Consider the following 72,089-nt stretch of genomic DNA (forward strand, 5'->3'; position numbering starts at 1 on the left):
CCATAGTGATCTTGCCTAGTGTCATCAACCAATCATAACCAAGTACAATATCTATGGGCCCCATTTCCAGAGTGATTAGGTTTACCTTGGCTTCAAAATTTTCAGCCAACTATAAAGAAACCTGTGGGCAAATCTGTGTACTGATTTCCTCTTCACCATTAGCCACTTGAACTCTAATGGGCTGCTGTAAATCTATGGGAACACAATTAAGCTTATCCATGATGGACTTATTCACAAAACTATGAGTATTGCCACTGTCTATCAGGATGAACACTAGCTTTCCACATATGCTTCCCTTCATACGGAGTGTATCAAGGCTCTTAGATCCTGTCCAAGCATCCATAGAGATAGAACAGTTAGTGGCAGCAAGTGACTCATCACAAGTTCCACCTGGGTCAAACGGAACACTTCCACCTGGATCAAAAGGAAAAGAGTCGGTTGGATCATAAAAATACTCGTGCCCAACTTTCTCCTCAAAATCTTCATTTTCAGCATTAAGTGCCATTGCATTAGCTTCATCTATGTCATCTTCAAAATCCTCAAAAACCAACATACTCTGAAGCTTGGGTCTGACATTTTTGTATACACACTTTGAGGCATGATCAGGTGTATACTTTTCCCCGCATTTGAAACATAAGACTTTGTCCTTCCTTTCTTTATAAAGATCCATAGGAATAGATTTAGGATTTGTATTGGCTGAGATGGACTTAGGCTTGTTGTCCCCCTGTTTGAAATCAACTCTTGGACTGTTTGCTGTCCTGAAGTTACTTTGAGGCCTAGAAGCATTGAATGAAGGATAAGTTGGTACCTGTAAGCTCCCATTTGACACCTGATTACTGCCATAAGTGTTACCAACTTTCCCCTGCTTTAAAAAAGTCCTTAGCTATCCAAAACTAGGCTGAAATGAAGATTCTTTTCTATACTTTCTTTCATAGCGCTCTGCAAGCTCAATAGCCTTAAAGAGTGAAGTAGGATTTTGTGCCATAACATCAGCTGATAAAGATGGCTCCAAACCATACATAAACTTGTGAAGCTTAGCCTCATCACTGATGCTTTCCACATACATGGTCAGGTTGAGGAATTGGTTAGTGTACTCTCTTACACTTAGACCCCTTTGTTCCAAACCACACCATCTCCGTGCTAATTTCTCTTTCTCAAGAGGAGAAACAAATACTTCAGCCATAAGTGCCTTGAAAGCTTCCCAATTCTCTACAAGTATGTTTTCTTTTTTAATATACCGCCACCAAGTATGGGAAAATCCCTCCAAATGCAAGGAAGCAAAGTGAATCTTCATGTCATCAGTTTTAGGGAATATGTCAAAGTAGGACTCCATCTTAGAGGTCCACTCCTCTAAATCAGATGGTGAAGATGACTGTCCATTAAATTTGGCTAGAACAATTTTGTCCTTAAGCTCTCTTTCATGAAAGGGTTGTTATCCCAAGATTGGTTGATCATGATTACCAAGTACGAAACCTCCAAATTGAGACGGAAATCTTCCAACAGGTGGCTGAGAATTACTATGCAATCTTCCTATTGCTAGAGCATCCCTAGAATTTTGAGTATTCAGTCCAAAAGCTTGAGGATTGGCTCCATTCAAACTGCCCAAATAGTCATCATGCCTCTGTGAAGCCTCTCCTACTTCATAATGACTATTTGGAATGCCTCTTCTTCCAATAGTCCCATATCCATGACCATTTTGGTTAGATGGCTAAAGTGGGACTAAAGGGCCACTGTTTGAACAAGCCTTCTCATTAGCTTCTCTTGATCCCATTTGCAACTACATGAATTGAGAAAATTGTGCCATAAGTTGAGCATTAGATTCCACCAACTTATCAATAGAAGCCTTGGTTTTATTAGTTGAATCCACCAACTTATCAATGGAAGACTTCATTTGATCAGTAGATAAAACCATCTGCTCCATTCTTGACAAAATGGCCTCATATCATTTCCTATGTCTTTGTTCATGGGCACACAAAGTATCATTGAGTATACTGACTTCTCCTTGTTGTTGAAGCTCTTCAAGGCTCTCTTGAAGTGTATTATCCAGCATGGAATCCCTGATTTGCTAAGCATAATCTTCCTGGACCTTATTTTTGCCTTTATGTCCTGCCATAATAGTGCAGTCCTGCAGTAACCCCTGTCAGAGAAACGGCTATAACTTTTGCTAGGGAACTCCGATTTCAAAATTTTTTAGTTCAAATCGAAGCTAAGAATGCCTCTTCGAGATGAGCTATAGCATGCTATAACAGGTTCAGGACAGAAAATTCTGTAGCTAGATTTTTAAGTCTGAACTGTCCAGTCCTACACCCTGTCTAGACCTATAAGTGCCCTGTTTTGACCCTGTAGTGAAAAATAGTAACCCCAAATGGTTACCAAACCTTGTAAAAGGGTGTATAGGACCTGTGGGTACCCTGTAGTACCTGCACCTATACTTCAGTAATGAAGGGTGTACCTGTAACCACCTGTAAGTGTCCTGTAAATTCCCTGTTTTGAACCTGTAGGTACTTGAGCCTTTGGAAAGTCTTCAATCTTCAATTCTCCACTCGCTGTACCTATGTGAGGGATAAAACGGCATGACAGGCTCCCTACACGGGCTTCGAATCACCGGGAGGTGGGCAAAGTTCCCCCGGGTCGGTTGGTTGCACCCATTCAGGATCTTTGATAGTGAGGGAGGGTCACCTCTCTTTTATCCCACTATCTCCCCCGGCATCCACCTTTTTCCTCAGTGGGAATATCAACATGGCAAAGGCTAGTATTCTAATCAATCAGCATGAGATGCATTTCTGAAATATTCATTCATCCTTTCATGAGATGCAATTGAATGGAATCTTGAAAGTTTGGATAGGAGAAGGGTCTTACCAATGCAATTCAGTGACTCACTGATTGCTAGTACTTACCCTTTTACAATATTTCAGCTTCGGTAAAAGAAATTCAGCCAAAACAAATCAAGGTTATGCATCAAGCTGATCAAGTGATATCTATGATGAAGTAATGATTGAATCAGGATGAAATTCAATGGAATAGGCTGAAATCAATGAGAATTAACACTAATCTCTGATCTATTGATCAATTCAGTGAATTAATTGATTAATAATCTCCCATCAACAAGTGGAAAAGCAATTAGCAAATGGATTATTGAGAGATTTCAAAGATTAGTAAAAGGAATACCTCAATTAAGCTTGAAGAATATGGTGGATGTCAGCTTCAATCCCATTGATGTAAAAGTTCTTCATAATCCATCATAAATCCGTCATAAAGCTTGAAATCTCCATAGAATCAGCCCATACAAGCTCCAATATGATGAAATCCGTGAAGAATCAATGCCCCGGCCTTGCTTGAACACTTGAATATCAAAGATTCAAGCCTCTTGAAGAAAAGCCCCAAAATAATCCTTCCATTTGAGCTCCAATGTCATGCACGGGCTGAAATCTCCTCAATGTCTTCAATCTTGGAATCTATCCGACTTGTACATAGCATTAGAGAAGCCTTGGAGGTTGGGGAAGTCCAAAATTTGAAGAAATTTGAGCTTCCAGATCTATGGCTATGGTTGCCCTACTGTGTTTTAGGGTTTTGAGTAAAGGAATGGCTAATCAAAGTTCTTCTCCAGCTGAAGATTGTTGTAAACAAGTGTTGATGAAGCCTTTCAAAACATTTGATCAATGAGCTGAAGATTTGGAGCAGATTGAGCAGGGAATAGGAGCAGGAAAATTAGTGCATTTTTTGGCACATTTTTCAAGTTGTTCTCTAGCTCATGACCTGCATCATACTTCAACCATGGTACTCCTCCTGAAGCTCATGCAACAAGGAACCTTTGCCCTATGCTTTGGTAGTGAGAAATGATCAGTAGAGAAAGGTATTTGGGAATTTCTTGGCAGCCACCATGGAAGCTTCAGCCAAAAGCTTGAAAGAGAGAGAAGAGAAGCTCTCTTTTGAAAAGTAACTGTAGTTTAGCCTCTAACTAAGCCCGGTTAATCATCCTTTACCCTAGTTACCTCCATTTTTGCATGAAGTTTGATGATGACCTGTCATTTAAGCCATTCTCCACCATATTTGACCTTGGATATCTCCAGATGTAGTCTCTTACTAACTGTAGATGATCTGCAGCACTCCACTAGTCACTGTCTTGTACAATTTTTGTCTGAAATTGATTTTGATAGAGGAAAATAGGACTAAAAAAATAATAAAAGAATGGATCAAAGACCAATGCTCTGATACCACTTGTCAGAGAGAGAACTAGGGAGAGAGAAAGAGGAGAGAGAAGACTGCAGAAGAGAGAGAAAGACTGTAAGAAGAGAGAGAAGAAGAGTGATGAGGAGAGAGAAAGACTAGATTTAGAGAGAGAAAGATAGGAAAGAAGGGGAAGCCATAGAAGCTGTGAGCAAGATGGAAGAGAAAGACTGTAATTGTATTAATGTGTCAAAAAGATGTGAAAAATTACATCTCCTCTCCTTTTATACCAATGTCAGTGTGACATGGCATAATATCAATGTTATTTACACTAATTTGTTATTCCCAGCTTCTTACAGGGTGGGGGAAGGGGGCTTGGGTAGGGGTGTAGGAAAGGGGACTAGGATAGAGGGGTGGGAAAGGGGGCTAGGATAGAGGTGTAGGAAAGGGGGCTAGGATAGAGGGGTGGGAAAGGAGGGGAGGAGGTGGAGGTAGAGGTGGTGGAAGAGGTGACAGAGGAGGAGGGAGGTGGCGGTGGCAGTGGAGGAGGTGGGAAAGGTGGCGGTGGTGGAGGAGGAGGGATGTGGGGGAGGATGAGGAGGCGGCGAAGAGACGCATGGGGAGGAGGGGTGTAGGGACGGGAGCTGCAAGGAGAGGAGGGGCACAAGGATGGGAAGACGAAGGCGAGAGGAGGCGACGCGCAGCCGAAGGAGGGAGGAGGGTGGCCAAAGTGGATGGGACAGCGGCGTGACGACAAGATGGCAGTGGGTGATGCCACAGGACTGCGGTGATGCCACAAGGCGCCAGCAGGTGTCCAACAACGGCATCGAGTCCACAGGTGGCAGCGGGAGTCCAACGGCGATGGCGGCGAAAGGCACAGGAGAGAGGGGAGGGGGAGGACAAGGAAGAAGAAGAAGAAGAACAAGAAGAAGAAGAAAAAGAAAAAGAGGAGGAGGAGGTGAGGAAAAACAGCTGACCGCAGGAGTGGCAACCGGGGTTTTTTTTTTGTGTTTTTCATGGTGTTGTTTTTTAATTAAAGTTTTTTCTGTTAATAATTTTTTTGGGTTTTTTTAAAATGAATGCGTTGTTTTTATTTTTTTATGTGTGTGTTTTTTTATTTGGTTTGTTTTTTTCTTCCTTTTTTGTGGTTTTTTATTTTAAAAATTAATTGGTTGTTGTTAATTTTGTGGTTGGTTGTTTTTTTTTGCTTAAAATGTTTTTAAGTTTGTTTGTTTGTTTTGTTCTTTTGTTTTTTTTCTAAAATTAAGTTGTGGGTTTGAATTTTGTTTGTGTTTGTGTTTTTTTTGTTGGTTTGTTTTTTTTATTTGTGTATTTGTGTGTTTTTTTAAATGAATTTGTGGTTTTTAATTTTGTTTGTTTGTGGGTTTTTTTCTATATTAATTTGTGGTTTTTAATAGTTTTGTTTTTTGGTTTTTTTTTGTGAATTTGGTTGTGTTTGTTTTTATGATGTGTGTCTTTGGGTGGGGAAATTTAAAAAAAAAGGGAGAAATGAAATAAAAGAAAAGCCCAAAAAAGGGGAGCATGCCCCCATCCCGTGCGTATACACCCTGGGGGAGGGGGTGTTAAAAATTTTTTCATTGATGGGATTGAACATGACTAGGACATCGGTATGAAAGGGCTCGAAGGCGACGAGCGTCTTGAGGCACATAAATTCAAAACGTGTGCGTTCATGCGCGAGGCGAGGCACGCAAAAACACGGCAAAACAAATAAAAATTAATAACTCGCAAACCATTCGTCGAAACACAATTCCGTAAAAAGAAAAAATGTGACGGGTGACGAAGAGAAAATGATGGAAAAGTAAAATAGGATGTCCAGGGCAAAAGCAGGCCGTGCGCATGGAAAAAAGACAAAAAATAGCTTCGAAAACACATTTGGGGATTAATTGCGGAAAATTCGCTTGTCAGAATGAAGTGCAAGAAGAAGGAAAAATGGGCAAAATAATGTGCCCAACAACCTATCACATCAAAACATGGTTCCGACTGAGATAGGATGCGTTCACATGAGAAAAATCCAAAAATCAAACCTGAAAAGGGACTCGAAAATCAGTACGGAAAGAACCATTTGGCGGAATGAAGGGTAGCAAAAAGGAAAAAATGTCCAAGGGAAAGGGATTCACAAGGATGTCACATCAACACACAGTTTCGGGGGAATTAGGAGGGGTTCACATGCAAAAAACACAAAAAGACGCCTGAAAACACATGGAAAAATTAATAACTAAAAATCCGACAGTCGAAACAGGGAGAAAAAAAAGGAAAAAGGGGGAAAAAGGTTAGTGGGACACTGCTATCAAATTAAATTGGAAGTCCGGTGCAAACAGGGCATGCGCACAAGGGAAAAATGTGGAAATTATGCACAAAAATGTCTCGAAAGCCTGCAAAAATTAATATCGGACCAACCGTGCATCAGAATGGGCTAGATTAAAAACAAAAAATGTCAAGGGAAAGGTGGTTGTCAGGGCTGCCATGTTAAATCATGGTTCCGAAGCAATAAAGGTACATTCACATGGGAAATCGTCTAATTTATGCGAAACGTGTCAAAAATTAATATCTCAAGAACCTTGTGTCGAAACAGGGGTTGGTAAAAAGGAAAAAGGGGCAGTGCAAAGGGACAAACATGGCTGTAAGGTTGGATTTGGATTCCGGTGAACGTAGGATGCATTCACATGCAAAACGTCAAAACAAGGGATAAAGGAAAATAGTGAAGGAACGACTCCAAGGGTGGGGTAAAGTTAGATGGGTGGGTGGAAAGGGACCCCATGAGGGTAAAAATAAATCATGGCATACATGCATGATCAACTTGAGACATATGCAGGGGGCATACATCATAGACACGCAGGGATGCGTCTTCGCACTTAAAACCTTAATGGGCAGAGTAAAATGCATCAAGATAACCTAAGACTTGTCAACCGGCTGGACTCTAACATCCCCACACTGAAAACATTACATACACTTGCAATCATAAAGATAGGGTTAGAAAAACTTGTCATGTTTCACTGAGCATTGCAGTTGATGGTTGATGTCACGTCCTGTGTCGCAATTGGCTCTGCAGGAGGTACCACGGTGTCTTCACAGCATACATCCAATGTGGTAGGGACCACACAATAGCACCCAGGGAGGTAGCTGATTGATAAAGCCCATCTGGTAGGTGTCGTGGACGAAGGATAGTCTCTCAACTTGCAACACTCAGATGGAAATGAATGAACAGTCACTCGCCCCATTACTGACATCACTCGAGATAGTATTTATGGAAACCCAGATCTCACACCTGGTTTAGAAATCGACAAGGAGAATGGTGTAGAGGGAGTATGCCATGGTGCATAGTTGATGGTGTATTAGTGTGTCCAACCCTGTCCTGGCATAGATGCAAGTAGGAAGGCTAGGGAGCTTGTAGTGCAATGTACATAATAGGGTGATGTGCCATGTGATGGCATTAGAGACCCATCCCCCATGTGCATAGGGAAACGGGAGCGTACTTGAATCCAGGTGTCATAACGTCCCTTAATCTCACCTCTCGAAATTGATTGAGGAGAAACACCAGTCACACTCAGCCCACCCTCTCTCTCACACTCTGTTGAAAGATGCAGAGGGCAATCCATTCCTGAAACCCATTGATGTAATCCTCACATTCACTTGTGCAGAGATTGTATGCCTTGTGCGCATTTGATGTGTAACAGTGCATGCCACCTTGTGCCAGTATATAGTGCAAGAAGGAAGGTCAGGGAGCCTTATGGTGCAGTGCATAGGAATAGATCGTACGTTGTGCATTGAGAGGCCCAACCCATGTAAGCAACGCTCCATTCACACATCTCACCTCTCATTTGATTTGAAGGGAAAGACTCGTCACTCACCCCACCCTTTGTCTCACGCTCACTAATTGATACAAAGGGCAGCCCATACTCACGTCCCCATCCTGTTAGGATGAAAGCTCACATCACTCAAGGGGTTGGTGATGAAGATTGCATCGGTTGTTGTTTTCACCAAAGTGTTGAAGATGATGCGTATCCAAGGAGGTAGCTGACACGTCTAGTACTTCAATGATTTGTATGAAAGATTGTCTGTTAAGGAGGGCAGACGGACTGATATTGCAGAGACAGCGCACCAAGGGAGGTAGCTTCAAATTGCTTTTGGAAAGGTTTTGCTAGTGAATCAATTATCCTAAACTGCAGGGTGTTACTAGATTTTCCGCAGTCAGCTTCCCGCCCAAGGGTGTTTGCTATCTTTGCTTGGAACAAGGCCTGCTATGACATGGAATTTCTTCATTTTCTCCCATAACAATTTTCTTTTCTCCTTTTTTTTTCCTCTTAACCTATTCCTGAGGTTGTCTCCACCTTTTCTCAAAGAAATAGGCCGCCATGGCAGGGACCACAGTCCTTTTCTCCCATAACCATTATATATATATATATATATACTCTATTTTTTTATCTCTTTTTTTTTCTTTCAGAAGGGAAATGGTAGAAACACCATTTGTCAGAACCATCCTCTCCACTGCGGCTAATTGAAAATAGGGGATAAGAGATCAGGGGCAGGAGGTGGGCCGAAGGGGATAGAGAGTTACATTCACCTCTTCAAGATGTGGTAGAAGAACGGCTATCAAAAGTAGCATTAGAATCATTACAGTGCCACGCCAATGGGGGAAAGAATGGGGTGACTGTGATTGTCAAGATCCCCAAAGAGAGAAGTACTTCTTTAGGAAATAGCCATTAATCAAGAAGGGATCATCAGAGGCATCAATGGTCTGCACCTGAACAAAGCCATTAGGATTGACAGCAAGTACCTTGTACGGGCCCATCCACCATTGTTGAAGCTTGCTAAGAAACTTCCCAAATCGTGAATCATAGGCAGAACCAGATCACCTTCGTTGAACTCCTTGTGTTTGATGAAGCTGTCATGGTAAGCCTTACGTCGGGCTTACGTGGCTTCCATGCACTGTAGAGCCATCCTACGAGTCTTGTCTAAACATTCCACGTGCAGGAGGTGGCGTTGCAGTGACTCATCATCTCCCAAGCGTTCATTGATAGCCACTCGTAAAGAGGGAAATTTCCATTCAATCAGGAAAACAACTTCTGTACCATACACCAGTTGGAAAGGAGTTTGTCCTTTAGCAGCCTTATGGGAGGTTCTATACGCCTAGAGGGCCTCTGTAAGTTGATCATCCCAATCACGACGATGTGCAGAAATCATTCTTGTCAAGATCGAGTAGAGGATGCAGTTGGTGACTTCAACTTGGCTGTTGGCTCTAGGGTAGTAAGGAGTGGACTTGCGATGGCAGATGTTATACAGCTCTATCAACTCTTCCATGATATTGTTCAGGAAATGAGTACCTCTGTCACTTACCAGCTCGAGGGGACTGCCAAAATGGGTGATAATATTCCAATACATGAATAGGGCGACACTGTTACCATCGTCCCACTTCAGAGCTTTAGCTTCACACCACTCTGTAACATAATCCATACATACCAGGATGTATATATTCTGCTTCCGTCCAGTAGGCGGATCAATGGGACCCAAAAATCAATCCCCCACTTCTCGAATGACTTTAGGGGAAGGATAGGTTACAGTGGCATGGCACTTTTTTTGGTGGCTTTCCCCATTTGCTGACAAGCATCGCATCTCTTGCAGTAGTCATATAACCCTCTCAATTGCTTGAGGTTTGTTAGTGCTGTCAAGGCGGCAATCTTCTCAATCTTCGCCGGGTTTGTTGCAATCCCTTGTGCAGAGACAATATGGCCCAGAAGAACTCCTGATGAGACACCAAAGACACATTTGTCGAGGTTGAGAGAAATCCCATACTCTTGGCATTTGTCAAAACATTGCTCTAGGTGTCCCCAATGCTCACGGATTAAGCTATAGACACAGAAGTCATCGAGATACACCTCAATGAAATCATGCATATGATTCTAGAAGGCAGCCATCATTACTCGTTGGAAGGTGGCAAGAGCATTATAGAGCCCAAACGACATCACTCTATAGGCATAGGTTCCCCATTCTATTGTGAAGGTTGTTTTGAATTGGTCCTCTTTTGCGATTTGGACTTGGTTATATCTGTTGAATCCATCCAAGAGAGAATAGAGCTCATGGCTTGCCACTGTGTCCAACAATTGGTCTGTGAAAGAGATAGGGAAATGATCCTTCTTCATCTTCGAGTTCAGCTTTCAAAAGTCCACACATATTCGAAGTTTCCTGTTCTTCTTGGGTACAACCACAATGGGCGAAACCCATTCACTGTTAGCCACAAGATAAATGAACTCTACTTCAAGGAGCTTCAATAATTCAGCCTTCACTAGAAAAAAATAATTAGGATTCATATGCCGTTGTCTTTGCCTTACAAGTTTGGTATCAAGCTCTAGATCGATGTGGTGTTGACAAACTGTAGGGTCAATCCCCTTTAGGTCTTTGTACGACCAAGCAAACACATCTAAGTTCTCCTTTAGTAGGTCTTGCAGGACCACTAGTTCTTCTTCTAGAAGATTGAGACCTACTTTCAGGTGACGTTCTTCTTTTGGAAGATTGAGGCCCACTTTCAGGTGACGTTCAGTATCGTCAGTATCCAGGAATGTCACTTGCCTTTCACCTTCCACTTCACGAATAAATGTCCCACATATTGCTTCTAGATAGAGGTTTGACTCCTTCAAGGGAGTAGTGTCATCGTCTGATATTCCACTAGAACCAGTGTCCTCCTTTTGAACAGATGCCTCATTTGTCTGTTGAGATTGTTGGAAGGGTATCAAAGCTTTGTTTGTTTCTGTGTGAGTGGTGATTTCTTTTAGACTTAGAGATTCATATTCAGATGATGCATCTAGGAATGTCACATAGCACGGACCTTCTATAAGCTGTGGCTCTTATGGATCTGGCTTCTGTTGACAAGGGGCATCATCATCATCTTTTCTCCAGAATGAATGGTCACGGTGACAGGAGCCACTGGTGAACTTAATTTTTATACCTTTGATCCATTGCTTATGCAGATTCTACATACTTTATGGTCCATCGGTCAACCCAAATGGAACCATGGTCATTCCACCCAACACCCTGAGATCCTCGGCCTCTGAGGTCTCTATAGGGACATCAACAAGATTGTCTACTATCAGAGAAACTTCTTCATCTGCACTTTCATAACATGCTTCTTTTTCTTCCTCATCATTTTCATCCTCTTCCTCTGGAGGCTCTGTTTCTGCTTATGTAGAGGCTTTGTAGGAGAAGAACAAGTCCTCCGTCTTTGTTTGCTTCTACTTCTACCTTTGTCTCTAGCTTTGTCTCTACTTCTGTCTCTGCGCGACTGCCATGTAACAAGGAGAACAGTACATCCATTCTTCTATCTCGATGTTAGAGGTGATTTCAGAAGTCAATTCGGGTTGAGGCAGGAGGTATTCTCTGTTGAGATATCGAGCTCCACTCGTGATATGCCAGGGTGACCGTTGTGCATTTATGTCACCGACTTGTCAGTTGTAGACGTGGTTGGTACACCGCCCATGAATAATAGCTAGATGACAGCTATCCTTATCTACTCTAGTTTGTGGCTCAGTTAGTATGCCACCTTAGTTAGTTGAGTTTGGTTTGAGACCCATATATAGGGTTCTTCTATTTCTTTGTATGAGAGTTCTTTTGGCTTACACAACTAAGAAGAGGAAAACTGTTTTTAGCCTCCACCCTTGTGTGTATTCCCCCATTGTGCAAGCAAGAAAGCTACAAGTGAGACTCCTTCCTTCTCTCCCACAATCTTGACATGGTATCAGAGCCTTGTTCGTGGTAAGGAGCTCAAGAAAGCAAGCTAAGCTCGCGGTGTTCTGGTAAGAGGAGCAGTGTTGCTTTCATTTTCTGTTTTGGGAGCAGATCTCTGCAGGTAGCACAGCCGAAAATTGTAGGAGTGCATTGTCTCAGGTTGAGACGCCCTTCGCGGTGAAGCAAGCAGTATATGCTGCGGGTGAGGGCTTCAGCCCTCAACAACCCTGTTTTTTTTATTTGAGGCCATTTCGGGGCCTGTTTTGGAGGCGGAAGTTTTCTGCACGCACTCAGGAAAAGGCCCTGTTTTATGCTGTGCGACCACTGTTCTACAAGTCGGTGAAAAGTTATTGTAGAAATTGCATCGTATGCTTGTGCGCAGAGACATTGGGAGTTTCAGAATCATCCTTGGTTCCTGTTTATGCAAAATCGTCACTAGGAAGTGACTGTGTGGTCAAATACCACTTTCGCCAGTTTTGCAGATTGCCCTTGTGAGGGTGAAGTTGAGCTTTTGCAGTGACAGAATTTTTCGCAGTGTTCTGTAATGGCGTCTAATTCTCTTTCACAGATTGTAACTGAAAAGCTTGACAAGAACAACTTCCAGGCATGGAAGTTTAGAATGACGAATTTCCTTATGGGAAAAGGATATTGGGAATTTGTTGCAGGAAATGAAGAAGAACCAGTTCTTCCTGATGTTCCCAATCAACAGCAAATGCAGGCATTCAAAGCATGGCATGAGAGAGCCAGGAAAGTTATGTACTGGCTGTCTATTAGCATTTCAGACTCTATGATTGTGCATATTTAGGATGCAAGTACGCCAAAGGAGGCATGGGATACTTTGTCAAAGATGTATAGCACAAATACGCAAGCCAGGAAAATGCAGCTCAAGCAAGAGTTGCACAATGTGCAAAGAGAAAATATGAGCATCAATGACTACCACATGAAGGTGAAGAAGATTGCAGATGCACTTGCTTCCATTGGGTCGCCAGTGGAAGATGATGATTTAGTTTCAGTGACCTTGAATGGTCTAGGAAAGGATTATGCACAGTTTCGGACATTCATTTCAGTTCGTGAAAGATTTCCTGATTTTGAGGAGTTGATTGCTCTTCTAATTTCTGAGGAGCAGAGAAATGGTGGTGCATCTTCTTCAGGAGGAACTTCAAAAGAAACTGTCTTCTACTCAAATGCTGGAAGAGGTAGAGGCAGAGGTAGAGGAGGCCGATTTGGAGGCCGTGGTAGAAATCAGAATATGCAGCAAACTCAAGAAAACCAGTCCTATGGAGGAGGACGTGGTAACTCTAGAGGCAGGGGGAGCCAAAGAGGTCGTGGTGGATGGCAAAGAGGCCAAAATGCAAACAGTAATGTTGAATGCTACTATTGTGATAAAATGGGTCATATGGCTAAAGACTGCTATAAAAAGCAGAATGACATCATGAATGGAAAACTGCAACAAGGAAATTATGCATCTTCTAGTAGACAGGGTGATGACAGAAATGAGCATTTGTTTATGGTGCAGCACATGAACAATTCTGTGACAAGTGCAGAAGAAAGCAACGATGTGTGGTATGTTGACTCAGGTGCATCAAACCACATGACAGGTCACACAGAATGGATGGAGGATGCAAGAAAAATGGAAAAACCAGGATTTGTGGAGACTGGTGATGATACTGCACATCCTATTGTGCAGATTGGAAAAATTCCCTTGTCTATGGAGGATGGGAAAAAGAAATACCTGTCCGATGTATTTCATGTCCCGAATATCACCAAGAATCTGGTTTCTGTTGGTCAAATGGTTGAGCAGGGCTTGCAGGTCAGATTTAATCCTCATGGATGCTTTGTTGAGGATATGAAAAATAAAGGTCGCTTGATAGCAAAAGAAAAGAAGAAGGGCAGAATGTTTACGTTGGATGCAGACATGTCTGAATTGAGTGCAACAATGTTTGCACATGGGACCGGTGTAGTTGCAGATATTGATATCTGGCATAAATGCATTGGTCATGTTAATGTACAGCGACTTAAATCAATGCATGCCCAAAATATTGTTGCAGGATTGCCTAGATTCAAGGTTGCAGAAATGCATAAGGTATGTGAAGCCTGTCAGTTTGGAAAACAGGCAAGAAAACTATTTCCTAGACATGTTCAAGAGAGTAAGAAGCCATTGGAATTAATCCACTCTAATGTGTGGACTACTAAAGCTGCATCTCTTGGAGGTTGTCATTATTTTGTTACTTTTATTGATGACTATAGCAGAAAATTTTGGGTGTATTTTATGAAAAAGAAAAGTGCAGTTTTTGGGCATTTCAAAACTCTTAAAGCTATGGTTGAAAAAGAAACAGGCCTGCAAATAAAATGCCTAAGGTCAGATGGAGGGGGAGAGTACCTCTCAAATGAGTTTGCAAGGTTCTTGCAGGAGCATGGCATAAAGCAGCAATATTCATGCAGTCATACCCCACAGCAAAATGGAATTGCAGAAAGAAAAAACAGACATATTGGAGAGGTGTCTCGTGCCATGCTCAATGAAAAATACCTGCCAGATTTTTATTGGGCTGAAGCAGTTGCTACAGCAGTCTACATAATGAACAGGACTCCCACTGCAGCAATACATGGAATGACTCCAGAGGAGAGGTATACTGGTAGGAAACCAGATATTTCTCATTTGAAAATTTTTGGTTGCATTGCCTATGTACATGTGCCAGATGAGTTGAGATCCAAGTTGGATCCAAAAGCTGAGAAGTGCATCTTTATTGGTTACTCTCTGCAGCAAAAAGGGTATAGATTCTATAACCCTTCTACTCGTAAGTTTACAGTGAGCAGAGATGTTGTTTTTGATGAGATGAGTAGCTGGTATAAACCAGTAAATGTGATTGATGATGTAGATGCACAAAATGGTAATGCTGCACAGAATTCACAGCAGCAGTCACAAAATATTAGTGGACCTGGAGCGTCCTCTAGCAGTGCTTCACATTCTTCGCCATGGACAGGCAGATTGAGATCAGGAGAATCTTCTCAAAGTAATGCAGATAGTGGTATGCAGGTATCACGAAAAGGAAAAGAGAAGGTTGATCAGCCCATGTTTGATGTGAATGCAGGTCACTCTTATGTGGATGGTGAATCCAGTGGCTCAGAACAGAGCATTGATGATGAGTTGGGTATTCCTTCTATTGTTACACCTGGAGTAAGGAAGGCTAGGGATGTTTTGAGAGCACCTGGGAGTGAACCCACTTTGCGCAGGTCTACCAGAGTTAGGTATCCTGTGGATAGGCTGAAATATGATGGATTTACAGCCATTCACTATGCATATATGGTCAAGGTGATACAGGAACCAAAACCCACTTCTTTTGAGCAAGCCATGGGAAAAGAAAAATGGGAGAAAGCCATGGATGAAGAAATGGATGCCTTGGAAGCAAATGCTACATGGGAATTGGTACCTTTGCCTAAAGGTAAGAATGCAATTGGCTGTAAGTGGGTTTATAAGGTGAAGCACAATGCAGATGGTTCTGTGAACAGATACAAGGCAAGATTAGTAGTCAAGGGGTATGCACAAACATATGGCATTGACTATGAAGAAACATTCAGTCCGGTTGCAAGGATGGCAACCGTAAGAGCAATCATTGCTATGGCTGCATCAAAGGGATGGTCTTTACATCAGATGGATGTAAATAATGCCTTCTTGCATGGTGATTTGCAAGAAGAGGTCTATATGGAGCAGCCACCAGGTTATGTGCATGCTGTTCATCCTGAGTTTGTTTGCAGGTTGAAGAAAGCCTTGTATGGCTTGAAGCAAGCACCTAGAGCATGGTCTGACAAGATAGGACAGTATCTTGTCACTATTGGCTTTCAGATTTCCAAGGCAGATTTCTCACTTTATGTGAGAAAAACAGAGAAAGGTATTATGCTACTTGTCATTTATGTTGATGATTTGATTATGACAGGTGACAGTGATGAAGATATCCTTCATGTGAAAATGCTATTGAAGCAGAAGTTTGAGATGAAGGATTTGGGAGAGCTGCGTTATTTCTTGGGCATTGAGGTGATTAGATCACCAAGTGGGATACAGCTCTTGCAGAGGCAGTATGGATTGGACATGCTGTCCAAATATGGGATGACAGGCTATAAGCCTATTTCAGTTCCTTTGGAGCAGAATGTGAAGCTGAGCAGAGATGCAGGTGAGCTTCTGGAAGACCTACTATGTACAGACGCATAGTAGGAAGTTTGATTTGTATGACTATTACCAGGCCAGATTTGAGCTATGCTGTTGGATTGGTAAGTCAGTTTATGCAGACTCCAAGGAAACCGCATTTGGATGCGGCTAGACGCATACTCAGGTATGTGAAGTCCACATTGCAGTATGGACTATTTTATGAGACTGGGGTTCAGATACAGTTGCATGGATACACTGATGCTGATTGGGCTGGTAGCATTTCTGATAGACGATCTACCAGTGGATATGTGCTCTCTTTTGGGAGTGCTGCAGTCACTTGGAGCAGCAAGAAACAGCCTACAGTTGCCTTGTCCAGCACAGAGGCTGAGTACAGGGGTGCAGCAATGGCTGCATGTGAGGTAGCTTGGTTGCATAAGCTACTTTATGATATGCATCAGTCTACAGATGGACCAGTGCTCATTTATTGTGACAACATGAGCAGTATACACTTGGCAAATAACCCAGTCTATCATGCTAGAACAAAACACATTGAGGTGCATTATCACTATGTGCGCGAGAGGGTTTTACTAGGTCTTATTGATCTAGTTTATGTCAGCACAGAGGATCAGGTAGCTGACATATTCACGAAGGCATTGGGCGCAGAGAAGCTGCGCAAGTTCAGAGACCTGCTTGGTGTGCAGGAATTGGGATTGAGCTCGAGGGGGAGTGTTGAGATATCGAGCTCCACTCGTGATATGCCAGGGTGACCGTTGTGCATTTATGTCACCGACTTGTCAGTTGTAGACGCGGTTGGTACACCACCCATGAATAATAGCTAGATGACAGCTATCCTTATCTACTCTAGTTTGTGGCTCAGTTAGTATGCCACCTTAGTTAGTTGAGTTTGGTTTGAGACCCATATATAGGGTTCTTCTATTTCTTTGTATGAGAGTTCTTTTGGCTTACACAACTAAGAAGAGGAAAACTGTTTTCAGCCTCCACCCTTGTGTGTATTCCCCCATTGTGCAAGCAAGAAAGCTACAAGTGAGACTCCTTCCTTCTCTCCCACAATCTTGACATTCTCCCATGGACAAAGGCTTTGCTTCCTTCAGTAGTTGGCTTATAGTGCCCACTATTAGGGACCGTGCCTCTGTTTTCTTAGGATAGATTTGTTTAATAACCTCTTCATCTTCTGATGTACCATATGTTACTTCATTGGAGGAGTATGTTATGACTTCAATGGATGTGGATCCATTGCCCTTTTGCGATCCATACAATTTTAACACCACTTTATTGGGTCCTCTGCCTAGGGTTAGGGTGCCTTTGAACCAATCCGTCCTAGCTCTTGCTTAAAAAACCCAAGGTCTTCCCAACAGCAGAGGGTATAGGGTCCCTTAAGAATTTGGTTTGACCACCAAATATGTCAGCCAATAGTCTCTTCCTACAAGGTTTTTTTAAACGTATGGGATGATGCCCAATGGGTTTAATTCTGCTTTGATCTGCCAATTTGATAAGCCATTGGGTAAGTTGAATTCATTGCAAACCTAGATCCTTCATTGTCACATCTGTCATTATGTTTACTGATGAGCCTCCATCAATCAATGCATCTGAAATAAAGCATCCTTCTATCCATAAACTAATCTCTGAAGTTCCAGGATCTAGGAAGGCATTAGCCACATCTACTTCCTTCATAGGTTCTAAGGCTATGTTGGACTTTGTTGTTGTTGGGGGAGCAATCCTTAGTCCGCGTCTTCTTATCAAGATGCTTTTGAATCTTTTTCGGCAACTGGGGGACAGCATCAGCAATTGTCGAAAGGTTAGGTTTGGTTTAAAGATGTCTAGGTCTTTGACCAAATCATACTCTTTGATAGGATCCAAAGGCTTTTCAAATTGACTAGGAAATGGGGCCACACCCACTTTTATCTTCCCTTTTTCTTCCAGGAGCGGCAACATATGCGCTTCTTCGTCATGAGGAGGGACTTCCACACCCTCTATTTCCTAGACCTTTGGTCTGCCAACTGTCTCTGTAGCTCTTTGTGGCTCTGTGGTGCTCTATATCTCCTTATATTGGATTGCATTATTCTATTTTTCCCGAAGGAGGCTGAACTTCACATAATTCCACCAAATTGGAAGCAGGTTCTTGGATCTTTTGTTGGGTATCAGAAGTAGATTTGATAGAGGCTAGACTTGGACAATCTTTTGCAGTGTGGATTTCTCTTTTGCATTGGCTACATAAGGGCTTGTAATCCACTGATCTTCTAGGGTTTGGACAATTCGGGGAGATATGACCCTTTTCTCCACATCTCTAACATTCTACCTCTGATCTCTAGCCACCACCAGATTTTCGTCCTCTGTAACTTTGAGAGGGAAACCTCCGTGGACCAAAATTAGGACCAAACTCCCTAGGATTTGGTCCAATGTCCTGTGTTGTCATTTTGAATTCTAGCAAGTTAAATCTTGCATTTTCATCTTTCTGTCTTCGTTCATGCATCTCTTTCAGAGAGCAAATATCCTCTATATGGTTCTTCCGCAAACAATAGGAACAGAAGGCTCCATGAATGGTTGGTTTTTTGGTACATTCAGTGGCTAAATGTCCTGCTTGATGGCACTTTCCGCACCATGTATTAGAATGCATCACATCTCTCCCACCTCCGCAGGAGTGGATATATTGGTGGTATTCACCTTCAGCGTCTGTAGCTACTCTATAATCACATCCATAAGCTCTTTTTTGATACTTGCAATTGAGTTGGATTAGTCCTTCAGATTTTCACCTCCTGGAGTACTTGTAGTAGGGTTTTGAGAAGCTTCTATTATTACTACATACACTGATTAGGTTGATCCAGAGGATCCTTTGTTCTAGTTCTAATTCAAAGCTCCTATTGATACTTGGGGTTGTTGATCCTAGTTGGTAGGGTCCCATTGTTGTTGAGTCACCATTGGAGGAATTGTTTGAGGCCACTGTTGTTGTGGTTGAACCATGATTTGAGGCATTGTTGTCTGTGGCCACAGTGGATTAGGTGCATTGTACTACAGCACTATTTGCATCTGGGAATAGGGGTAGGAAATTGTTCCTGGGACTACATTTGGTGGGTATACCATTCCTGGCATGGAAGGAGATAAGACTCCTCTTTTTGGAGTCATTGACAACCTTACTTCAACTTTGTCATACAATCTTGCACCTTCCACTACAGCTTGCAGATTGATTGGTCTTCTTAATTCCATGAACTTGTGAACTTTTCATTGTAGGCCTTTGAGGAACACTCCTTTCTGGTTACCTTCATCCAAATAATGGTTAGTCCATCTCTTCAGGATAGATTCCATTCGCGAGACGTATGCTTCTACTCTTTCTGTAGAGGATTGACTTAGGTTCATGAACTCCTCTCACTTCCACTCTTCAAAACCTTCATGCCTGAATTTAGTGAGAAAGGCCAACTTCAAGTCATCCCATGTGCCAAAAGTTCCTGCTACTTGTCTCTCATACCATTGAAATGCTGCACCTTTGAAAGTGACGGGGAATATGCTAACCAATGCTTAGGGGTTCTAGCATTGTTAGCCACACATGCTACCATAAAATTTGCTACATGAAGATTGGGGTCTTCATTGTACTCTCCCTTAAAAATTGGCAATGGGACTACATTTTTTGGCCTATCATCAATATTTCCAGGACAAATCTAACTAGGAAGGGGACCTTGAGTCGCCATGTGGACTTCTGTAAAGAGTGCTTTTAGGGCGTCAAAGGAGGCTTCTGCTGCTACAAGCTCATTCTCAGCCTTGATTCTTGCATTCTCTCTTCTCATGTACCTCTAGACTCGTTCTAACACTTGCCTCTTGATTGCATCATTCATCAGGGGGTTGGCTCCAACCAGTTGGTCTGTACTCAAAAGAATAGAATCAGGGAGGGGCTTCAGTCTCTGGAGGATTCTCTAGCCAATATCTCTTCTACTTCCTTCTTTTCAACATCTCTGAATTCAGCTTTCAAACCACTATAGAGGGGGAGATATTCCGTTCTGAAAGTATCAAAACTCATTCTTCTTAAGATCGTTGTTGTGCCATCATTATAATAATGCCAACTTTTGAGGGTTTCAATAGTGTATGTTTTGAAAAACACTCTGTTTACCAACTTCTAGTGGGTTGCTAATTGAACAAACAGAAGATTGTCAGAACACCAAACATCCCACATATCCTGCTGTTGAGCATCCACGAACAAATTCCAACTCTTTTCTTTCTTGTTTTCATGAACCTCCATTGACCACGACTCCTGAAGCTTCTTCACAATCTCCCACTTGATGATGTATGAAAACTTCTCAATGAATGCCAAATCTTCCATGGATGGTCATTCTCTCTATTTCTTCTCTTCAGTTTGTTTCCAAACAATTTTCCACCAAGATGCACGTTCTGCGGCTTCAATAATTTTTTCGACTGTCGTGCGGGACGCCACGAGCTGCCAGTCATCAGTGCGGGATGCCAAGCCAGATGCCCAGGACTTTTCAGAGCTCGAAACGGAGCCCAGACGAGGAAGTGGCTACAAATTGGTCAAGATACGAAAAGGTGAACAACTTTGAGGACCAAAGGGGGGGTGCCCTTTGGGACCTTTGACCCCCCCCTAAAATTTCATGCAATTTTTTGTGAGCAAATCGTGGAGAGAGAACATGGATATGGCGGCAGCATGGCACCGAAAAATGCGCCCTCTCTCCTCATGATCAAGCGTGGAGGCTGCAAACAACCTATGAATTAGAGATTACCCAGCATCTTCTCCCTCTTGGCTGATGATATCGCCGATCTTGGCGCGAGGAATGGTTGCCTGGATGAAGAGAACAGATTCTAGTCTTTCTCTCTCCTTCCTCTCTCTTCCCTATGGGCTGTTCATGTGTACCATCTTGAATGGAAGAACCGAGGAGGGAGAATGAAGGAGGTGGTGATGGAAATTGATGGAGATGCTGAAGATTGAAGTACAACATTGGATTGAGAGCAATGGAGGTTATGCAGTCATTCAAGGCGTCTCGGGTTTCGTAAAAACACGTTATGACCATTTTTATGAAGAAAATGAAGGATTTTTGAAAGTTTATGATGATAACTATATTCTTATTGGATGAAAATTTGTTTGTGTGCTGGTTGCATTATGATTAATTGTTTTTTATCAGAAAATTCTGATTTTGCAATGATTTACATGCTTTATTTAATTCCCGTAATCCTGAAATGTGGTTTTTAAGTGGCAAAATGGTAGTTTTTCCGTTTCGGGTGGGTGAAAGATGTTCCCATGGGGGGAATATGGAAGATAAATTAAATGTTAGTATGCTGAAGTGATTGGAACAAGAAAAACCAAAAAATAGTATATTTTATTGTCAAATAAATCAAGAAAATAGAAAAAATAAGGGAAAAAATAGAAATACGTCTTGAAAAAATAAGAAAAAATATAATGATTGTTTGTGGATGTGTGGTAGTGGCAAAACATGAGATTTAGCCTCAGTTTGCCCTATCTCTTTGTTAAAGTTTGTGATTTATTGCTTTCTATACATCAAAACATGACAAAATGAACCTCTACACCTATGCAACAAAAGCAATACCTAAACGTAGGGGGTTGGGAGGTTTGAATGGTGTGATTTGCATGCTGATTGTTGCTGATTTTCTAATGCATATCATGACATAGGGTTTTATATTTTAATTAAGAGGATACTAGCACGAGTGGTGTCACGGTGCTATCCTTGCATTGCCGTAATGGGTTAGTGAGTAAGCATTGAAAGCCTGGTTGTGCACATCACGTGTTTCTGATTTGAAAATTATGTTTGAGCACTTTAGGATCATTTACTTTGCATGTGCATGAGACCATGGTATCGGGGAATAAAAGACCTGGATGCATAGCACTTGTTTTCAATGACAATGACCCCACGCTTGAGTGTGGAAAGGCATCCGAAGCTGTAGGATAGACATTCGGTTCTTGGGGAATTATTTGGAAAGGAAACATGGTATCTCCTAGAGTTCTTTCGAAAATGAAGAGTGGAGTTTGTTCATTTGTTTTATATGTTGAGCAGCGTATCAAGGGGCTAATCCTTGCGATGTAGGAGAGCTGCAGTGGGGCCGCGGTGTTTCTACCGAGAGGTTGTCTCCCATGTATGTGATTATCGTGGTATTTATTCCCAAAGTGTATGGGTTCTCCCTCTGAGGAGTTTATAGAAAGGGAAACGTTGGACTACAAAACTACAAAATATAAACGCATAAATTAGGCTTTAGGGCAGTTTGTCCTTTAGCAGTGGATAGACGTTCCTGGTCCCCAAGGCCGTGAGGGTGTGTTTGTCTGTTATGAGCATGAGATCCGGCTAGTGCCATAGCCAGTTGTCGGTCCATTTCAGGTCCCATCAATGGTGCATCTGCTGGGAGTTGCTAACAAGTGGTGGTTCTCGAATCTAGGGATTTTAGGGACCAGAAAGTTGGTTTATGTCGTCTGACAAGGACCGTCAAGCCGAAATACAAAAAGAAGAACGTGCTGAGAGGGCTAGACGGCGGTTGGAGATTGTAAGTTGCTATTCTTCTCAAAGGAGTAGTCCGATACGCATAAGAGGCAGTGGTCTTAGTAACCCAACTGCTGCACATAGTCCTTTAGGTGCAGGAGGAAGCACAAGTTCTTCCTCTCTTCCACCAAGTCAACCCACTTCAAGTGGGGGTGTGCTCCCATCAGTTCAAACTTCCATTGTCAATCCGATTGTTGTCATGGCACAACCCATTGCAATTCCTGCAGGGATGCCAGATTTGCTAGCTTTAGGAGTTCCTTTGCCCATTTTTAATGGGTTAGCCGAATAAGATGCGGAGTTTCACATTTGTGAATTCCAAAGACTAATGTTTAATTACTGTATCCAAGATGAGGGACATCTTATGATGTTCTTTAACATGACGTTAAAAGGAAGGGCTGCGGTATGGTATCATAGCATAGAGACTGGAACCATAACCACAATCGACCAATTTTATGTAGCTTTCCCAGGAGAATATGCCCCTGAAAGAGGTGGCCAATACTGGTTGCGTGTTTTGAATGTAACACGCCAAGACCCCCATGAGAATGTGAAAGCCTATGCCAAGAAGCTTAAGGAAGTGTTTTGTAAGTTACAAACTTATATTCCCATTTCGTCGGCTGCCCAATTGCAATACTTCTTGCATGGATTGGATTTCAATATTCAGGTACAATTGAGCAGTGTGGCTTTGGCTGATATAGACACCGCCATCATGCGGGCAAAAGGAGTAGAGTCACGATTACAAACGGCCTACTCCTCTCGAATAAATCTTAATGTGGGTCTAGTACCTAGAGGAAATTCACCATTGATAAATGGAAGTCAAGGGATGCCTATGAATAACCCTAATGGGAGAGGAAGCATGGTTCAAAATATACCTTTACTGCGAGCTCCTCCCAGTGTGACTATGCCTATGGCTAGTCACTTGGCTCCACCAAATGTTGGAGGCCAATTTTCGAATCCTAATGTTGTTCCTGTGAATCAACAACCAATGCCCAATCAAATTGTTAGGCCAATGGAAAGACGGATAGACGATCAAGGCTATGAGTCGAGTGTATCTAATGTCCTTAGCAAAGTTAAGGATATGATGAAGCACTACACTGACATGATTTCTGAACAATATCGACAAATAGCTGTTGATGTCAATTTCCTGAAGAAGCAGTAGAATCTGATAGGGAGTCGACGCCCCGAAGAGGGTGGTCCCTCAAGATTCAGCTGTAAGTGGTGTGGCGGACAACATTTCCCTAGAAATTGTCCAAATGTTAAATCTGATATTTGTGGAAAGTCAGGCCATTTAGCCGCTACCTGTTGGAGTAAGATTAGTTCCCTCCAACAAGGGAGTAAACAGCCAGGTCCAGTTAATCATAGAGCGCAAGGTAATAACCTGCAGCAAAATGATGGACCGAGACAAATATTGCAAAGGGGAAATACCACTATAGAAGAGTTGCCACAAGGCAATGGAGTCAGCCTTATTGAGGTTGTACGCATCAATGGCACTGAAAGTTCTAACCTACGAGCCGTGACAAGAGGCCAAAAGGCTAAAGAGGTTGATAAAGATAATGCAAAACCGGTCGAGGAAAACCCTAAGCAAGGGGATAAGGGGACGCAAGTCCTAAATCCTGGCGTGGAAGGTGGACCTCTAAGGCCTGTGGACAAAAAATTCGATCCTAAGAAGGATGAGAAAGTGCCAAGAAAGAAGGCAAGAGCTAAAAAAGAAGCACCAAAGCTAGTCCAAAGACCAAATGAAAGGATGGTTTGGCAAGAAAAGAAAGCTTTGGCTACCTATCATGATTTTGATTTGGCAAGTTCTCTTTGTGAAGTCAAACCAGATGTAAACCTTTTACAGTTGATTAAATTATCTCCAGGAGTACGCAAGGAATTCAAGAAGATCCTGCATATTGGGTATATTGTAGAACCTTTGGGCATAGCACGAGTAGGGGAAGATTGGTTTGATCATGCTGAAAAGAATTGCCCTAGGGTTCTAGCATACGTAGATGGAATATTAGTGGAGCATGCCATCGTAGATACGGAGTCCTCTGTCAATATCATGAGTTCAAAGTTGATGGATAGGTTGGGTCTAGGCATCCAAAAAGATAGCTCCACCCTTCTTTGAAGTTTGTGCCTCGAATTTTCATTTTCTTATTTTTTATGTTTGACTTTTCTTTTCTCCCCTTTTCAGTTTCCCCCTCTTTTTTAGGCGGAACTCAAATTTGTCATATCTCTTTCCCCGCTTCTTCTTTCCTGACGAAATTTTACAGCCTCACTGTTTCTTGCCATGTCTGTAACCCTGTAAAATTTCATTTGCTTTGCACAAGCACAGAGAGAGATTCATGTGTTTTATGAGAGCAGAGCTTGTTTTACCAAAGCCCTAAGATTCTCTTCACAAAACTCTACAGGTATATTTTTCTCTTCCATAGATGTTCTATGGTAAAGTTTTATCTCGTTTGGAGAAAACCTGTGCAAGTTATGTGCATTCTCTGACATGTAATTTCTTTTGTTTTGATGCTCTAGGAGTCTCTTACAGTCAATAATAGTGATATTTTGAATACTCAACTTCTTCTTCAACATCTTAGGGTTTCTCTGTAAACAAAGTTACAGGTATATTGTCTTGTTTTTTTGTTGCTCCACTGTTAAATTTTATCTCGTTTAGACAAAATGTATACAAGTTACATGCATACTGAGATTTCCTTTGTTTTTTTACTCCAAGAATCTCCAAGGGTGAAGAACAATGATTTATTAAGAACTCAACTTCTACAACATCTTTGGGATTTTGAACACTCAACTTCTTCTTCAACATCTTAGGGTTTCTCTGTAAACAAAGTTACAGGTATATTGTCTTGTTTTTTTGTTGCTCCACTGGTAAATTTTATCTCGTTTAGACAAAATGTATACAAGTTACATGCATACTGAGCTTTCCTTTGTTTTTTTACTCCAAGAATCTCCGAGGGTGAAGAACAATGATTTATTAAGAACTCAACTTCTACAACATCTTTGGGATTTTGAACACTCACTTCTTCTTCAACATCTTAGGGTTTCTCTGTAAACAAAGTTACAGGTATATTGTCTTGTTTTTTTGTTGCTCCACTGTTAAATTTTATCTCGTTTAGACAAAATGTATACAAGTTACATGCATACTGAGCTTTCCTTTGTTTTTTTACTCCAAGAATCTCCGAGGGTGAAGAACAATGATTTATTAAGAACTCAACTTCTACAACATCTTTGGGATTTTTTGCAGAGAAAGCCACAGGTATATTGCCATTTTTTACTACTGTTCCATGGTTAAATTTCAACGCATTTGGACAAAGCCTATATAAGTTATATGTATGTGTTGACCCAATATTTCTTTTGTTTTTGTACTACAGGAATCTCTCAGTGAAGGAACAATGGTCTTGCTATAAGTCAACTTCTTGTTCAACATATCTAGGGATCTTTGTGAAAGAAATTACAGGTACAATGTTTCTTTTTTAAATTGATCCATTTAAATTTAATTTCATTTGGAGATAACATTTGCAAATTATACACATGTTGATAGGTAACTTTTGTATTTGGTTGTTACAGATGTCTTCACGGAGGAAAAATATCAGTAGCATACTTGCAGTGGAGGTCTTCAACAGGAAAGATAATGGCGGTAATTGGATTTGTGATAAGTATTATAAGTTGGATTGGATTTTGATGCACCCAAGTACTCGAGGGAGTTTCAAGGTCAAGCGCAAGGATGTTGCAAACCCTAGCAAACATTGGAAAGGTAGAATTCTAGAGTTCAGAAAAGTGTTTAATGGCACAAGTGCAGTAACAGAAGTGTTGATTCAACATGTTTATACGCATAAACAAATCTCTGTACACGATGAGAACAACATTGCAAATTATAAACAAAACAGTAAGTTGTTAAATTTTATCATTGATTATTCTTTTGTATCAGAGTTGTTTTTAAAAGTCTTTGCAGTATTCTAATTCAGTCTTGTTTGATTGACAGCTCTATATCCATCGACTTTGCATGAATGGCAGAATGTGGAATGTTTAAGCGGCAAGATACATGTTTGGCATGAAGAGATAGGTTCTTTGATCTATGATAATACCTCTACAAGTCAACTTGCCACTCAAAATATCTTTTTTTATAATTCATTGTATGTGGTAGAAAGCTAGAGATTGTAGCATGTCCCATTGCCGCCACTGTCTAGTGGTGAATGGTTCATTAGTAGCTTGGAGTTGTCAGGAGCTTGCAAGTCGAAGATAAAATCTGACATCAATAGTGCTATGAAACCCACCACAGGCTCCAAAGATGTGCATCTTAATTGGTTTATTCCATTCTCATTGTTTGCACATTTGTTTGTTTCATGTGATGTTTTGAAGAAAACAAAGATTACTTATCAATGCAAGTGTCCATCCGAGGAATGGATGAGTCAGCCATTGGGTGAGTCTTGGGAAGTCAAAAGAACACATTTTGATGAGACGATTGAGTGCAGGGTCAACCAATCTGATATTACATTCAGGTAAAACTTTTTTACTACTTTGCATACCTTGATTTAATTGACATAGGTCTCGCTTAGATGAATTGTTATGTTAGTCGCATTGATCACTTACCATTATTTTTGTTTTTATTACAGGTATTTCATTGCTAGACAAACTCTGTGCGTTCGCTTTCGATATAGAAGATGGCGACTTTTGCAAGGGGAGTGGATCAGCTTGGATCAAGATATCCGAGATGACACACATACAACGCTCGTAGATGTGGTAATCTTGTGGAGTGGTCATAATCCTTTCGTAGTCAGTGCAGAGAGTCATTGGCCCATTTATTTTCTGAGACAAGAAATCCAATTAATGTCTAGTGAGCCCCTCTACAACTTCTATTTCAAGTTAGATAATAGAAAAGTCAGGACTCGTAGTGAGCAATCCATGACATGTAAACAATGTGCTTCTCCACATATCCTTGAGATAGTGGAATCCTTGTAAAAAAACTTTATAAAGAGCGAATACATACCTTTTTTGAACTTCTGAGTACTTTAAATTTTAGTTTACTGTGATCCAAGCGTGCGATAATACATACTGTAATTACTCAATCGTGTAGTTAAAAATCATAATTAAATTGTAGGTTAGAGGTCTATAATCTAGAGAATATTGTCTTTGCACAATGATATATTGTAGCGCATCTCTACTGCTCGTTTATTACATTTTAATATTAAATTGGATCCAAAGGGAATTTCAAGGCCTTTTAGATTTATTTTCTTTAAAAATTTATATATTTTCTCTCGTTAGACTTGAATATACTCAGCGACCCAAACATATTCGAGGATATAATAATGTAGAACGAAGCGTTTGTCTATATGAGTAATTTTAACAGTGACTTTAAAGTACTGAAATAAAGAAACTAAGGTAAGAGTTTTAATTTGAAACTTTAGAATTAATAACTTTATAAAGAACCTTTATTTAAAACCCTAGACATATAAAAGCTATAACTCCAAACTCATTTTCGCTTTCATTCTCCACTTCCCTACACTTGTGCTCTCATTCCTTCTCTCTTTGTGTGCCATGGCTACCACTCCCGCCTTCGCCGCATGGATCAGTTCCACATGCTACGCGCACATAGGGGACCAGATATACCCTAGGTTTTGCGTGACCTTGAGTCTAGAGAGCTCGCTTTCCGCTGTAGACCCTGACTCTAGTATACTAGCATCGTTTTGTGATGCAGTGAACCCTCTCACTTGCTCTATTCCCGACTCCACTCTCAGGTGGGTTCCCATGGATTTTTTGTATAGTTTGTGTGCCAGATCCAGCCATGCAAAGGTGATAAGTCGAGCCCTGGTGCATGTGGGGCAACATCTCCGCGCTAAAGCAGTGCCCACCTCGTCACAGGACCACGTCACGATGGATCTCATTGAGAGGGATGCCGCCTTTGCCATATATGTTATGTGCACTGAGGTGCAAGAGGACAGTGACAAGGACATCGACGCACCCTCTCGGCCACTATTAGAGTACTTTGAGAGGGAGCCTGAGGAGATCACTCTCGATCTGAGTGTTGAGGGAGCACAGAGCTTGGCCATTGTGCACCCACCTCCCTGCCCTGATGAGATGCCCACGAGTGAAGAGCCACCCCTCTCTTCTCTCCATGCTATCACCATCGAGGGGGTGGAATATCTACTCATGCAGGATGTGCTAGAGTTGTTGGAGCTTAGGGAAGAAGAACTATACTGTATCATGGTGCGTGATGCACCTAGTGATTTCATAGATTTTGATTTACAGGATGCCCCACCACATGTTGATGAGGTGGCTCGTTATGATGGCACGAGCATCGATGACATCTCTGCCATTGTGAGCATCCAGGAGCAGATTGAGGATGCGGCGCCACAGTATCAGATCTCTGATGAGGAGTTCGAGCGGTTGCAGGAAAGCCTTTTTGGTCCTCGACCCGACTATGCAGTGCCTACCCAGGAGAGAGACGAGGGCAGCCCAGTGGCAGGAGCAGACCTGGATGCTCCATTACAGTGGCAGATAGATGATGCAGAGAAGGTAATGTTCTCGGTTTCATATGAAACTTAACCAGTAGGGCCTCTAGGGCATCGGGAGCACACACATGTGTTTTTGTCGGGATCGGGCCCCCAGATGTGCCCTGGCCGGAGGCTCGCGTCTGGGGGCCTGAATCTGCAGATTCAGGCCCCCAGACGCGAGCCTCCGGCCAGGGCACATCTGGGGGCCCGATCCCGACAAAAACACATGTGTGTGCTCCCGATGCCCTAGAGGCCCTACTGGTTAAGTTTCATATGAATATGATTTATATATCTTCAGCACACTCCATGCATAGTGAGTCTGATACTGAACTTGTGTGTTGCAGGAGATTGTCTATATAGATGAGTTTTCATCTAGGCAGGGTGGCCGATCTGGTAGCCAAGGAAGGGTGCAAGACTCGGCATTGAAGGAGTATGTTGGGCAGCTTGTCAATGACATTATTGTATTTCATAAGACATGCTCCCCTGCTTTTGCAGAGAACTTCTTGAAGTTGAGGGCACTAACAAAGACTGGGCCCTTCAAGACCATCCCGACCAACTCCAGCCTGGAGAAAGTAGTGTTGCTTCGACGTTCGAAGCTTCTCTACTTATTCACGAGTACTAGGTCTGGCCCACTTTTCTCCATGGTGGCCCGTGGCATGGTTGCCGGTGTTGAAGACCCCACTGTCATTAGACAAGAACTATTGGGGCAAAATGTATTGTTGCCTATGATCAAGAATAGCTCTGACCATGGGGAGTCTAGCTCCAAGAAGCCTAGGAGAGAATAGATGTACTTATTGCCTACTGATATCGCATCACTGATGTACTACACTTTGTAATCTTCTCTTCAAGTAATGAAAACTGATGTTTGTTGGATTCGCGTGCAATGTAGTTTGTGATACGTGTCATTTACTGTTTTTTTTAACTTGAATGTTACATTTATTTATCGAATTTATACGTAACACGATTCGTACCCTAAATTTAATACACAGTGCTTTATCGAATTCGTGCGCAACATGTATTTGTTCGAACGCATGTAACGATAACTCAACGACGTAAATAAAATAAATATCAAGTGACTAAACAAAAATAAGACGCGCCAAAAACTTTGTATTTGTATTAATAACAATTTTACATGGGGTCCATTACAACCAAGGCTTTACAAAATGTCTTCAGAAGCTACATTCCATGTGCTTTTGAGTTTGTACACCCCTATCCTTGCTGACCTCCACGAGGACTATCTTTCCATCGCCGAAAGAACCTGACTATCCGCAGATCCCTCTCGGTGACAGTGACCCTCCTTGCATGCACCGCTGCATAGACTGAGTCTCCAAATAAGTCGATGAGGTAGGCTTCAGCAGCTTCTTGTAGTGTGAGGAGGGCCTGGGCAGTCCAGCGATCCGGTTGTTTCGCGCGTGATGTGTTTGGAAACTGGTTCCTGTTGTTCATGATCAGTATGCCCTCCATGATCTCCCGCACCAACTTCTGGAATGGAGCCTTCGGTATTAGGAGGTGAGTGGTCTTCTGGTAGTGGCGGATCTCGCGAAGAGCCACTGTGCCTGGCTTCCATCGACGCTTGCGATGCTGGCGTGGTGGTGGAGCTGGAGGACGTGGTTGCCGTATGGAATTTCCAGGGGGGTATCTCCGGGCCGCTTGCTTGGTGCGTACCATGTCTTCTAGGAGAGAGAACTCAGAACTCAAAAGTGAAATGTGTAAAATGAGGTGAAACTTTAAACTTATAGCCAAACTTTTCAAAAACCCTAAAATTTCAATTAATGAATCCACGCTTAGGAAAAATATCACCAGTGCTCCGATTCACATGAAATTTTACCTGTAGGCTCCTCAAGGACACATCAACCATCCAAAAAATTTTTGGCCCCAACAGAAGCCTCTGGATCACCTGTCCGGAGGCTCGCGTCTGGGGCCCTGAATCCCCAGATTCAGGGCCCCAGAACGCGAGCCTCCGGACAGGTGACCCAGAGGCTTCTGATGGGGCCAAATTTTTAATATAAATGAGTTTTTCTAATGCCCAGCATGAGGGTGAAGTTTCACCAGATTCCGATTTATAAATTTGACGGTTCAATCTTTTTTTGAAAATGCGTTAACTGCATTATACTACACTGATAATGTATTGTCAACCTCGCAACTGTAGATTAAATGTATTGATAATGAGTGTGTGCAACTGCAGATTAAATGTATTGTCAACCTCGCAATGCGAAACATTGGAAACTTAAAAATTGACAAAAAATAAATCATGGGTAAAATGGAATATCGCATCGGATATACTGTTGCCAAACCACTAAATATAGTAAGGATATAGTGCATCGGCCCATGTACAACTGATCACCGACGTGTACGTGGTTGCACATTGAATTTATCCTCAACAAAACTACTTACAAAATTGGAAACTTGAAAATTCACACAATGCGAAACATGGTCAAAATAGAATATCACATATTGGATTTAGCATTGCGAAACTATGAAATACACGGTAGATAGTGCATCGCACCAAGTACAACTAGAGCTAGGGAAAATTTAGCTCCATTTTGCAGGCCACTACTATCAAATACTTGAAGGTCTATTGGAAAGATAACCCAAAACTAAGATCCTTACAATCTACAACCAAACCTGAGCTAAAAACATAGATCCAATTACAAGGTAGCTTCTCAAAGCATATTGTTGACATTAAGATTAAATGCATCCTTGTTATTGCGGATCCTGCGAACAAGAACCAGATCTATGGGCTTAATAGTGATACGTCGGGCATGAATGGCTAAAAGTTGACCATCACTCATTAGATCAATCAAGTAGCTTTCAACTGCTTCTTGGAGAGCAAGCAAGGCTTGGCTTGACCATCGCCCCACATTCCTTGCCTGGTTCCTCGAAAAGAACTTGTGATGATGCCCTGACTGTAGATCTTGCAGTATTTCTCGCACCAACCTGGAGAATGGTGCCTTAGGAATAATCAAGTCGGCACTCTTCTGGAATTTCCTTATCTCACGTAGCGCAGCTGTGCCTGGTCTCCATCTTCGCTTTTTATGTGTTGGAGGGTGTGTATTACGAGCTGGAGCAGTAGTGGGAGGTGGAGTAGCTGGAGCATGTGGACCACCATTTCTGGACAATGGCGAACCATCATTATCGACCATACTAGGGCCACCATTGTTGGCCACAGTAGCGCCACCATTATTGGCTGCAGTAGGGCCACCGTTATCGGTCACCAGGGGATCTTTGTCACTCACAGTACGCTCACTAGATTCGGAAGAGTGTTGAGCTCTTGCTCTCGCAGGCGCCTTTTTGATAGGAAGCTTGGAACGTGCCATGGCTGTGATGATGAAGGATAGAAAGGTGGAGGGTAGAGTGGAGAGCAATGGGAAAAAATGAAAGGAGAGACGACTTAAATGCGAAACTTTCAAACTTACTGTGGTGTAAATGAATTTTAAATTTATCATTTCATTTCATTTCTCCACCCCATCCCTACCTCTCTCTATCTCCTGACACCCCCCTCATGCCCCCCTCTCTCTCTAGGCCAATGAATGTTCCAATGTTTAGAATTTTCATATCTTTGTCTTAGGATTTCAAAATGGACTTTTCATAATTAAAAAACAAAGTTCGAAATCGACTTTGAAAAATATAGTGACAAACCTTTGAAATTTTAAAGAAAATTTATAAGACATCTCATGTTAGAGATATGAGTATTGATGTGTCATATCCTTGGGACTTGTGCTCTCTTGTGGACTCTAAATGCATCAAAATTATTATCTTTATCTAGGTCTCCATTTTTTGCCATCTCTCTCTTGGGTTGCCAACCATTCTGCGTGCCGTTGTCTAGCTCTGCTGTTTTCATATCTTGCTTTTCTCACTTCATATATTGCCCTACTTATAGATTCTGCTTGAGATGTTTTGGACTTCTTTTCTTTTTCCTCGTATCGTATCTCTAGTCTCCTATACCACCATTGGAATAATTGCCTCATAGAATTGGAATCATTGATGCCACCTCCATGATCAGTTGCCTTTTGAAAAGCACAGCGAGCTTGCCAGTGAGATCTTTCAATGCCTTGAGTTGACCATATTGCCAAACTTCCTTGATCTGCAAAGTATGGACCATGTGCTTCAAGTATATGCTGCACAAGAAAAGAGATTAGAAACACAAAGTAATTCGAAATGATGATTTTTTTTTGCAATGGTGATAATACTGACCATGTAGTGTGTTATGCTATTTGTAGTCCATGCCTCCACCATGGACTTATGAAATTTAGCAGCTGTCTCTTTAAATGCATTGGCATCACCATCCATAAACCCCAACTTCTGTAAGAGAGCTGCTAATCTATCTAGGTGTATCCACACTTCTGCCTTCGCAATCCTCGTTCGTCCCCCATTGCTCCAATCTGAAATAGCAAGGTGCAACTTTTTCCATGCTTCGTACTTCTCTGGTTGTTTTACTAGTATATTGCCTTCCTCATCTCGAGGTGGAGATAAAAACTTCCTAGCCTTGGGTCCGCCAAAGCATGGTTTACAAGGAACATTTCCACTCTTCCCCGATTTTTTCTCGTCCTTTTTTATTTCTACTTGGCCTCCGTGCAATCCAACTTCAGAGAGGACTTGTTCTACCTTCTTGCATGTAGCATCAGATTCTGACACGGGCTGCATCTTGTATGCAAAGCATATATATTCATATACTAGCTTCTCAATTATTCTAACCAAACAATGCAATGTGCAAAAGTGAACCCTTGTTAGTGGTATTTCCAAAATAGGGCGCCAGTTTGGATCCACTGGAATTAGCATTCCATTTCTCATGACTTTCTGATCACGTGTCGGAGCACCCTATTGTCCTGCCTTGGCAAGCCATTCTTTCTTTCCATCTTTCCCTTTCTTCCTAGTTTGCATGCAGTATATGCACGGAAATTTTGCATTTGCTGCATTTGATAAACCAAACATACACTTCAATGTTTTTAAATCACCTGCAAGATGCCATTCAACTTGATAGTCCCCAAACCCCTCAACATGTAAAATTGCTCCATTATTTAGCTGTTGAATAACACTGGGTATATTAGTGAGGTTAAAAAAAACTTTAAGTACTTCATGGTCCTCCTTTGGTACTTCAAATGCTGCAAGCCACCATATTTCATTCTCCGATTGTACACTGAAGTATAAAGGATGTTTTTTGATCGATGTTGGGATCCAATGCTCGATTCATAAGTGTTATACTCACACGCTCAAGTTTTTGCCCCTTGATAATCTCACTCTCATCAAGTTTGAGGACAAACTTAAGCTTGCCTCTACATTCTTCCATAGACATATTGTAAAACTTGACCATAGCAATCTGAACCCTACATATATCCAATACAAAGTTGTTGGATGCATTCAATACAAAGGCAACTTCTTTGGAACCATACTTCAATATGTGTGTGTGTTCCAGATGCGTAGGCTCACCAATTAGTTCTAAAACTTTCTCATTTAGTTGTTTTCGAGCCTTCTTCACGTGAAATGGTTTTGGCAGAGGCATTACTCGCTTAGTATTGAAGACTTGCTTAAAACCTGTATCCAATTGTTGATAGAGCATACTATATGACTCAGAACTCATTCCCACCTTGTCACATAATCCCTGAGCATCTGTAGCAGTAAACAAGTTGCTCACATCCCTAAGATGTTCACTAGCAACACCATCCACAATGTCCCTGAATTTACGATTTTCCAATGCATTTTTGACCATATTCTTGCTAAGGACTTTGGCAATAGTATCATTCTCTGCATGAGGAAACATATTTCTCATTGTAGTAGATTGAGCATATATCCGTCTATGATATTGTCCACTTCCTTTGGCTAATTGGCCAATTGGTTTAACGGATCAAATGCGCCGACGTGCCTCTTTGGTTTTTAAAGTGGGCCCAATCTCCAAAGTTTTTGTGAGCTTCCTCTCTATGTTTTGATTCTCCTTCTCCAAGTCATTGACTTTAGACTGTAACTCCATATTCTGCACGTGTGTAGCATGCATAGCATCTTCAATGACAGACATTGCTTGTTGTAGGTTCTGGTTCTCTCTATCCTTCTCAGCCAATAATCTATCCTTTTCCATCAAAGACTGCATATTCCCTTGTAATCTTGTCTGCATATTTGTCAAGGTTTGATGAGCCCCTGCTATTCCTTGTGTGACAAGTCTGCATGTGTATCCATACAATCCTTCATTGCCTTCACAAGCAAACTTTACAAATGATGTAAGCCCTTCAAATTGTGGTGGCCTTCGAGTGAGTGGATCGGGTGGATAAATGCACCCATCAACCCAAAGGTCCACATTTTTTTTCCCTACATTTCTTTCTTGTTGCATCCTGCATCTTATTGCATCATCTCTTTCCACAGTTCTTTTGAACATTGGTGCATATTCATCCTCCAATTGAAAGTGAATATCTCTCTTTCTCTTGGTACATCCTACACCTGCATTCTGCAAAAAAAAAAGTATGCAAATGTTAACTTGGATTAACATTCAAATAGCAGAACTACACCCCTTTGATTCACTATATCTGTGTTTTTTTTAAAACCCAGTTGGTTCTTGTCTCTTTCTCTTGCTTTCAGTCTTGATAGACCCTAATCAACCCCTAATCAGCCTGTAATCTTGGCTTTTAATCTACCTCTAATTAGCATCAAATCTTATCTTCTGTTCTATCCAAAATATTCTCTCTCTCTCTCTCTCTCTTTCTCTCTCTCTCTCTCTCTCAACAAAAATTCATCAAGGAAACCCTAAACACATTCATACTGAAGCTTGGCTAGTGGAAAACAATAACATCATCTTATCTTCTACCCTAATTTACTATCTGTCACTCTATCACTTATTTTCTTTGTTCATCTCACACAGTCCTCTCTGTCCCCCCCCTTCTCCCCTCCTCTCTCTCTCTCTCTCTCCCCCTCTCTCTCTCGCTCTATGAATTGATGCTTAAGGACTGAACAACAACTGTGAAGAATAATAACATCACAAAGATTTAAAAAATAAAGATACCTCCATTATCACTGGATTGCTTGTAGTATAGACTGTTGAAGACGGAGATTTCTTACTGCATATTTCTGAAGAGGAAGATGGCTTGTAGCAGGGTAGAGTGTGTTGTAGATAGAGATTCTTTGATTTCAACAAATGGTATCAAAACTACTCCTCAATGCTGCTTCAGAAGAACTCGTATGCAAGAAACCATATTCTGGAGGGAAAGAGAAGAATGCACAAAATTTGGGACAAAACTAGAGCTTTCTGAGGGAATGAAAAAATGCCCAAAAATAGGTATATACTTGTCCAAAAAAGACGAAAATTTACAAGGAAACTCTTGAGTCAAAAAGGTGTCTCTGGGTAAAAAATAATCTTAAAATATGATGTGTACGTCATTTTATATCGTTTTTTAACTTTCTCCCTTTTAAGAAGCGAGAATGAGAATGATTGAAAAGTCATGAGGGCACTAAAGAGGGCATTAAAGAGTCATGAGGGCATTAAAGAATGATTGGCTGCGTTTTTAGAAAAAATAGAATTGTATTTTTTTAGTTATGAGGATTTTGAGAAAAAGTGACCTTATCCTGCAGTTTGGGAATAAAATAATAGGTGAAATCTATTGAAAACACAAAAACGAGATTTTCTTGATTGTAGAAGATCTCTTTTTATAATATTATTTTGGAATCTCTTTTTAGAGAGAGAGAGGTGAGAGAAACCCCTTAAGGGGCAAAAAAGAGAGTCCATATTTCTCCTAATGAGAAACAGCAGATGATCCATCTGGTAGTGAGACATCATCCAGTGATGAATCTAAAGAGGGGTCCACTACAGAGGATATTTATCAGATAACTCTAAATGAGCCAATAGAGCCGCAAGATAGGATAAGAGACGCGGATGTGATTGAGTTGGACCTTGGCACGCCGAATGATTCACGGCCAATTAAATTAGGTTCCATGCTCAATTCCGTAGAAAGGGAGGACTATGTGTCCTTGATTCAAGAATTCCGCGACATCTTTGCTTGGAGTTATGACGAGCTGAGAGGCATTCCTCCCAGCCTGGCTGTTCATACTATTCCTGTAAAAGAAGGCAGTCGTCCTGTGCATCAAAAAGTAAGGCGTATGCCTTTTGAATTGAGGGACGGGATGTTTGAGGAGTTACAGAAGTTACGGAAAGCTGGTTTAATTTCCATGTACAGCACACAGAATGGTGTTCACCAGTTGTCATCAGGAAGAAGAAAAATAACCAGATATGACTATGTGTAGATTTTAGAGAGTTGAATAAGCAAACAGTTAAGGATTACTACCCGTTGCCATTTATTGACCAGATTTTGGATCAATTAGCGGGTAGGTAAATATATTCATTCATGGATTGCTTTGCGGGTTACAACCAGATGGCAATTGCAGAAGAGGACAAGTTGAAAACAACTTTTATTACTATCTTTGGTACTTTTGCGTACCATGTGATGGCCTTTGGATTGTGCAATGCACCTGGATCATGGCAACGAACAGCAGACAAGACCTTTGGTGACATCTCCCCAAATGAGTTGAAAGTATTTATCGATGGCCTAGGGGCAGCCACTATAAGGGAAAGGATGTTGATTATTTTAAGAAAGTGCTTTGAGCACTATAGACAATTTTGTATCGCTCTTAACCCACAAAAGTGTGTCTTTGGAGTGCCTTATGGGCTATTGCTAGGCCATGTGGTCAGTTCAATAGGGATCGCAACTGACCCTGAAAAGATCAAGGTTATAGTCGCTATGAGTCCACCACGCACTCTGAAAGAGGTACATAGCTTTCTGTCATCGATAGGGTACTATCGGAGGTTTATAAATACCTTGGTAGAAAGGACGTTGCCATTAACGAACTTGTTATCCTTTAGCTGTCTATTTGTATGGAGCGACCCTTGTAAGGTAGCTTTCGAGGATGTCAAATAGGAGATAGTAAAAGCACCAATTTTAAAAGCACCTAAAAGAGGTGAGATATTTTACATATTTTCAGCAGCCACCATGCATAGTATCAGCTGTTGTTTAGCCCAAATCTGGGAGGAAAAGTGGTATCATCCGATAGCTTTTGCTAGTAAAAAATTGGCCATTTCAGAAATTAACTACACCTACATAGAGAAGTTGTGCCTTGAGATGCTCTTTGCGACTAAAAAATTCAAGCACTGCATCCTCTATGAGAAGGTAGTTTTCTATATGAAGGCGGAAGGGCTTAGATTGCTTATGAACAAGCTGCAACTGCCTGATCGTTTGGCAAAGTGGTTAATTACTTTGCAGGAGTTTGATTATGAGATTAAGAGTAAGCCACCAAGGTTACAGGGTATTGTGGAATGCCTTGTGGATTTCGAGGAGTCAAAAGAGACTTTGGTTGAAGGAAGTGATATTGAAGAAATGTTTAAAATTGATACAGCTTCTATCCCATCTTGGTATGCTGCTATCACGCATTATCTATCAATGGGAGAGACTGGAGATGGTTTATCAAAATCGGAGAAGAGGAAAATCAAACAATAAGCTTTGAAGTTTTCCTTGATCGTAGGAACATTATATTGGCAGGGTGTTGATGATATTTATCGCCGATGTGTGATGCCTGACAAGGTTCCTTTCATCTTGGAAGAGTGCCATGACTCTGCATGTGGAGGGCACTTCGCTGGACGGTTGACGGCACAGAAAGCTTTAAGAGCTGGATATTGGTGGCCATCCATCTTCCAAGATTCCTTTAAGTATGTTAAGAGATGTGACACCTATCAAAGACATGACAACAGAGAGAATTGAAAACGCCCACTTACGCCTATCATGGCTATCCTTCCATTTGAGAAGTGGGGCATTGACTTTGTGGGTCCTATCACCCCGTCGTCTACTACTCAGAAGAGGTACATTATAGTAGCAACTGATTATTTTACAAAATGGTTAGAAGCACGGGTGATGAGGCAGGACAATGCAAAAGAGATTGCAACTTTTCTTTTAGAGCAGATTCTCTGCCGTTTCGGTCCACTGAAGGAACTAGTGTCGGACTGTGGAACCCACTTTTTGAATAAAGTGATCAAAATCTTGAGTGAAGCTTGGCAAATCAAGCATAATAAAATGACCCCCTATAATCCGCAAGAAAACGGAAAAGTCGAAAGTACTAATAAGCAGCTTGTGGGTATCTTGTCTAAAATAGTCTCTGAGAAGAAACGAGACTGGGACAGGAAGTTGTATGTGGCAGTATGGGCGTACAATACAACGTTCAAGCGAGCTACCGGCCATACTCCATTTAAATTAGTTTATGGGGAAGAGTGTGTGTTACCCCTCAAAATTGAGTTGCCAACCATACGGTTTGCAATTACCCATTCTTTGGGAGATGAGGATTCACTCTTTGAACGTTTCACGACCATAGCCCACTTGGATGAACTGAAATTGTAGAGCTTATTACACCAAGAGGTAGCTAAACGTCAGATGAAGCAGTTGTACGACCTTAAAGCAAAGAAGTATACCTTTAAAAAATGGCAGTTTAGTTCTGTACTACGATGCGCGTAGGGAGTTGTTTCCAGGGAAGCTGGAACCTAGATGGGATGGCCCCTACAAGATTGTCAGGATAGGAAAAAACAGGTCTACGGCTCTACTAGCTAATCTGCAGGGAGTAGAATTTAAAAATAAGGTTAATCTTAATAAGATTAAACCTTATTATTTCTAAGTATGCTAACACGGAAAAATGCATTGCAAGTCCATGCTGGGGCTGATTTGAGACCTGCAAAAGAGCTTAAAGCTGGTTGATGGGGTGGTTAATTCCTTATTTGGAGCACCCATATCTGGAGCAGAAATACCATTAGGGGAAACTTATCTGGTGGAGCAAAGGATACAAAGTGATTGAGCAAGAAGACGGAACCTTTGTGTGGGAGATCAAAGTCTTCTGCCATCACTGCTTACGAATGTTGACAAGTATCCCTGTTGTTGAGTTTAATGAAGAAGGTGGGATGGAGCCGTCAGTTCATCCTCTAAACATGTTAAATTTTTGATTATCATAATTACGAATAGAGGAGTTCGTGATGGCAGGCTGTGTAAACCCATTGTGGACGTACACATTATATTTTGACGGAGTGTCCAGGGGCCCTAATAAAAAAGGGAGTGTGGGAGTAGTAATCCGAGATCCTTGACGTAGAGTTACGATGAAGTTAGCTGCTTATCTCGGGGTAGGATTCACTAACAACATGGCGGAGTACAAAGCCTTGATTATGGGACTGCATATTGCCAAGCAAGTTGGTATTTAGCGGTTGTTAGTAAAAGGGGATTCCCAGTTGATCCTAAATTAGCTAGATGGGACATACACAATGTGGAATCCCATCCTTTGTATGTGTCATCGAACTGCGATGACCCTACTTGAGGAGTTTGAGAGAGTGTCTATTCAGTTGATTCCACGTTATTAGGTTAGGTATGTCTGAGGGAGGGCTGAGTAGTCGTTGCCTCCTGTAAAGACATTGCCAGGCATCGAAAGACCTGTTTTAGAAGGCAGTTCTAGTGACCCTATTCTGCTAGCCTGCTAGGCAGCCGTTCTAGGAGTTCTTGTTAGTTGTGAGGCAGTTAGAGAAGCCTGCCGAGAAAAAAATGATGATAAAGAGGAAAAATAACCATGAATATCTCAAAGACAATAAATATATACAAAGGTGTGTAAAAAGGGGTTCTAACCCCTATAAAAATAGAAAAGAAAAGAAAGAAAAATTTATAGGCAGTTGATCATCGCCTAGTGAAGGCCTGGTAGGTTCCTGGGGACGAGTCAGACCCGGGGCCGATGCCTTGTCTTCCTAGGGGTGGCGTCTTGCTGGAAAAGAAGAAAGTAAGGAAGATTGGAGCAAAAATAAAAGTGAGCGTCAGAAAAGGATTAAGTGTCGCCTTACGAGGGCTTGGTAGGTTCTTGGGTACCGAGACAGGTCCTGAGGCCGATGCCCTGTTCTCCTTGGGTCATTACGCTTAGCTCCCTCCTTTTTACATGCCCGATTATGGAAGCATAAAAACCTAAAAGAAGAAATGTGCTAAAAGGAAATACTTCTTGATCAGGCTATAGGAGTCCTCGCCTAGTAGGATCTCCTGGTTGTGTTGTCCTTAGTTAGGTAGGTAGTTCAGACCACCACTTAGGGCGACCTCTTTCATAGTTCTTTTTAGTTTGGCCGTGTTGGAGCAGTCGGTTAGTGACTAGCTTCGGACCTTCTATTAGATTATGCTAGGCCTACTCCTTGTGGATTTCATGCCTTGGTTTTGTCAGGGGGTAGGGTGAGCATTGTGCTGTGTTTTAAAATGTATCTATTTTGTATCAGCTTGATGCTTCCTTTGGTTATTTTGTGTAGATCTGTTGTGGGATTCGACGGGCTGAGTCGCCCTATCCCGTGGTTACCAATGAGAGCGGAGTTCTAAGCCCGGGATGTGCCAAAAAATTGCCAAAAAATCCAGAATTTAGGAGAAAAATATTTAATATCGAATGCGACGGTTGCAGCTAGAACGATTTTAAGCACCAAGTGAAAGACGGCTTTTAAAAGGCGCCCAAGCGACACTTGTGGATTTTTGATAATTTTTTCGACTGCCGTGCAGGATGCCAGGAGTTGTCAGTCAGCACAGGATGCCAAGCCAGATGCCCAAGGTTTTTCAGAGCTCGAAACGGAGCCCGGACAAGGAAGTGGCCACAAATTGGTTAAGTTACGAAAAGGTGGACAACTTTGAGGACCAAAGGAGAGGTGCCCTTTGGGACCTTTGACCCCCCCTAAAATTTCATGCAATTTTTTGTGAGCAAATGGTGGAGAGAGAACATGGATATGGCGGCAGCATGGCGCCGAAAAATGCGCCCTCTCTCCTCATGATCAAGCATGGAGGCTGCAAACAACCTATGAATCAGAGATTACCCGGCATCTTCTCCCTCTTGGCTGATGATATCACCGATCTTGGCACGAGGAATGGTTGCTTGGATGAAGAGAACAGATTCTAGTCTTTCTCTCTCCTTCCTCTCTCTTCCCTATGGGCTGTTCATGTGTACCATCTTGAATGGAGGAACCGAGGAGGGAGAATAAAGGAGGTGGTGATGGAAATTGATGGAGATGCTGAAGATTGAAGTACAACATTGGATTAGAGCAATGGAGGCTCTGTTTGCTGGTTATGCAGTCATTCAAGGCGTCTCGGGTTTCGTAAAAACACGTTATGACCATTTTTATGAAGAAAATGAAGGATTTTTGAAAGTTTTTGATGATAATTATGTTCTTATTGGATGAAAATTTGTTTGTGTGCTGGTTGCATTATGAGTAATTGTTTTTTATCAAAAAATTCTGATTTTGCAATGATTTACATGCTTTATTTAATTCCTGTAATCCTGAAATGCGGTTTTTAAGTGGCAAAATGGTAGTTTTTTCGTTTTGGGTGGGTAAAAGATCTTTCCATGGGAGGAATATGAAAGATAAATTGAATGTTAGTATGTTGAAGTGATTGGAACAAGAAAAACCAAAAAATAGTATATTTTATTGCCAAATAAATCAAGAAAATGGAAAAAATAAGGGGAAAAATAGAAATACATATTGGAAAAATAAGGAAAAATATAATGATTATTTGTGGATGTGTGGTAGTGGCAAAGCATGAGGTTTAGCCTTAGTTTTCCCTATCTATTTGTTAAAGTTTGTGATTTATTGCTTTCTATACATCAAAACATGACAAAATGAACCTCTACACCTATGCGACGAAAGCAATACCTAAACGTAGGGGGTTGGGAGGTTTGAATGGTGTAATTTGCGTGCTGATTGTTGCTGATTTTCTGATGCATATCATGACATAGGGTTTTGTATTTTAATTAAGAGGATAGTAGCATGAGTGGTGTCTCGGTGCTATCCTTGCATCGCCGCAACGGGTTAGTGAGTAAGCATTGAAAGCCTGGTTGTGCACACCACATGTTTTTGATTTGAAAATTATGTTTGAGCACTTTAGGATCATTTACTTTGCATGTGCATGAGACCATGGTATCGAGGAATAAAATACCTGGATGCATAGCACCTGTTTTCAATGACAATGATCCACGCTTGAGTGTGGAAAGGCATCCTAAGCTGTAGGATAGACGTTCGGTTCTTGGGGAATTATTTGGAAAGGAAACATGGTATCTCCTGGAGTTCTTTTGAAAATGAAGAGTGGAGTTTGTTTGTTTGTTTTATATGTTGAGCAACACATCAAGGGGTTAATCGCTATGATGTAGGAGAGCTGCAGTGGGGCCGCGGTGTTTCTATCGAGAGGTTGCCTCCCATGTATGTGATTATCGTGGTATTTATTACCAAAGTGTATGGGTTCTCCCTCTGAGGAGTTTATAGAAAGGGAAATGTTGGACTACAAAACTACAAAATATAAATGCATAGATTAGGCTTTAGGGCAGTTTGTCCTTTAGCAGTGGATAGACACTCCTGGTCCACGAGGCCGTGAGGGTGTGTTTGTCTGTTATGAGCATGAGGTCCGGCTAGTGCCATAGCCAGTGCCATCCCATTTCACGTCCCATCAACGTACTTACATATTGCTCACATTTTTTTGTATGTTGCTACTATCCATGTTCATAAGATGGATGCAGGTCATAGTATGTACCATCAACATATACATGTTGGCCATAAGCATAAGCATCGGGTGCATAATGCCCATGATAATTTGCATTAACTAATGGGAAGGTGGTTCTTTCAGCATGTGCATGTGACTGATCTTATTGCTCTTTTCCCTTCATTTGGAATTCCATCCACTTAGTGAGCTGGGCAGCAGCAAGGGCGTCCATAGTGGTCTTCATTTGACCAATGCCTTCCATCAATTCTCTATGCCTCTCAGCATGCCTTGTCTCATGCGAATTGAGGGTGTTAGTGAACATGTTGAGGCTCTCAACATCATGAGAGTAATCTTCATCTTCCATTTCAGGGTTGTTCTCAGTCCTTGGTTCTTGTGCATCCTTGATTTTTTGTTAAACATATTCATTTGGCCTTGGTTTTTCCCATGTTCCCTGTCACGGCTAAGTGTAGTCATGTTAGATCCCCGCTCACTGTTTTGCTCATTACTTGAGCTAAGGATCTCCAATTGACCCACCTTTTGGTTCAAATCAAATTTAACGATTCCCTCTTCAAAGCACAAGACGCTGCTACAGGTTTAGTACAGAAAGTTCTGTAACAACAAATCTGTAGCCGTTTTATGCAAACTTGCACCCTGTTTGAGAGTAGTAGGGGACTATTTTGGCTTATAGGGGATGGGTAGTGCCTAACTGATAGGGGGGGTTACTGAGGTTTGCAAACACTCTTTGGGGCCTACTCTTTAGTGTTGGTACTCACTCTTTACCTCTGTAAATAGCACCCGGTAGGAATTCAAGAGAGCTGAAATATGGTCCCCCATTAGGGGAGTTTTGAGGTCTCGAAAATGCCCTGTAAGAGATCCTAGAGAGAGAAAAAAATTTAAGAAATAAAATTATTTTATAGAATTTTTAAAAGGTTTATATTTTGGTAAGTTAAAATATCAAAATTCGTTAATAAGTCATTGTCATGATATTCTCATGGTCACATCAAACCTAGAAATCTAGGTCACCATAAAGTTGGCAAAGGTTGTCATAATGAAGATCTTACCTCTCCTCATTAAAGTGAAAACTAATATTCAATTTGAATTTTGGTGGATACTCGATTGCCTCCCTCCATTGTTTATCTCTTCTTTTTTTCTCCTCCTTAGTAGTCTCTTCTTTGTTTTCATTCTTGAAATCATATCCTTAGCTATGGATCAATCACCCAATGATCTTTGTAACTCAGCTATGGATCAATCATCCAATGATCTCTGTAGTTCACATGAAAGACCTCTCTATCATCTTCATATTGATTTGGATAGTGAGTATGAACCAATAAGAAAGAGAACAAAATCTATCACGATTACATAGTCTATGAAACATATACTGAGATTTGAAGGAAAGAAGAATATTGATCTTTGGTTAGATGGAAAGTTATATCCCAAAGATCCTAGCAGAAATAACACTCCTCCTTTCTATAATAGCTCATCATTAATGAGGTTTATTGGTGATGGCTACAATGGATTTTTAGGTTATACACTTAACCTTGTTGCAAAAAAGGATATCCTTGGACTATAGAATCATCTTTTGATGAAACACAATATAGAGTTGTTGTAGAAGCTAGATGATTGTCAACAAAAAATTCATTCATTGGAAAAGCGTATCAAAGCTTATCAACGAAAGCAAACTTTATTAGGCCTTTGAAATCGACAAAGAGCTCTTAAAAATATTGAGAATCTCAAACGAGGAGAAGGAGGCTATGGTAAAAGAATCCAAGTAGCAAGGTATATTTTTTTTCACTTTGAAAATATTAAATATGGCTTTATTTAAATTACTTGTATTGATTTGTGATGTTAATTTTACTTAGATCTCTTCTACAACCAAATGCAAGTGAAAGAGATCCTTTAAAAGCAGCTCAGTTTTATTATCATCTTCTTTCTTTAGTAGTTTCAATGGATATTTTGGAGAAGAAGAAATTTAAAAAGGCAAAGAAACAATGCTTGGAGTCATTTGTAAAGGATCATTCTTTGGATTCTGAGTTAGTATAGAAGACACTGGATAGTATTGATATTAGTCAAGATGCTTATATGCAACTTGTCCAGCTTTTTTAATCAAATATGAAGCAAGGACAGGTACGCAATTGCATACTTCCGAAGCCATTTGTGGTTAGGACTATCAGACAGAGAGTTAATAACAAAGTGATGGGGATTCTAGGTGGGCCTTTTCATATCAAGGCTACCTTCAAGGGCAAGAAAAAGGAAGTTACATTCAATGAAATTAACAATATTTTCCTTGACTTGCCCACCCTACAATGCTTAATGATCAAATTTTATGACTTGTCAGTAGCAAAGGCATAGGGAGTGGCTAGCTTTGTGATTAAACTTGATGAAAGTGAGATTCTGAAATGTAAAAAATTGGAGAGAATCTCTATCACCTTGATGAATAGAGCACTTTCATTAGGTCATTGCAATCACTCAACATCATTTAGTATTCAATCTGAATATAACATCTGGTGGCTAGGAACATTTGAGGTAGATACTGAGAACTTTGATATATTATATTGGGTTTTTCATCAAGCATCAATACCTAATGTTATTCAAAGGCAACAAGTAGGAGAAGAGCTATTTGTTGAAGGATTTGGGAACTATAGGATTGAGTGGCACATAGCTGGTGACTTAAAGACACTCAAATGTATGTATAATGTATCAAAGGGAGCCAACTCGAGATCTCCTTGCTTATACTGCATGTCGCCAGCTGCAGAGTTAAACTCAAGCAATTGGAATAGAGCTCTCTCTAGGCACAATAAGGATACACAGTTTAAACCAGTCTTGGACATTCCTTTAGCAAATGCCCATATTTGTACACTTCATGCACTTTGTAGGATAATTGAAAAGCTTGTTCATCTCTATATAGGATTTGCATGGAAGTTGAAGCCATTATCAACTAGAACAGATGCTATAACAAAAGTTGAAAAAGTTCTCTCTGCAATTGGTTTGCATGGTGGCAATGTTGTTATTGAACTAGATCTTCAGAAGTCTAAGGATGGTAATTGTGTCCCAAAAAAACCATCTATTGGTGGAGTGAAGGCTAGAAGGTTTCTAGGATTTCATGGGATACTTGGCAAGATAGACTCAAGAAATGGTGGCTCAACTATTAAATTTAATCAGTGGAAATCCCTACATAATGCAGTCAAGGATCACACTGATAATGGACAAGCTCAGAATAGAAAAGCTAAAGTTTGGGAAACACTAGACAAAGTGTTTTTTAATTGTGATAAGACTGAATGGAATGATGATGATCTCAAAGACTTTAAAAACCAATTGAACCTTTTCAAAAAGGTGATGACAAAAGCTTGGGGTGATCAACACTTTACTCACTATATGGTAAGAAGTTTGTATATGTCTGTTTCTTCATTGTCAAACTCATATAATGTTTTTTAATAACTTTCTTTATTTGTTGACTATGCAGCATATTTTATACAACCATGCTCCATACTTTATTAAACAATATGGATCTCTATCTATCTGGTCAACCCAAGGTATGGAAAAATCACATTATCAAGCAAGAACAAAATATTTCAGACACACAAGACATGGAGATGGAAGACACAAAGCCAACAGTTTATTAGAGGTCTTTCAATGGTTCTATTGACAAATTTGGCATAAATTCAAGCTTAAAGATACAACCACATCAAGCAATACATCATCTTTAGCAAGGACTATACAAATTGTTACCCAAATAAGAAAAGATAGATATTTAAATTCTTGCGCAAAGCAAAGATTTACAAAATGGTTACAAACCAAACAAATAGTTGGGAAAAGATGGGTTTCAAAAAACCTTTGATCTTTGGCATCTTTTAGTCTGAGTTCTGCAGATACACGGCTGCTGTATACACTGTTGTCTAGATCGGAAAATCCTCCATATGCACTACCAGTTCCCTTGATCACAGAAGCTACATAAGAGTTCTCAATTCTGAGACTGAAAGAGCGTTTATCTGTTTACGGTTCCAATCATACTGCTTCAGACCAGTTGCATGTGCGAATTCCATGAACTTAGAACTGCATCTTATTGTCTCCTTCACTTCGATCTGTGAATCCTGATCAATCCGATACTTTGTGATAGGGATTGTAAAGAAGAAAGTGAAGTCCCTTCGTTGGAAATCAGGGAATTATGTGTCTCAAAGGCTTTTTGTTAAGCTGCTTGTTGCCATCCACAGAAAATTGCCACTCTTCCTCTTCCTTCACATACTTCTGCTTCAGAACTGTAATCACTCCCTGCTTTTAGCGATGATTCATAACCTTTCCTTCCAGAATCCGATCAGAGCGATGGCAATCCCTTTTTCTGTGGTTCTTGGTGTCTCTTTGTTCTCCTGTCCTCCTAGTTCTAGTCATTCTCTTGTGCCGAATGCATGTTGAGTTTATTGTTGATAATCACCTTCGACTTGGTCTTCTTTTGCTGTGAGACTTCTTCTCTCACTTCATCGGCCTTCGACATCTATGTCCTTCATCACCCTCCTCGCTCGTCGATGCTTTCTTCTGCAGCTTCTGTCCCTTCGACTTGCCGTCGACTGGGCCTTCTTTGTGATTACAGTGGCCTCTCCGAATGCAGGACTCCTTTTGTGTGCTTCACCAAGCTCATCGATGCCGTGACTCGCTCCTTTATATTCTTTCTGTCCTTTTGCCTGTCAACCTTCATTACAGCATTGATTTCGTCACCATCTGCGTGTCGTCTTCATCAGTCGTCGCTGCTTCGATCTTCATCGCCGTTCCTTCCCTGTCGATCCCTTCCTCTGTTTTTTCCTTCCTTCCTTGAACTGCCAAATCTTCCTTGCTTTTTTTTGAATCTGCTTTTTCCCTCCCTTGTTTTTAGCCACCCTTTTCTTTCCCTTTTGACAGGATTAGTGGCCCTTTTCTTCTCCCATACACACGCAAATTGAACTTGTCTTGGGGGGGGAGGGTCCACCAAAGCAATCAAGACGATGAGGCCTATAGAAGCCGAAACATGCTACTACTATGCGTATCCGTCTCGGTGAAGTGGGCAAAACAAACACCAGCAACAACAATGTGCAGCGAAAAACCCCACCTCGCACGCACAATCTCACCAACTGTATGTGCTGATGATGCCTTCCGTTTGATTTCAATGGCAAGTACTCCAAAAAGGAGCACTTGAATTGTCGTCTCACTCGCATACCAGAAAGGCCATTGACACCATACTCCCATGTAACATTAGAGCTTTGCAAAATAGTAGCTGCCCAAGTCCACTGTGATACAATGACACTCACAATCAAGCCTGTCTTGATGCTCCTACCAGCTGTATTGCACCATTCCGAGGTGTGCTAAACATCAAGCAAGCTCTCACATTTGGCAAACATATCCACCAATGTACTTCGACTTGCATCTCTTGGAATCAGTTTAGTACTTCCTCACAAAGCCTATAATCAGCATATCTTGAAATAAGTGTAGCCCATGAGATTGCATCTCGAGTTACCAGTCTACCAAAAACTCCCTGTTCTTCTCCGTCTTCAACATAGAATAAAAGAGCAAACATAACAACTAAGTATGTACAAAGTATCAAATCACACGCACAACTTTTGGGTGGTTTTCACACCTCGAATGCACAGCAATACGACATCCACCCCCTCTAATCCTGCGCATCCTCCGGATGGGCCAACTACCCATGATCGTTATCATCAAGATCCACAAACAGATCAATCTCTTCATTATACATTTCTGGTATATCAACAAGACTCTTTTCCTGAAAATCTTAATTCTTTTTCCTGCAATAGGCACTCTAAGCACTGTCCCATCCAATTCTGTCAACTCATATGTTGCATTATCAAAGACGTGTCTGACTATATACAACCCAAACCATCTTTTCACCATCTTCCAAAAAATCTGCAATAACTTCCTCATTTTCCGCATGGCTCTAGTGTGGCTCTCATCACAATAGAATTTCTGCCCCTTTCGAAGCAGCTGATACAAACAATCTGCTATGTGTGCAAAATGGGGTATCCAAATCATATAAAACACACAAGCTCCAATGAATCTCCGTACCTCTGAAGTGTTAGAACAATACTCCGCAATCTTGCCTATAGCATTCACCTTATCAGGTGAGGGTTTTCTGCCATAATATCCACACATATGCCCAACAATGACAACCTCATTCACTCCAAAAACAGATTTTTGCCCTGAAAGTGTCAAGTTCACTTCTTCTAACCTGGCCAAAATCTTCTCACATGCTGAAATATGATCAGCCACAAAATATCTGCATCCCTGCGCATTTAGACTCTCATTCTTCTCTTCTTCTGCACACCCCTTAATGGGCACATCATCCAAGAAAGGCATGGTAAACTAAGGTATGTAATCACGAAGAACCTTATGCATGGCATTCATCATATGCACAACAGAATTAGTGGCACCTTGAGGCAAGGTACACATCCTGACAAGCCCAATAGGAGTTCTCATGGTGGTTATGTCCCTGCTTTCCAAAGCCAGCTGAAACTGATCATATCTTGAATACAAATCACCTAAAGAATAGATGGCACGTCCAGCAAATGCCTCTACAAACTCATCCACAACTGGACCTATACCAACATTCCTGATAGTAACTCTGTTCACTGGCTGCATGTCCTGAATAAATCGGAGAGTACCATTCTTCTTTGGAACTGTAAACCACCTGTTTGAGTATGGTGTAGATGAAGGCTCAAGAATTCCCATCCTGATTTTCTCATTCAATAAATCAATCAGCTTTGGCAGGTGTGCTTTAGGCACCGGAATAGGTCGAAGATTCCATGGGATATGAGGAATAGTAAAAATGACCATAGGAGCAACAATATCAGGATTCACACATCCAATCTCATGTGGGAAAAAAGCAAATCCCCTTCCATGACGCTCAAGCATCTCCTGAAAGCATTGCTTCTCTATGGATAGCAAAAAATCACCATTTTCAATTTTCAATTCAGCAAGAGTCTCTGCTGAAAATTTATGACCAATATGCTCCGGATTCCTCAAAATTTGCTGTTTAGCAGCCCTCTCTATTTGCTGATCAATGTCAGGTGGAAGCGGTACAGTAACCAGCTTCACCTTCTTATCCACAGTTTTGTATTTTGTGTCAACCCTGGCTTCATTATGCTCTTCTGCATTACATAAATCTTGCTGTAAATCAGCAATTCTGCACTCCAATGGCTGAATATCCTCAGCCCTCTGCTCTATGGACTGCATAGGAACAGCCCCAAACTCTGAATGCTGAAATATTTCAGCAGTAAACTCTGTTGGCTGAAAATTTTCAGCCCTCTGTCTCTCTGAAAGGTGATCATTACCAGCTGGAAACTCTGTTTGCTGAATTTCTTCAGCACTCAACACTCTTTGCTGACTTACCTCAGCCTCTGACTCAATCTATGACACAAAATCTGCAATTTCATGAAACATATCCAGGGACTGCACTAATACATTACTGTGACAATTCTGCATATCAGTTTTCAGCATATCTCCCATCTCTGTCATCGTATCTGCACAAATCACACTGTCATACATCCCATCTATGTGCTCATCATCCTCCAAAATTCCTGCATTTTTCAAATTTTTCTCCTTCCTGCATATATACTGCCTAGCAGCTCTAGGCAACCTAGAAGTCTTCTGATAACTCATTGAACTGTTTGCTGAAATCCCAACAAAACCGGAGGAGAAAACACCGCTGCCAGGAGGCGAGAACTCCAATCTCCTCTTCTCTGTACCACCGTCGTCTCGCGAAATGGCGGTACCTAATGAAAACCCGAATCCCTCACAGTGGGCAAAGGTGCATCCCTGAGAGTATCCCTGTTTCTAACATGGTTCACACATAGAGTCATAGACTGAACTGCTCTCATACCATCTTTACTGCGAATCCGTGCATAAGCAAATCCATCATCCATGACCTTTGTTTCCATGCGTATCTCTGTGATGAATGGCTGACCAAGAATTATGGGATAAGAGCATGAATCCTGCACAAAGAAATGAAAATCCTCCTCTACATCACCAATAGAAACCCTGACACTAGGACAGGCAACATACAAATCACCTGTAGTGTTATTGGCGGCTCTCATACGCCACCCATGCTCTACATCCATAGGCCATCTGTTACTTTCATAAACTCCACGAACTATGAGATTAATCTCTGAACCATGATCCACCAATGCAACATAAGGCACCTGTTTCTCTCCAATCTTTACCATTGTCTCTGTAGTTGCCCTAGCCCAATGGCTCCGCGAAAAGTGACTACGCGGTATCAAGACAGGCTCATCAATTTCAGCATAATGCATAGGCTGAACCCTCTTCTCTACCTGCGGAAAAACAGAAGCATTTTCAACCATAACCTCATCCTCATCCTCATCCAACTCCCCAATCAAAACTCCCTATGTATCAGTGGTGGACAATGCATGTCTTTTTCTCTTCAAAACCTCCTGAAACTGATCCTGAAACTCTCTTTTTGAGATGCCCAAAATCTCAGAAATAGTGAAAGTCACCTCACTGCCAAGTATCTTATCATTAAAGATTTTCTTCATGTCTGTAGATGTCTCAATATCGGACATCAATCTGAACCCTGGCTACTTTCTCTCTCTAGGCTCTTGCCTCTTTTCTCTCTTTTGAGCATCTTCCATCTGTCGATCTGGCCCTGATCGTGAAGACGGTCCTGCAGTAGGTGGAGTAACAAACTCACCCCCTCTAGTCTTCTTAGCTGCACTTGGATTTTCTTCATCCCTCTTACGCTTCTCCTCAACAAGTACATCTGCACCATGAGACTTAGCCAAATAAGCATAAATAGAGTACCTGTCAACAGGCGAGTCCCAAGCTGTCTCTGATCTGATGCTAGAGCCTGCACTAGTCAAAACAGTTTGCTGAATTTTCCCCTTGTTTGCAGTCTCCATAGCATAAGTCCATAGCGCTGACTGAGTCTCTGATCCCTTCTCAATCTGGACTCCATATGGAGAAGCATCACCTCTAGTTGTCACATAAGAAGTACGTGCAGCCATGTCATCCACTAACTTCTTCATTCCACATTTACCAAAGTTGGTAGCAAGTGGAGCTCGTGTCTCAGTCAACCAAATCTTACCATCTTGCCCCCAATATACCAAATTCTTCCTTCTTGCATCCTGAAAAGATTCACAATCCCTGCAATGCTGATGGTCAGTACTATCGCACCAAATACATCTCCGATCTCTCCTAGGTGCACTAGGAGCACTCCTAGGTGCAGTAGGAGCACTAGAAGAAGTAGTAGGTGCAGTCGAAGCAAACTGCTCCTTCAACTTTCCCACCAACTCCGCTTTGACTGACTCCAGTGTCAAATCTGTTATGCATTTGATTATGTCATAAAGAGAAGTAGGCACCGATGGAGCGGATGGTTTTGGAGCAGAAGGTGTAGACATCGGTCGTGGAACAGGAGGAATAGGTGGAGTGGAAACAGTAGGCACTGGCATAGGCCAAGAAACTGGCTGAGGAGGAGAAGAAATAACAGGGATAGAAGTAGGCATAGGAGCAGATGATGGTGTAGGTGTCATGGAACCATTCTGTAGGCGAGTCTTCCATATCCTCCTCTTGGTCAAAGTCGAGACTGCATCCTGAGCATCCTGCCAATCCGTTTTAAGACCCATAGGCTTCGTGCGATCCTCAAGAAGCTCACCCAATTCTTCTTGAAGAGCAGGATCAGCAGCTTGCAAGAAAAGCTCAACTTTTTCAACATCCAATGCTCTTTGTTCAATGGCATCAAGCTGACTATACCTCTCCTCAAATTCTCGAATCAACTCCGAAGCAGCTAGACCTTTGTTTGGCATGTAGACCCACTCTCGGAATGACCGCCGAGTAGCCATACCAAAGTCCTCAAGGAAATATTCTTCTTTCAGGGCCTTCTTAAAATCTTGCCAATGTGTATTCTGAATAAAAAGATCAGTCACTTTTTCCCTCAAAGCGGGCGTGACAAGACGAAGGAAGTACTTACTCATAAGTCCAGCTAGAACTCCGAAAAACCCCATCTTGATCTCATATGTCTTCAAATATGCTGAAACATTACGCCCGTCAAATAGCTTCTTCTCATTCTCAACTGCTTCAATAGCCTTAGTCGCGTTGTTTGCATTCTCCTGCTCCGAATAGAGTTGCCTTTGCTGAGACAACTGCTGTTGATGCAATTGTTGTTGCTGCTGCATATACAATTGTGTTTGCTGATTTTGGAGCTGCATATACATGGACATATTCTGTAAAATCTGCTTTAGATTCTCTATTGAAGTACTTGACGCAGCAGTCATTGACGGAGCTGAAGTAGAGGCAGCTGGAATTATAGAAGAGGCTGAAATAGAGGCTGAAGTATCTCCCATCCTGAAATTTCTGCGACGCTTTCACGTCGGGTTCACCAAAGATGTCGAAGGGTTTTCGAAAGCAAAGTCGCGTCCACGGAGGACCTTGACAATTTCAGGATAGAAGATTCAACATGTAAATAATCCTATTGTCCAATTTTCCACACAGCAACAAGTTCCAGACGGGTTTGTTTTTTGGTTGTGAATGTATGCTCAAGCATATGATTAGAGAAAGCATCTTCCATGGAAAAAGTCAGTTAATTCTTCTGATTTCATGATAGCATTACAATATGAATGGATTATGGCATCTACACTTGGCACTTGTAAGCTTTGTAAAGCTGATTAATGCTAGACATCTCAAATTCCAACATACATGTGAATGCAGGAAATAGTTGGACTTCCACAAAGGATCATATTTGCATTCCAATAACTCTTCAGAAGACTCACGTAGTTTTGAGATTTTTGAACTCAATCTTCATGTCCAGAAGAACATTTGTATTCAGTCCTTCAAATGTAATAAACATGACATGTCCTTAACCTTCTCTGTAGTCTCCTGTAGTAGAAATATCACTATGGCCGGTCTGTTCTGCAGGTACACGACTGTTGTATACACTGTTGTCTAGATCGGAAAATCCTCCATATGCACTACCAGTTCCCTTGATCACAGAAGCTACATAAGAGTTCTCAATTCTGAGACTGAAAGAGCGTTTATCTGTTTACGGTTCCAATCATACTGCTTCAGACCAGTTGCATGTGCGAATTCCATGAACATAGAACTGCATCATATTGTCTCCTTCACTTCGATCTGTGAATCCTGATCAATCCGATACTTTGTGATAGGGATTGTAAAGAAGAAAGTGAAGTCCCTTCGTTGGAAATCAGGGAATTATGTGTCTCAAAGGCTTTTTGTTAAGCTGCTTGTTGCCATCCACAGAAAATTGCCACTCTTCCTCTTCCTTCACATACTTCTGCTTCAGAACTGTAATCACTCCCTGCTTTTAGCGATGATTCATAACCTTTCCTTCCAGAATCCGATCAGAGCGATGGCAATCCCTTTTCTGTGGTTCTTGGTGTCTCTTTGTTCTCCTGTCCTCCTAGTTCTAGTCATTCTCTTGTGCCGAATGCATGTTGAGTTTATTGTTGATAATCACCTTCGACTTGGTCTTCTTTTGCTGTGAGACTTCTTCTCTCACTTCATCGGCCTTCGACATCTATGTCCTTCATCACCCTCCTCGCTCGTCGATGCTTTCTTCTGCAACTTCTGTCCCTTCGACTTGCCGTCGACTGGGCCTTCTTTGTGATTACAGTGGCCTCTCCGAATGCAGGACTCCTTTCGTGTGCTTCACCAAGCTCATCGATGCCGTGACTCGCTCCTTTATATTCTTTCTGTCCTTTTGCCTGTCAACCTTCATTGCAGCATTGATTTCGTCACCATCTGCGTGTCATCTTCATCAGTCGTCGTTGCTTCAATCTTCATCGTCGTTCCTTCCCCGTCGATCCCTTCCTCTGTTTTTTCCTTCCTTCCTTGAACTGCCAAATCTTCCTTGCTTTTTTTTGAATCTGCTTTTTCCCTCCCTTGTTTTTAGCCACCCTTTTCTTTCCCTTTTGACAGGATTAGTGGCCCTTTTCTTCTCCCATACACACGCAGATTGAACTTGTCTTGGGGGGGAGGGTCCACCAAAGCAATCAAGACGATGAGGCCTATAGAAGCCGAAACATGCTACTACTATGCGTATCCATCTCGGTGAAGTGGGCAAAACAAACACCAGCAACAACAATGTGCAGCGAAAAACCCCACCTCGCACGCACAATCTCACCAACTGTATGTGCTGATGATGCCTTCCGTTTGATTTCAATGGCAAGTACTCCAAAAAGGAGCACCTGAATTGTCGTCTCACTCGCATACCAGAAAGGCCATTGACACCATACTCCCATGTAACATTAGAGCTTTGCAAAATAGTAGCTGCCCAAGTCCACTGTGATACAATGACACTCACAATCAAGCCTGTCTTGATGCTCCTACCAGCTGTATTGCACCATTCCGAGGTGTGCTAAACATCAAGCAAGCTCTCACATTTGGCAAACATATCCACCAATGTACTTCGACTTGCATCTCTTGGAATTAGTTTAGTACTTCCTCACAAAGCCTATAATTAGCATATCTTGAAATAAGTGTAGCCCATGAGATTGCATCTCGAGTTACCAGTCTACCAAAAACTCCCTGTTCTTCTCCGTCTTCAGCATAGAATAAAAGAGCAAACATAACAACTAAGTATGTACAAAGTATCAAATCACACGCACAACTTTTGGGTGGTTTTCACACCTCGAATGCACAGCAATACGACAACGGTTTGCAATCTAGGTCTTCCCGATTTTGCCACGAAGCAAAAGCATTCCGGCCATTCCCACTTAGGACCGACCTGAATCAGGGTTTTCCTAATGGTCAAGTTCCTAGAAGGTAGCTAGCATCGAGCCCCAGACCAACTACTTTACGTAGAAACGTCAGGGTTGAAGCGGATTTATACTGCACTTGGTTCAAGGAGAATGGAAAATGAGAGGGATGCGAAGCTCAACTTCTCTACCCGTAAGGCATAGTCCCATTCCGTTCCCCTAAAACAGTATAAATCGGGACTCTAGCTTTCTAGATTCTAGGTCATTGTTACCTTGCTGTCAATTCCTTTGAGAAAAGTTCTTAGCCAACTGGGACCACCCTTCCGTAGGACGGACCCATGGTCACATCCATCGCACTTTCCTCAGGTTTCTTTAGTTATCTAATTACCTACCACATTTAGTTTGACAAGCAAAAACAGCTTCCTTAATTAACAAATTAATCACTGGTTTCTTCACGTAACTTAGGCACTGACATAGAAAAGCAATGTCAAACAAGTTCCTTTTCAGCATTTGATCTTTATTTATCAGTCTTTGGAATACATCATATAATCCGCCCGGAGGCTTTTCTGCTTGAAGGCTATTCCAACAATCCTCAGGGATTGCTATTCCAAGTTCCGCTTGTTGACTAGTATGCAGGCCTCGAGATCCCATCTTGAGTCACGTCGGCCCCTTGTGTAGGATCCGGAGGCAAGGGATTTACGACCAGAGCCCCCCTGGCACCCAGCTGTCCTCGTGCTCCAAGTAGCACCCACGGAGAGACCTCTCGCAGTGGGTTCGGTCCACGTACCCGGCGCAGCTAACAACCCCCTTGGATAGGGTCAGGCAGACAATCGGGGGTAACTGATGCTGCCTCTCCCTCTAGGCTTTCAACTTGAAGCATTAGTTATTTTCCACCATTAGTTCCTTGAGCAAAAAAGAACAAACAGTGCTCCTAAGTGTACAAACACAAGCACTCTAGTGGTCGTTTATATAGCCAACTGCTAAGGTGTGAATCCTTCTCTTCGAATACATCTAGCATTCGATCCGGATCAATCGCTACTTGGCAAGATCCCCAAGGGTTTTTTAAGCTGAGTTACTTGTTTACCCTTTATTCTTGGGTTAGGGTTTATACCCTGTTAACCCAACTTGTCACTACCTTAGGTATCCTTCAATTATAGACAATAAATCCTGGGCAACCTCGTCACCCTAACTTGGTTGGTTAACTCCTTTCTTGGAAAATTCGTAACTCCCCTAACTTGGCAAATCAGCCCCAAGGAAGGGTGATGTAGTAGGATGACTAATCCTCTAGAAAATTAGACTCGTACTTAGAACTCGCCAACCTTGTTCTAAGGAGTGGCAATACTATTCTGTGATTTAGGCACAAAACCATGCGACGTTGCAACTTGTTGCACGAGATAGGTATCAACACTTAATTTGTGGGATTATTTCTCCCATCACACGGTATTCCTTGGTCAAGAATACCTTTGGTCAAGATGTAGGGTTTGGGAGTCCTCTTGACCCAATCCAACCGCTAACCTTACTAGGCCGATAACGCTTTGGCCCTAGGGCTCCTAAATTCATACGAAAGTCCTAGTATTTGATCATCCAATCACTAGGGTGAGAACCCTAGATCGTTCTTGCATGGGCGTTTAGATAACCCTAACATTCCGTGAGTGTGGGTAGGATCTTTGGGATCGAAAATATTAGGTCAGCAACCCAAGTGCGATACTAGGCAGAATTTTAACATAACTTAACCCTACTTAGCACTTTGAGGTGATCAACATATGCAATCTAATCATCCCTTTATGATTTTCATGTGAGCAACTCAACTATAAGCGGATTACTTAGTTGATCCATCCAAACCGCAAGTAAAGATGATCTTCACTTTAAAGATGCAAACACATTCTTCTAAATTTGCAAGTACTTTCTCTTAAAAGATGTAAGTAACTGAGATGCATAATTCCATGCGAGTATGCAACTTCAAACCATAGACCTCCTGCTTTTATGCAACTTAGAGATCATTCTTTTCCTTGCCCTAAACTATAGTGATTGACATTCAGAGCTAACTCATATCAACCCTACATTGATGCAACGAAGTCAAAGCTTTAATATTTTTATTGAAGATGCATTCAAACTTTGATAAAGGACTCCATGCATGAGCGAATACTATGAGTCCATCATTAAATTAATGCTTCCTTTAACACTTAACCAAACTTCAAAAAGAACTATCATCGCATGAAATTTGCAAGGTACATAAATCCTTTCCATGCATTGCAACTACTCGGACAACATTTAATGTCTGTCTGTGATTATTACCCTAATCATGAGACACAACCAAGAACTAATTACATAAATACATTACAAGTTATATGTCCTATCCTTTGCGAGGTGCAACAAGGATGCCTTTGCACAATTCCGTCTTTTTACTTATGCATCATGCGTTCAAGATTGCATCTTGACCACGGAAGTGCAAACAATTGCAAATGCATGACATGCAACTAAATCTTGTAAATTGGTGAGCAAATAAATTTCCCAATGTGTTTAAACTTGCCTACGAGAATTAAACATGCTTAAATGCATCCTTTTCATGCAGGAAATTTATCAAAACTTGGGCATTAAAATTCGGGGTGTTGTCCACACGCGTACTCGGGGTGGAAGCTCCCGCGTATGCTCCTCTCACCTTTTGTTTCAGAGCCATTGGGGGTAGGGTAGCCACACACGTGGCAAGGTGCATGCCCTCCTCCCCCATGCTCTCCTACTCCACACCCACTCCTTCTCACACTCCCTCTCCCCTGCCATGCAACGGTTGAAGGGGAGGGGAGTCTATCCATAAAAAAAATTTGCCAAAAATTTATCCATTTGCTTTTCCCGTGAAGGGTGTTCCTGCGTGGAACTATGGCTTTTGAGCCGCGGCCTCTTATGCACAACGTAGGCTGGAGTTTGCTAGTGTACGCGGAGGGAGCACTTAGCCCAAAATTTTATTGTTACTTTAAGTTGATCTTGTGTGGGATGTGCGGGGTCTAGGATCATTAATATTTCATGTGAAAATATTACATTCTCTCCCCCTTAGAGGAATTGAGATGTCCTCATCTCGAGAAGATCTGGGGGTATTGTTGGTTGAGAGTACTTTCATCCATCCAGGTGGCATCCTCTTCGGGATAATATTTCCACTCGATGAGGTATTCTCTCAAGGACCTGGATCTCAAATGCCTCTCCCTAACATCTAAGATCCTGTCAGGCCATAGCTCAAGGACTCCTTGGCTAGGCATTACAACTTGTTGATCATCAAGCATGTGACTAGGGTTAGGCACATACTTTTTCAATAGACTGATATAGAATACATTATGAACTTTTAGGTTTTCAGGAAGTTGTAGTCTGTAAGCATTAGGCCCTAGGCACTGGAGAATCTTGTAGGGTCCACAATACCTTGGACTTAGCTTTTTGCATTCACCCAAGGATAGGGAACTCTTCTTTGGATGTACGCGAATGAAGACCATATCACCTTCAACGAAGGATCTGTCTTGACGTTTCAAGTCAGCGTAAGCCTTTTGTCTGTCCTTGGCGGCTTGGATATCCTGTCTTATTGACTTAATTTGGTCATCCATGTCTTCCAACATCTGTTTTGAAGCTTCAACCCTCAAGGTTGGATCCCAGAAACTCAAAGGACTACGACAATCGTGCCCATACAATGCTTGAAAAGGGGTCATCTGAATTGGTAAGAAGCATTGTAGGCAAACTCAACCAGTGGCAAGTATTGAATCCACTTTTTGGGTTCGCGGCAACAGTTGGTGAGCATATCTACCACGACCATAATGGAGTTGTATCCTCCCTGAACTTGGGACAGACCAACAACAAAGTCCATACTAATGAATTCCCATTTTATTTGGGGAATGTCAAGTGGTTGCAATTTCCCTGGCATTTTGACATGTTCGGCCTTAATGCATTGACAAGACAAACATTCCATGACATATTTGAGAACGTCACCTTTGAGCCTATCCCAATAATAGCTCTTCCTTGACGGCATTGAGGATCTTGGCATAGCCAGGATGTCCTGAGAAAGGGGAGTCATGGGCTTCCCAAAGTATCTTTTGCTTGAGTGATTGGCTTGCTGGGATACATAATCTTGTTCTATAATAGACAAGTCCACTATTGATAGAGAATTCTTGATACTTTGTTTGTAGCTTTGGGTCTTGATCCTTGATGGGGATCTCCCTTAGCAATTTCTAATAGGTTGGGTCACGGCATGCCTCTTCTTTAGCTAGCTCAAGAATTGGGTTGTTTGGCATGGATACCTTTGTGGCTAAAGATCTGGCTGTATATGGATCTTGCAAAATTAGAGAATTCAGAAATGCCTTGCAATTGAGTGCATCGGCAACTACATTCTCCTTTCCAGGCCGATATTTGATTTCAAAATTATATTCTTCTAGCACTTCAATCCATTGACGTTGCCTCATATTGAGCTCATTCTGGGTAAAATCCATTTAAGACTTTTATGGTCCGTCACAAGGGTAAATTTGTTACCCAGTAAGTAGTGTCTCCAAAGTTTGAGAGCATGGATGACAGCCAACAGCTCCAGATTGTGGGTAGCATAATTCCTTTCATGGATCTTCAGTTTCCTTGAAGAGTATGCTATGAGATGACCTTCTTGCATAAGCACACATCCTAGGGCAAGTGTGCTAGCATCAGTTATCACTTCAAACTTCTTACTAAGATCAGGAAGTTTCAGGATGGGTGATGATACCAAACTTTTCTTTAGTTTATCAAAGCTGGATTGTTCAGCAGGTGACCATACAATTGATACTTGCTTCTTTAGTAGATCAGTCTCAGAGGTGCTGCAATCAAGGCATAGTTTTTGATAAAGACCCTGTACCATCCTGTCAATCCAAGAAAACTACGTATTTCTTTGATAGAAGTTGGTGTTAGCCACTCTAGAACGTCTCTGACCTTGGCCGGATCCACTGAAATTCCTTCTTTTGATATAATGAATCCTAGATATTCAATCTGTCGCTTGAAAAATGCACACTTCTTCTTGGCATAAAGCTTGTGTGCTCTCATTGTTTCAAGAACAATGCGAAGCTGGGGTTCATGATCTTCTTCCTGCTTGGAGTAGGCTAGGGTATCATCAAAGAAGACGAGTACGAAGTCATCAAGATAGGGCCTAAAGATATCCTACATTAACCTATTCAAGGTAGCAGGAGCATTTGTTAGCCCGAATGACATGACTAGGAATTCAAAGTGTCCATACCTTGTGCCAAATGCCGTCTTTGGGATATCTTCTTCCTTGATCCTTATATGATAATATCTAGACCTAAGATCAATCTTAGATAAGATCTTCGCACCTTAAAGACAGTCAAGAAGTTCATCTATTCTTGGGATGGGGTATTTGTTTTTAATGGTTGATTGATTCAACCCTCTGTAGTCAATGCATAACCGAAGCGTTCCATCTTTCTTCTTCTGGAATAGCACTGGAGCTCCCCATGGGGAACTGCTAGGACGGATATAGCCTTGGTCTAACAATTGCTTGAGTTGCTCCTTCAGCTCAATTACTTCCGAGATGGACATCCTATATGGTCTCTTCGCGATTGGTGTAGCTCCTGGCGTTAGCTTGATCTCATGATCGACTTCCCTTTGAGGAGAAAGTTCAGTCAGTTCTTCAGGAAATACGTTTGCGTATTCCTTTAAACATGAGGGTTCTTCCCTAGATTCCTGATTCTGATCTAGCTTATTTAATTTAATCAAATAGACAGGTAGCCCCCATCTAAACTCCTTTCATTATCCATGTTGCTTTGGTCAATTGAATTTTTGGCCTACCAGCCTCTCCTTGAGTTGTGACTAGTTGCCCTTCAGAATTTTGAAAGGAGACTTGGCCCTTTTCACAGTGAATATGGGCGTCATTGGGTATTAGCCAATCCATTCCGAGAAAACATTCGTGGACACCTAGGTTCATTACCCTAAATCTGACCAAAGTCGACTTTCCACCCAGTAGGAATTTCACCTTAGCAGTTTGCCTGGTACAAGTGACCTCACAACCATTTGCTAATTCCACAAGTAAGGTAGGTGCATCATTTGTGGCTATTCCTAATCTTCTTGCACAGACTGGTGAAATGAAGGAATGTATACTGCCACAATCAATCAGGGTTTTGAAGTTTTTACCTTGATAATCTGATGGTGTTTGAATCACTGAGAATTGGCGATTCGGGCCTATCTTGTGAAGAGCGGCATGAACCGTTGCCCTCTCAATGTCAGCTTCCATGGTTGGATCTTCTTCATCACACAACTCCTTGCTGGCGACACTAGAGGTTCTCCCTCTGGCCCTGACAATGGCTCCTTGTCCATGGGCGGCTCCCTGGAATGGCCCTTGACGTTGTCCTCTGCTAAGCTTTGGACACTACCTTTTAAAGTGACCAGGCTCGTTGCAAAGGAAGCAATAGAGATTGCGGCCATTACCTTGTGCAGGAACGAAGTTGTTAGCAACGTTTTCCCTAGCTTTCTTCCTTTGTTCCTGGTTTTGGCCTTGCGCTCTCTTAGCATGAGATCTATACACTCCCTTGTTCTGGTCCTTGTAAGACCAAGTCCTGTTACTTCTTGGCTTGGTATGCACCTCCTGTATTATGGGTGCAGCTCGAATGAGCGCATCCTGTAGATTTGTTGGGCGCATTGATTCCAGGTGGGTATTGTTGAGATATTGAGCTCCACTCGTGATACGCCAGGGTGACCGTTGTGTATTTATGTCACCGACTTGTCAGTTGCAGACGCGGTTGGTACACCGCCCATGAATAATAGCTACATGATAGCTATCCTTATCTACTCTAGTTCGTGGCTCAGTTAGTATGCCACCTTAGTTAGTTGAGTTTGGTTTGAGACCCATATATAGGGTTCTTCTATTTCTTTGTATAAGAGTTTTTTTGGCTTACACAACTAAGAAGAGGAAAACTGTTTTCAGCCTCCACCCTTGTGTGTATTCCCCCATTGTGCAAGAAAGAAAGCTACAAGTGAGACTCCTTCCTTCTCTCCTACAATCTTGACATGGTATCAGAGCCTTGTTCGTGGTAAGGAGCTCAAGAAAGCAAGCCAAGCTCGCGGTGTTCTGGTAAGAGGAGCAGTGTTGCTTTCATTTTCTGTTTTGGGAGCAGATCTCTGCAGGTAGCACAGCCGGAAAGTGCAGGAGTGCAGTGTCTCAGGTTGAGACGCCCTTCGCGGTGAAGTAAGAGGGCAGTATATGCTGTGGGCGAGGGCTTTAGCCCTCGGCGACCTTACTTTTTTGATTTGAGGCCATTTCGGGGCCTGTTTTGGAGGCGGAAGTTTTCTGCACGCACTCAGGAAAAGGCCCAGTTTTATGCTGTGCAGCCACTGTTCTACAGGTCGGTGAAAAGTTTCTATAGAAATTGCATCGTATGCTTGTGCGCAGAGACATTGGGAGTTACAGAATTATCCCTGTTGCTTGTTGATGCAAAATCGTCACTAGGAAGTGACTGTGTGGTCAAATACCACTTTCGCCAGTTTTGCAGATTTACCCTTGTGAGGGTGAAGCTGTGTTTTTTTGCAGTGACAGAATTTTTTGCAGTGTTCTGTAATGGCGTCTGATTCTCTTTCACAGATTGTCACTGAAAAGCTTGACAAGAACAACTTCCAAGCATGGAAGTTTAGAATGACGAATTTCCTTATGGGAAAAGGATATTGGGAATTTGTTGCAGGAAATGAAGAAGAACCAGTTCTTCCTGATGTTCCCAATCAACAGCAAATGCATGCATTCAAAGCATGGCATGAGAGAGCCAGGAAAGTTATGTACTGGCTGTCTATCAGTATTTCAGACTCTATGATTGTGCATATTCAGGATGCAAGTACGCCAAAGGAGGCATGGGATACTCTGTCAAAAATGTATAGCACAAATACGCAAGCCAGGAAAATGCAGCTCAAGCAAGAGTTGCATAATGTGCAAAGAGAAAGTATGAGCATCAATGACTACCACATGAAGGTGAAGAAGATTGCAGATGCACTTGCTTCCATTGGGTCGCCAGTGGAAGATGATGATTTAGTTTCCGTGACCTTGAATGGTCTAGGAAAGGATTATGCACAGTTTCGAACATCCATTTCCGTTCGTGAAAGATTTCCTGACTTTGAGGAGTTGATTGCTCTTCTAATTTCTGAGGAGCAGAGAAATGGTGGTGCATCTTCTTCAGGAGGAACTTCAAAAGAAGTTGTCTTCTACTCAAATGCTGGAAGAGGTAGAGGCAGAGGTAGAGGAGGCCGATTTGGAGGCCGTGGTAGAAATCAGAATATGCAGAAAACTCAAGAAAATCAGTCCTATGGAGGAGGACGTGGTAATTCTAGAGGCAGGGGGAGCCAAAGAGGTCGTGGTGGATGGCAAAGAGGTCAAAATGCAAACAGTAATGTTGAATGCTACTACTGTGGTTGAAAAAGAAACAGGTCTGCAAATAAAATGCCTAAGGTCAGATGGAGGGGGAGAGTACCTCTCAAATGAGTTTGCAAGGTTCCTGCAGGAGCATGGCATAAAGCAGCAATATTCATGCAGTCATACCCCACAACAAAATGGAATTGCAGAAAGGAAAAACAGGCATATTGGAGAGGTATCTCGTGCCATGCTCAATGAAAAAGACCTGCCAGATTTTTATTGGGCTGAAGCAGTTGCTACAACAGTCTACATAATGAACAGGACTCCCACTGCAGCAATACATGGGATGACTCCAGAGGAGAGGTATACTGGTAGGAAACCAGATATTTCTCATTTGAAAATTTTTGGTTGCATTGCCTATGTACATGTGCCAGATGAGTTGAGATCCAAGTTGGATCCAAAAGCTGAGAAGTGCATCTTTATTGGTTACTCTCTGCAGCAAAAAGGGTATAGATGCTATAACCCTTCTACTCATAAGTTTACAGTGAGCAGAGATGTTGTTTTTGATGAGATGAGTAGCTGGTATAAACAAGTAAATGTGATTGATGATGTAGATGCACAAAATGGTAATGCTGCACAGAATTCACAGCAGCAGTCACAAAATATTAGTGGACCTGGAGCGTCCTCTAGCAGTGGTTCACATTCTTCGCCATGGACAGGCAGATTGAGATCAGGAGAATCTTCTCAAAGCAATGCAGATACTGGTATGCAGGTATCACGAAAAGGAAAAGAGAAGGTTGATCAGCCCATGTTTGATGTGAATGCAGGTCACTCTTATGTGGATGGTGAATCCAGTGGCTCAGAACAGAGCATTGATGATGAGTTGGGTATTCCTTCTATTGTTACACCTGGAGTAAGGAAGACCAGGGATGTTTTGAGAGCACCTGGGAGTGAACCTACTTTGCGCAGGTCTACCAGAGCTAGGTATCCTGTGGATAGGCTGAAATATGATGGATTTACAGCCATTCACTATGCATATATGGTCAAAGTGATACAGGAACCAGAACCCACTTCTTTTGAGCAAGCCATGGGAAAAGAAAAATGGGAGAAAGCCATGGATGAAGAAATGGATGCCTTGGAAGCAAATGCTACATGGGAATTGGTACCTTTGCCTAAAGGTAAAAATGCAATTGGCTGTAAGTGGGTTTATAAGGTGAAGCACAATGCAGATGGTTCTGTGAACAGATACAAGGCAAGATTAGTAGTCAAGGGGTATGCACAAACATATGGCATTGACTATGAAGAAACATTCAGTCCGGTTGCAAGGATGGCAACCGTAAGAGCAGTCATTGCTATGGCTGCATCAAAGGGATGGTCTTTACATCAGATGGATGTAAAGAATGCCTTCTTGCATGGTGATTTGCAAGAAGAGGTCTATATGGAGCAGCCACCAGGTTATGTGCATGTTGTTCATCTTGAGTTTGTTTGCAGGTTGAAGAAAGCCTTGTATGGCTTGAAGCAAGCACCTAGAGCATGGTCTGACAAGATAGGACAGTATCTTGTCACTATTGGCTTTCAGATTTCCAAGGCAGATTTCTCACTTTATGTGAGAAAAACAGAGAAAGATATTATGCTGCTTGCCATTTATGTTGATGATTTGATTATGACAGGTGACAGTGATGAAGATATCCTTCATGTGAAAATGCTATTGAAGCAAAAGTTTGAGATGAAGGATTTGGGAGAGCTGCGTTATTTCTTGGGCATTGAGGTGATTAGATCACCAAGTGGGATACAGCTCTTGCAGAGGCAGTATGGATTGGACATGCTATCCAAATATGGGATGACAGGCTGTAAGCCTATTTCAGTTCCTTTGGAGCAGAATGTGAAGCTGAGCGCAGATGCAGGTGAGCTTCTGGAAGACCCTACTATGTACAGACGCATAGTAGGAAGCTTGATTTATATGACTATTACCAGGCCAGATTTGAGCTATGCTGTTGGATTGGTAAGTCAGTTTATGCAGGCTCCAAGGAAACCACATTTGGATGCGGCTAGACGCATACTCAGGTATGTGAAGTCCACATTGCAGTATGGACTATTTTATGAGACTGGGGTTCAGATACAGCTGCATGGATACACTGATGCTGATTGGGCTGGTAGTATTTCTGATAGAAGATCTACCAGTGGATATGTGTTCTCTTTTGGGAGTGCTGCAGTCACTTGGAGCAGCAAGAAACAGCCTACAGTTGCCTTGTCCAGCACAGAGGCTGAGTACAGGGGTGCAGCAATGGCTGCATGTGAGGTAGCTTGGTTGCATAAGCTACTTTATGATATGCATCAGTCTACAGATGGGCCAGTTGTCATTTATTGTGACAACATGAGTAGTATACACTTGGCAAATAACCCAGTCTATCATGCTAGAACAAAGCACATTGAGGTGCATTATCACTATGTGCGAGAGAGGGTTTTACTAGGTCTTATTGATCTAGTTTATGTCAGCACAGAGGATCAGGTAGCTGACATATTTACGAAGGCATTGGGCGTAGAGAAGCTGCGCAAGTTCAGAGACCTGCTTGGTGTGCAGGAATTGGGATTGAGCTCGAGGGGGAGTATTGAGATATCGAGCTCCACTCGTGATACGCCAGGGTGACCGTTGTGTATTTATGTCACCGACTTGTCAGTTGCAGACGCGGTTGGTACACCGCCCATGAATAATAGCTACATGATAGCTATCCTTATCTACTCTAGTTCGTGGCTCAGTTAGTATGCCACCTTAGTTAGTTGAGTTTGGTTTGAGACCCATATATAGGGTTCTTCTATTTCTTTGTATAAGAGTGTTTTTGGCTTACACAACTAAGAAGAGGAAAACTGTTTTCAGCCTCCACCCTTGTGTGTATTCCCCCATTGTGCAAGCAAGAAAGCTACAAGTGAGACTCCTTCCTTCTCTCCCACAATCTTGACAGGTATTTATAAGTGGGTTTAATCCAGCACAAAACTTTGACACCTGTTGTATCATGTCCATTTGTGGCGTGTACTTTAAAAGAGAGACAAACTTTGAATAGTAAGCATCAAGGGATAGACCAAGCTGCTTCAGTTTGTAGAATTTGTTCATCTTCTATGTGCAGTAGGCAGGTGGTAGATATCTCCCTCGCAGAGCTCTTTTAAGCTTCTCCCAAGTAACTAACCCTTCCGAGATCCCTTGGTCTCTGCACCATTGCTTCCACCAAAGTCTTGCTTCACCGGTAAGCTTCAGTTTGGCGAGCATCGCTTGGTTAGCGGGTGCAGTACCTGCTGATTTGAAGTAATCCTCCATGGATGCGATCCAGACTTCAGCATCAGTTTGGACGGTCCTTCCCTTGCCATCGAATTCTGGTGGCTTGATTTTTTTGAGAAGAAACTTCTTCTCCTGAATTACGGCTATACTTGGTGTAGGGGTTAGACTAGGAATTTGCACCTCAGGTTGCGCCTAGGCATTAAGATTCTTTACGTTAAAAACTTGCTAAGCGTTTCTCACATTACATTAACATGCCTAGTTCAGTTTTTAGCCAAGTGACCTAATCACTTAACTCCTTTACCAATACTTACAGCCATGACAGACAGTGATAAAAAGTCTATTTCATTCATATGGGCATAGCCCTTCTGAGTACAATTATTTTTGGGAAGGTAGAATAAGCTGATTGGTACATCAATTTGGGGAGAATAAGATTGTATTACATTCAGCTATGGGAACTGAGTAATAGTATGGAGTGGGGTCATGGATTTTTAGGAATCGATAGGTCATAGGAAGCTTAGGGTATCCTTTCCTTTGATACCCATTCTTCTCATAACATCCCAACACCTTGATTCTATCGACAGGGATTATTCGAGTCACTTCCTCGTACACATACTTGTTCTGCTTAACCTTTCGACCACCGACATGTAGGGTTGTGTTTGCGTGAGCCTCGACAAAGATGAACAGCTTCACGATCTTTAAGTCCTCCATCCACTTGATTCTCTTCAAGTTGATCCGAAGGTACGCAAGTCGGTGGGCAACTATGTAATAAATTCCCGAATCACCGGTCCATCTCTGTTCCATGTACAGGGTGAAGGATTGTAAATGCAGTCTAGGATATTCATCATACCTAGCCTCCGTTGATAATCTGAAGCATGCATTGCAGTCATAAACATAGCCTGGAACACCAAGAATTTGTCCCATGCTTCGCGACTCTGCAGGCCAGCATCGATAAATAAGTAAGGAAATGTTCTTAATGCCAACATTGCTCTACTTCCCCTCATTAAGTTTCCTTGTAAATCAGCCCCAAGGAAGGGTGATGTAGCAGGATGACTACTCATCCTCTAGAAAATTAGACTTGTACTTAGAACTCGCCAACCATGTTCTAAGGAGTGGCAATACTATTTTGTGATTTAGGCACAAAACCATGCGACGTTGCAACTTGTTGCACGAGATAGGTGTCAGCACTTAATTTGTGGGATTATTTCTCCCATCACACGGTATTCCTTGGTCAAGAATACCTTTGGTCAAGGTGTAGGGTTTGGGAGTCCTCTTGACCCAATCCAACTACTAACCCTACTAGGCTGATAATGCTTTGACCCTAGGGCTCCTACATTCATACGAAAGTCCTAGTATTTGGTCATCCAATCACTAGGGTGAGAACCCTAGATCGTTCTTGCATGGGCGTTTAGATAACCCTAACATTCCGTGAGTGTGGGTAGGATCTTTTGGATCGAAAATATTACGTCGGTAACCGAAGTGCGATACTAGGCAGAATTTTAACGTAGCTTAACCCTACTTAGCAATTTGAGGTGATTGTCGTATGCAATCTAATCGTCTCTTTATGATTTTCATGTGAGCAACTCAACTATAAGCGGATTACTTAGTTGATCCATCCAACCCACGAGTAAAGATGATCTTCACTTTAAAGATGCAAACACATTCTTCTAAATTTGCAAGTACTTTCTCTTAAAAGATGTAAGTAACTGAGATGCATCATTCCATGCGAGTATGCAACTTGAAACCATAGACCTCCTACTTTTATGCAACTTAGAGATCATTCTTTTCCTTGCCCTAAGCTATAGTGATTGACCTTCAGAGCTAACTCGTATTAACCCTATGTTGATGCAACGAAGTCAAAGCTTTAATATTTTTATTGAAGTTGCATTCAAACTTTGATAAGGACTCCATGCATGAGCGAATACCATGAGTCCATCATTAAATTAATCCTTCCTTTAACACTTAACCGGACTTCAAAAAGAACTATCATCGCATGCAATTTGCAAGGTACATAAATCCTTTCCATGCATTGCAACTGCTCGGACAACATTTAATGTCTGTCTATGATTATTACCCTAATCGTGAGACAAAACCAAGAATTAATTACATAAATACGTTACAAGTTATATGTCCTATCCTTTGCGAGGTGCAATAAGGATGCCTTTGCACAATTCCGTCTTTTTACTTATGCATCATGCGTTCAGGATTGCATCTTGACCACGGAAGTGCAAACAATTGCAAATGCACGACATGCAACTAAATCTTGTAAATCGGTGAGCAAATAAATTTCCCAATGTGTTTAAAATTGCCTATGAGAATTAAACATGCTTAAATGCATCCTTTTCATGCAGGAAATTTATTTGAACCTGGGCATTAAAATTCGAGGTGTTGTCCACACGCGTACTTGGGGTGGAAGCTCCCGTGTATGCTCCTCTCGCCTTTTTTAAAGGAGCCATTGACGGAGTAATTTCGTTTCAACAACTCACCCTTCGAGCACTTTCGTGTATCGGATCCTCTCTGACCGAGATCTTATCTTCCGTGTAGGACACGGCCCTCCAGATATGGTTTTAAGAAAAACCGGGGAAGGCATGGGAGAAAAGGGCTTATGAAAGCCTTAATAGAAGCTTCCAAAGAAGCTTCCAAGATTTTGGACAGAGAGATGATGACGTGGAGGTGAGGAGATGATTGGGAGGATGACGACGATGCAGAGGAAGATGATGATGATGATGGTAATGATGATGAAGATGATGGTGATGATGGCAATGAAGGCGACAACGACCAGGCGGCGTGGTAGTAGCTGTTGGCAGCGGCAACATTCTGCACGATGTCCTCCTCTCTCCCCCCTCCCCTCTAGCTTGGGGGGGGTTCTTATAGGTCTAAGGGGGGAGGGTAGCCACACACGTGGTAGGGTGCATGCCCTCCTCCCCCATGCTCTCCTACTCCACACCCACTCCTTCTCACACTCCCTCTCCCCCGCCATGCAACGACTGAAGGGGAGGGGAGTCTATCCATAAAAAATTTTTGCCAAAAAGTTATCCATTTTCTTTTCCCATGAAGGGTGTTCCCACGTGGAACTATGGCTTTTGAGCCGCGGCCTCTTAAGCACAACTTGGGCTGGAGTTTCCTAGTGCATGTGGAGGGAGCACTTAGCCCAAAATTTTATTGTTGTGGGAGATTACTTTAAGTTGCTCTTGCACGGGATGTGCGGGATCTAGGATCATTAATATTTCGTGCGGAAATATTACAATAATGGCCAAGGCTTTGATTTTTCCCAAGGTTCATTGGCCTAAATCCCTTGACCCTTCCAAGAAAGCTGTCTAGATCTTCAATCTCAATCTACACAACAAACCACAACAGTATAAGATATAAGATATTTATCTATACTGCATAATAAAGTCTAACATAAACTCAATGGGTAACTTCGAATTATATTTCATACCTTAGGGTGTTCGTCTTCTTCGAGAAGACTATCATCATAAAGATTTATTGAACTCTTGGGTTTCTCATCTGATGGAGACTTCAATCTCTCTTCATATCCTATATCATCAATACGAAGTCTCTTTTGGACCTGCAAGAACTCTTCTTCTGTAGGTAGCCCCTCCTTTTTGTATTCTACAATCTAATTAATACATGTATGTAAGGCTATAGAGCTGTCTTGGAAATTCTCTCCCTCAACATCAAGACTTGATAGTGGTTCTTGTTCATAACCTATAAAATTCATGTCATTTTGGTCCCAACCTGTAAGGATTGCTAAGCAATAATCTTCTCTAAGATCAAAAAGTTGTTGAATATCATTTAGCAGCACATATCTCTTCTTGTTGATAAGATAAGTGGGAAATGTTGGAACACATGCAAGAGGACCTTCTTCATCAACCTGTGCACTTGGCTCGATCTCCTTTTCTTCCACCATTGTGATATTGTAACTCTTAAACAAACCTACATCAAAACCTTGGACAAGTTGATTCTCAATATCTTCTTGGAACATCTCCTCCTTCTCTTCGACCTCCTTATCCATACTTGCAATATCCTCTAGCTTTCTCTATTGGGCTATATCTGGAGAAGAATTTTCTATGTACTGAAGATACACAATAAATCCAACATCCTTGTGGATCAGAAGGCATTGGTGTTGATGCCTGTGGAAAGGGCAACATGTTTCTCTCTTCCTGAATTCCTCATCAATGAGGTTGAACTTGCCTAGCAAAGTTGATCTGGCTATACTCGTGGCTCCCATGACATCACTATAATGAACAAATCCATTGACTTCTAAACCTTGCATATGTCTAT

The sequence above is a fragment of the Lygodium microphyllum genome, chromosome 6 (genome assembly GCF_053477565.2).
Source record: "Lygodium microphyllum isolate KBCC chromosome 6, Lygodium_microphyllum_v1.1.10, whole genome shotgun sequence".
Taxonomy (NCBI): domain Eukaryota; kingdom Viridiplantae; phylum Streptophyta; class Polypodiopsida; order Schizaeales; family Lygodiaceae; genus Lygodium; species Lygodium microphyllum.